The 72,089-nt window shown below is 46.9% G+C and overlaps 3 protein-coding genes across 3 annotated transcripts; 1 reads left to right on the top strand and 2 right to left on the bottom strand.

The window, feature by feature from the left end:
• Positions 1–25,397: 25,397 nt before the first annotated feature.
• LOC120043466 (threonylcarbamoyladenosine tRNA methylthiotransferase-like) lies at positions 25,398–29,525 on the bottom strand. The gene is made up of 4 exons (XM_038988059.1): positions 29,397–29,525; positions 28,551–28,717; positions 27,682–27,804; positions 25,398–25,497 (listed from the first exon to the last, which is right to left on the bottom strand). Exons 2-4 carry the CDS (start codon positions 28,706–28,708, stop codon positions 25,398–25,400), a joined length of 381 nt encoding a protein of 126 aa, XP_038843987.1. The 5' UTR covers positions 28,709–28,717; positions 29,397–29,525.
• A 3,244-nt stretch (positions 29,526–32,769) lies between these two features.
• LOC120043467 (transcription factor E2F3-like) lies at positions 32,770–40,161 on the bottom strand. The gene is made up of 7 exons (XM_038988060.1): positions 39,686–40,161; positions 37,665–37,779; positions 36,598–36,817; positions 36,278–36,436; positions 35,762–35,876; positions 34,433–34,571; positions 32,770–34,297 (listed from the first exon to the last, which is right to left on the bottom strand). The coding sequence occupies exons 1-7, from the start codon at positions 39,953–39,955 to the stop codon at positions 33,990–33,992; spliced, it is 1,326 nt and encodes a 441-aa protein (XP_038843988.1). The 5' UTR covers positions 39,956–40,161; the 3' UTR covers positions 32,770–33,989.
• LOC120043465 (lysophospholipid acyltransferase 1-like) lies at positions 40,022–62,056 on the top strand (the record flags this gene model as incomplete). Its single annotated transcript, XM_038988058.1, has 14 exons — positions 40,022–40,041; positions 42,597–42,666; positions 43,006–43,151; positions 43,318–43,395; positions 45,794–45,889; positions 51,716–51,771; positions 51,908–51,962; positions 53,398–53,590; positions 55,369–55,561; positions 55,949–56,052; positions 56,153–56,217; positions 57,691–57,823; positions 59,471–59,622; positions 61,879–62,056. Coding segments are annotated over 14 exons (1,539 nt in total), but the record flags the coding sequence as incomplete, so codon positions are not given.
• Positions 62,057–72,089: the final 10,033 nt, after the last annotated feature.

Genomic DNA, 72,089 nt, shown 5'->3' with positions numbered 1-72,089 from the left:
ACGCCCCGCCTGTCCGCCCCAGACGCCACGCCCCGCCTGTCCGCCCCAGACGCCACGCCCCGCCTGTCTGAATAGGCACTTTAGTCCAGCACACACACAGCGCTGGGCCAGTATTGGGTATGTTATTAGGATCCCCATTAGCTGTTGAGAAAGCAGCAGCTACTCTTCCTGGGGTCAACACAGAACATGAACCATGACATAACACAGAACATGAACCATGACATAGCACAGAACATGAACCATGACATAACACAGAACATGAACCATGACATAACACAGAACATGAACCATGACATAACACAGAACATGAACCATGACATAACACAGAACATGAACAGACAAGAACAGAACCACATATATATATTTTAAAAGGCACAAGTAGCCTACATATCAATACATACACAAAACGATCTAGGTCAAATAGGGGAGGTGTTACTTTCTGTTTTCTGAAACCGGGTTTGCTGTTTATTTGCGCAATAGGAGATGGAAGTTCCATGCAATAATTAATATATAATACTGTACACTTTCTTGAATTTGGGGCCTGTGAAAAGACCCCTGGTGGCATGTCTAGTGGGGTTAAGTGTGTGTGTCAGAGCTGTGTGTAAATTAACTATGCAAACAATTTGGGGTATTTCAACAGTTTTATTTAAAATAAGAAGTGATGCAGTCAGTCTCTCCTCAACTCTGAGCCAAGAGAGAGACTGGCACCCATAGTATTTATATCAGCCCTCTGATTACAATGAAGAGCAAGACGTGCCGCTCTGTTCTGGGCCAGCTGCAGCTGAACTAGGTGTTTCCCTGCAGCACTGGACCGGACAATAATCAAGATGAAACTAGAGCCTGCAGAACATGCTTTGGAACGTGGAGCATCTATTACGGACAGACCCCCCCCCCCATCTTTACAACCATTGAGCCTATATGTTTTGACCATGACAGACCCCCGCCCCATCTTTACAACCATTGAGCCTATATGTTTTGACCATGACAGACCCCCCCCCCCCCCCCATCTTTACAACCATTGAGCCTATATGTTTTGACCATGACAGACCCCCCCCCCCCCCCATCTTTACAACCATTGAGCCTATATGTTTTGACCATGACAGACCCCCCCCCCCCATCTTTACAACCATTGAGCCTATATGTTTTGACCATGACAGACCCCCCCCCCCCCCCCCCATCTTTACAACCATTGAGCCTATATGTTTTGACCATGACAGACCCCCCCCCCCCCCCCCCATCTTTACAACCATTGAGCCTATATGTTTTGACCATGACAGACCCCCCCCCCCCCATCTTTACAACCATTGAGCCTATATGTTTTGACCATGACAGACCCCCCCCCCCCCATCTTTACAACCATTGAGCCTATATGTTTTGACAATGACAGACCCCCCCCCCCATCTTTACAACCATTGAGCCTATATGTTTTGACAATGACAGACCCCCCCCCCATCTTTACAACCATTGAGCCTATATGTTTTGACCATGACAGACCCCCCCCCCCATCTTTACAACCATTGAGCCTATATGTTTTGACCATGACAGACCCCCACCATCTTTACAACCATTGAGCCTATATGTTTTGACCATGACAGACCCCCCCCCCCCATCTTTACAACCATTGAGCCTATATGTTTTGACCATGACAGACCCCCCCCCACCCATCTTTACAACCATTGAGCCTATATGTTTTGACCATGACAGACCCCCCCCCCCCCCCATCTTTACAACCATTGAGCCTATATGTTTTGACCATGACAGACCCCCCCCCCCCATCTTTACAACCATTGAGCCTATATGTTTTGACCATGACAGACCCCCCCCCATCTTTACAACCATTGAGCCTATATGTTTTGACCATGACAGACCCCCCCCCCCCCCATCTTTACAACCATTGAGCCTATATGTTTTGACCATGACAGACCCCCCCCCATCTTTACAAACATTGAGCCTATATGTTTTGACCATGACAGACCCCCCCCCCCCCCATCTTTACAACCATTGAGCCTATATGTTTTGACCATGACAGACCCCCCCCCCCCATCTTTACAACCATTGAGCCTATATGTTTTGACCATGACAGACCCCCACCATCTTTACAACCATTGAGCCTATATGTTTTGACCATGACAGACCCCCCCCCATCTTTACAACCATTGAGCCTATATGTTTTGACCATGACAGTTTACAATCTAAGGTAACGCCACGTAATTATTCTAAACTTTTCCAGTAACCAAAAGGTCGCTGGTTTGAATCCTGAGCAGACCAGGTGAAAAATCTGTCGATATGCCCTTTGAGCAAGGCAGTTTAACCCTATTTGTTTTTCCGTTTGTGGCTCTGGATAAGAGCGTCTGCTAAATGACTACCATTGAAATAAATGTTAAACACATCTGAGCGAATTATTCCCCATTTTTCACTAAGCGCCAAAAGGTCAGTGGCTTCTCATTTGCTTCCAGTCAGCTCTTCTGCTACATCAAACGGGATAATACGTCGGATGCAAATTGCCTGTCTGAAATCTTCGAATCGACTTTAAAAACACATTTGTTATTAATTCCAGCGGTCATACTAAGAAAAAAAAGCAAATGGCCCCCGATTGACAAATTCATTTGTATTTAGAGCAGAGCAGTCCCTGATGAAAAAGGGAATAGGCTCGTGTGTGTATTACCATCCGTGTGGATTTACGGTACCCACAAGGATAGTAATACACAAAAACAAGAAAAATGATCCCTCGTGGGGACAAAAAGGCTGTAAGCTTTGGGGTTCGGTTTAGGGTCAGGAGTTATAGAAAATAGGAATTTGAATGTAAATACATTTTAGGTCCCCACAAGGATAGTAAAAACATGTTATGTGTATGAGTCTAGACAGGCAGTATTAATCCTAACGAGTACCATGCTCTCAGGTCAACATCTTTACCCACTCATTAAAATGGATAAGTAAATAAACTACTCAGTCAGTGGGTCATCTTTTAGAAAGAAAAAAACGTATCTGGGGAGAGAGAGAGAGAGAAAGAGAGAGAGAGAGAGAAAGAGAGAGAGAGAGAGAGAGAGAGAGAGAGAGAGAAAGAGAAAGAGAAAAAGAGAGCCTTGAAAAGTCATTTTCCAATCTGGTCTCTCATTCTCAGTTGCCCTTCCAAAACAAGCCCATTAACTTTGTCATTCTCCCCGCCCATGACAACGGCCTCGTCTCGTCCACAACTTTGTAATTACTGTCTCTCCTTTGTGCCACCAGAGTAAAAAGCTTTATTTTCCCTTTTCATTCATATCCAAGAATGATAAATAATAACTATACCCTTTCTCTCAAGGCCGCCTGCTGTTGCGAAGTCCTGACAGCCCTGTGTGCATCCAAAATGGCACCATTACCTTTATAGGGGCTCTGGGTCACAGTAACGCACAATAAAAAGGAATACTATTCATTGGCTGCACATTTAAATCATAATAATGTTTTGAACATTAGTTTCAGGACTGATGCCCTACCGAGCATTTTACTTAATGAATTGTCAAAATCGGCACCGATGATGATTTCATCAAAAGTCCATTACATTGGCTTGGAAATACAAAATAAATCTAAAAGTAGGCGAATACACTGCATGGTCAAAAGTATGTGGTCTGGGGCTGTTTTTCATGGTTCAGGCTCGGCCACTTAGTTCCAGCGAAGGGACATCTTAACGCTACAGCATACAAAGACATTCTAGATGATTCTGTGCTTCCAACTTTGTGGCAACAGTTTGGGGATGGCCCTTTCCTGTTTCAGCATGACATTGTTTGTCGAGATCGGTGTGGAAGAACTTGACTGGCCTGCACAGAGCCCGGACCTCAACCTCATCGAACACCTTAGGGTTTAATTGGAACAACGACTGCGAGCCAGGCCTAAATCGCCCAACATCAGTGCCCGACCTTACTAACGTTCGTGTCTGAATGGAAGCAAGTCCCCGCAGCAATGTTCCAACATCTAGTGGAAAGCCTTCCCAGAGGAGTGGAGGCTGTTATAGCAGCAATGTTCCAACATCTAGTGGAAAGCCTTCCCAGAGGAGTGGAGGCTGTTATAGCAGCAAAGGGGGCACCAACTCCATATTAATGCCCATGATTGTGGAGCGACATACTTTTGTCCATGCAGTGTAATTAGTAGGAAAACACTTGTCATTTTGATGTCTCCAGACTGACTTTTGACTTAGCCAGCTAAGATTGCGAGAAGACCACTAGATTTTAGCTAGTTAACATTAAGCCTTGCTAGCCATTTTTTTGACAAACTTTTCTAGCGAATGACAAAATGACCATCTGCTTAAGTCAAGGTTAAACGACATGATAAATGGTAAAGTTGTTTGCAGCTAAATATTTGCCTACATTTAACAATGTCATCGTACAAAATGACTGGGCTTATCACGACTTCTGGGCATCGGCTTGAGAACGTCCATAACAAAATGACTGGGCTTATCACAACTTCTGGGCATCGGCTAGAGAACGTCCATAACAAAATGACTGGGCTTATCACGACTTCTGGGCATCGGCTTGAGAACGTCCATAACAAAATGACTGGGCTTATCACGACTTCTGGGCATCGGCTAGAGAACGTCCATAACAAAATGACTGGGCTTATCACGACTTCTGGGCATCGGCTTGAGAACGTTCATAACAAAATGACTGGGCTTATCACGACTTCTGGGCATCGGCTTGAGAACGTCCATAACAAAATGACTGGGTTTATCACGACTTCTGGGCATCGGCTTGAGAACGTCCATAACAAAATGACTGGGCTTATCACGACTTCTGGGCATCGGCTTAAGAACGTCCATAACAAAATGACTGGGCTTATCACGACTTCTGGGCATCGGCTTGAGAACGTCCATAACAAAATGACTGGGCTTATCACGACTTCTGGGCATCAGCTTGAGAACGTCCATAACAAAATGGCGTGACGTCACAGTGACGGAAATGCAACGTATGACTAAAGTGGCATTTGGGACGCACCCCATTGGTGGTTTTGACCGACACTGTAGAAGTGACATTCACTTGACTTTTCTCAAATAGAAAACACCAAAAAGGTCTTTCTTACTAATATGAAATAAAATGTTTATGATTATTCATTAATCCACTTCTTCTAGTCGGTGTCCTTGTTATCCAAAGCAATGTCGCCTCATAACAAAATGGTGTTTCTTATACACACCCTAACCCCTTTAACATCTACCCAGCGTCTTCATTTGTCATCACCGTGGAATGAAATTATCCTCATGGGGTCATTCGATCCCACAACTCTTGAGGATATCTCAAATGCCACTTGCTGTCTGTCTTATGGTGTGGTCTGCCAGTAGTCGGCACTTGTTGTCTGTCTGATGGTGTGGTCTGCCAGTAGTCGCCACTTGTTGTCTGTCTGATGGTGTGGTCTGCCAGTAGTCGGCCTCAGAATATGACATATCGGACACGCTGAGGTGTGACAGTGGAGCTGGAGGAGAGCGAGAGATGGAGGAGAGTAAGCGCGTGCGAGAGAGACGGAGCTCAAATTCAATGTGTTCCTCATATCATACATCAGCTGAGGTAATACCGAACACCAGGAGGGTCGCTTGGCTGGTTCAATCCCATCCCATCCCATCCCATCTCCTATCCAATCCAATCCCCCACAACCACACTAACAGGAAATAAATTAAATCTTGGCGACCCGTGGCTCAGCACAGCCCACGCCAGAGCTCCAGGATTATAAAGGGGAGGTCGAAGGTGACCGTGTCTGGCAGCTACACACAGAAACTTTATAAATGGCCCCGGGCCCCGGAGCCATAACTGCCTTGTACTGATAGTAACCAGTAGCCGGATTCAGCACAGCCGGACACACACACAGACATGACAAACACACACTCACATGAAAGCAGGCGCATACACACACACACACACACACACACACACACACACACACACACACTACAGTACCTATAGAAAGTCTTCAACCCCTTGAACATCATCCACATCTTGTTGCATTACAAAGTGGGAATTGAAATATATTACATTTTTGGTCAATGATCAACACAAAATACTCCAGAATGTCAAAGTGAAAACAACTTGTTTGTCTTTTTTACTAAACTGATTTAAAAAAAAATCTATATCTAAAAAATTATTTTTTAAAGTTGCATCAGTATTCACCCCCTTTGTGTAGTCAAGCCTACATTTATTCAGAAGTCAGATTGGTCTTAACCGTCCTCCCGAGTGGTGCCGTGGTCTAAGGCTCTGCATCACAGTGCTAGCTGTGCCACTGGAGATCCTGGTTCGAGTCCAGGCTCTGTTGCAGCCGGCCGCGACCGGAAGACCCATGAGGCGGCTCAGAATTGGCCCAGCGTCGTCCGGGTTTGGGGAGGGTTCGGCCGGTAGGGATGTCCTTGTCCCATCGTGCTCTAGTGACTCCTGTGGCGGGCCGGGCGCAGTGCACGCTGACATGGTCACCAGGTGTACGGTGTTTCCTTCCTCTGTGCTTCCGGGTTAAGTGGACATTGTGTCAAGAAGCAGTGCGGCTTGGTTGGGTTGTGTTTCAGAGGACACACGGCTCTCGACCTTCGCCTCTCCCGAGTCCGTACGGGAGTTGCAGCGATGAGACAAGACTGTAACTACCAATTGGATACAACAAAATTAGGGAGAAAAAATTAAGTCTTAACCAATCACAACAATTACAGTATATGGACATAATAGGGGCTGAGAAACCTTCAGCCCAAGCCCTTTACAGAGAAACCGTCAGCCCAGCCCTTTACAGAGAAACCGTCAGTCCAGCCCTTTACAGAGAAACCGTCAGTCCAGCCCTTTACAGAGAAACCGTCAGTCCAGCCCTTTACAGAGAAACCGTCAGCCCAGCCCTTTACAGAGAAACCGTCAGCCCAGCCCTTTACAGAGAAACCGTCAGCCCAGCCCTTTACAGAGACACCGTCAGCCCAGTCATTTACAGAGACACCGTCAGCCCAGTCATTTACAGAGACACCGTCAGCCCAGTCATTTACAGAGACACCGTCAGCCCAGTCATTTACAGAGACACCGTCAGCCCAGTCATTTACAGAGACACCGTCAGCCCAGTCATTTACAGAGACACCGTCAGCCCAGTCATTTACAGAGACACCGTCAGCCCAGTCATTTACAGAGACACCGTCAGCCCAGTCATTTACAGAGACACCGTCAGCCCAGTCCTTTACAGAGACACCGTCAGCCCAGTCCTTTACAGAGACACCGTCAGCCCAGTCCTTTACAGAGACACTGTCAGCCCAGTCATTTACAGAGACACCGTCAGCCCAGTCCTTTACAGAGACACTGTCAGCCCAGTCATTTACAGAGACACCGTCAGCCCAGTCCTTTAGAGACACCTTCAGCCCAGTCATTTACAGAGACACCGTCAGCCCAGTCATTTACAGAGACACCGTCAGCCCAGTCATTTACAGAGACACCTTCAGCCCAGTCCTTTACAGAGACACCGTCAGCCCAGTCCTTTACAGAGACACCGTCAGCCCAGTCCTTTACAGAGACACCGTCAGCCCAGTCCTTTAGAGACACCGTCAGCCCAGCCCTTTACAGAGAAACTGTCAGCCCAGTCATTTACAGACACACCGTCAGCCCAGTCCTTTAGAGACACCTTCAGCCCAGTCATTTACAGAGACACCGTCAGCCCAGTCATTTACAGAGACACCGTCAGCCCAGTCATTTACAGAGACACCTTCAGCCCAGTCCTTTACAGAGACACCGTCAGCCCAGTCCTTTACAGAGACACCGTCAGCCCAGTCCTTTACAGAGACACCGTCAGCCCAGTCATTTACAGAGACACCTTTAGATCCTCCAGTCAGGAAAATGATCCTTCGTTACATTGCTACATTCTCCTGTCCTGTCCAGGCCAGCAAACACTACCAGCAGAATGAGAATGAGAAGAATGGGGACGTTAAAGTGCAACGTACATAACACTCTACAGGCAGCCTTGCAACCTACCAGAGGTCAACACTGTGGAGAAAGTCATGTTTACTCTGGAGGGAGAGGAGATAAGAGACGAGATGAGAGCGGGAGACAAGAGGAGAAGACCCTTCACTAGGAGGTCCTGATGAGCAGACATTCCATTACGGGTCTAGCTAGATTTACAACTTAATAGCAGGGTTGACAGAGGTAACGCAGGTAGCCACTCTGCTGGGTGCTGGGTGGCATACCAAATGACACCCTATATAGTACACTACTATTTACCAGGGAACATAGGGCTCAGGTCAAAAGTAGTGCCGCACTATATAGGGAATAGGGCTTCATTTGGGACGCCCTCCTGGTCTGGGGGGGAACGTAGGGTCAAGGAGACCAGGCCACCCAGGCAAAGAAGCAGGAATCCAGACAGCAGAGCACACAGCGAAGCCAGGGTCAACGAGCTGCTCATCAAACATGGGACTCCCACAGAGAAGAGAGAGAGAGAGAGGTGAGGATCACCATTTACAGATAAGTTTACTTTGTCGGGTGACTGAGGAGCCTCGAGTCAGACACGGTCTAAGGAACAGCTGCCATGCAGAATTCCAAGTACATGCAGCGGTCACATGACCAGTCGCATTCATATTCAGAGGAAAGAGACGGTCTGGTGGTGAAAGGTGGATATCTGGCCTGACCTACCAATCAACTCATCCTCACCTCACTCTCAACGCAGGAAACTCAGGATTGATTAAATGGCTCCTTTCTCTTCACGGCATGGCAGGCAGGCCTCCAGGCAGACAGACAGACAGGCCTCCAGGCAGACAGACAGACAGGCCTCCAGGCAGACAGACAGGCCTCCAGGCAGACAGACAGACAGGCCTCCAGGCAGACAGACAGAGGCAAACAGCACCACAGGTCTGGTCTGGAGGCAGATGCTGGTGTAGAATGCCGTGTAGCGGAGGACAGGTCACGAGACGGGTAAACTAGAAAAGCAGGAAACAGACAGGACAGTGGAGTCCAAGGACTAGCGAGCACTGTGCCATGCTGCAACCAAACACAACATGTACGGTGTGAACAGGTGTCTCTCCTTCTGTGCTCTCTTCCTTATCCAGACTGCAGTTTAATACATATTCCACATCTCATTATGGGAGACCGGAATTCTGGGATCAAGGGACTGTTGGAGGGAACGTAGCCAGCAGTGTTCCCAGATTCCCACCTGGGAATTCTGAATCTGTGAGCCTCTGTGGGTCACTGATACTTCCTGTGCTGTGGCCTCTTCGCTCTTTTCTGGTGTAAAGACCTGTGTTGGGTATAAGTTTGGGGCTAGAGAAAGGGGATTGTGTTCAGTCTGGGATATAGGGCCGGGGTCCAATAGGGCTGAGCTGAGCTGGGCTGAGCTGGGCTGGGCTGGGCTGGGCAAATCCAGGCCACAGCTGTGTGGCTCGCCCTCTCCAACCCTGTCTAATGGCTTTCTCTCTCTCTCTCTCTCTCTGTGTGATTCCAACGTCTGCTTCATCATTTCACCCCCCCCCCCCACCCCAAAATGCATTCAATGTAGCATTCATGACCAGAGTAGGTTTTACGGCTGTCATTAAACAGAGTCTTTCATGTTGTCCGAGGACAACCGGTGGGGAGGCTGTGATTTGTAACAGTAACGACTGGCAGAGGCTTTAACTGAACCGACACAGCAGGGCTGAGTGGCTGGCTGAGAGCACATGGCTGAAAAGAGGACTATGGTGTTTAGTCTGTAGCAGCACACAGCTCTGCAGGTTGTGTGTAGTACAGAAGGGCTGGTGGGGGGGGGGCCACAGCTCTGCAGGTTGTGTGTAGTACAGAAGGGCTGGTGGGGGGGGGGCACAGCTCTGCAGGTTGTGTGTAGTACAGAAGGGCTGGTGGGGGCCACAGCTCTGCAGGTTGTGTGTAGTACAGAAGGGCTGGTGGGGGGGGCCACAGCTCTGCAGGTTGTGTGTCGTACAGAAGGGCTGGTGGGGGGGGGGCACAGCTCTGCAGGTTGTGTGTAGTACAGAAGGGCTGGTGGGGGGGGCCACAGCTCTGCAGGTTGTGTGTAGTACAGAAGGGCTGGTGGGGGGGGCCACAGCTCTGCAGGTTGTGTGTAGTACAGAAGGGCTGGTGGGGGGGGGGGGGGGCACAGCTCTGCAGGTTGTGTGTCGTACAGAAGGGCTGGTGGGGGGGGCCACAGCTCTGTAGGTTGTGTGTAGTACAGAAGGGCTGGTGGGGGGGGCCACAGCTCTGCAGGTTGTGTGTAGTACAGAAGGGCTGGTGGGGGGGGGGGGGGGGGGGGGGGGGGCACAGCTCTGCAGGTTGTGTGTCGTACAGAAGGGCTGGTGGGGGGGGCCACAGCTCTGCAGGTTGTGTGTCGTACAGAAGGCCTGGTGGGGGGGGGGGGGGCACAGCTCTGCAGGTTGTGTGTAGTACAGAAGGGCTGGTGGGGGGGGGCACAGCTCTGCAGGTTGTGTGTAGTACAGAAGGCCTGGTGGGGGGGGGGGGGGGGCACAGCTCTGCAGGTTGTGTGTCGTACAGAAGGGCTGGTGGGGGGGGCCACAGCTCTGTAGGTTGTGTGTCGTACAGAAGGACTGTGTGGAGAAGGGCACGACATATCAAACCATTTTGAAATGTAAAAAAAAATAAAAAATGAGTCTTTCGTATAAAAAACAAGTTGAGGATGTAGTACTTCCTGTTTTTGGTGGCGATAGTAAACATGCCCTAGTCCTCCAGGTCCTTACAGACAGGGTCCTCCTCCGTCCTGCCCGTCAGAGAAAACGCTCAGCGGTTAGAGCAACACCGCCAGAAAAGGCCATTTCATTTCAACAGCCACTTAGTTCTGGCCTGGGCATCTCTCCCTCTCCTCTCTCACCCTGCATCTCTCCATCTCCTCTCTCACCCTGCATCTCTCCATCTCCCCTCTCACCCTGCATCTCTCCATCTCCCCTCTCACCCTGCATCTCTCCATCTCCCCTCTCACCCTGCATCTCCCCTCTCACCCTGCATCTCCCCTCTCACCCTGCATCTCCCCTCTCACCCTGCATCTCCCCTCTCACCCTGCATCTCCTCTCTCACCCTGCATCTCCTCTCTCACCCTGCATCTCCTCTCTCACCCTGCATCTCCTCACCCTCTCCTCCGCTCGTTCCCTCCATCTCCTCTCTCACCCTGCATCTCCTCACCCTCTCCTCCGCTCGTTCCCTCCATCTCCTCTCTCACCCTGCATCTCTCCATCTCCCTCTCCACCACTCGTTCCCTCCATCTCTGAATATCCGCCCTCCTGGGCCGTGTGATAAAGCGACTACGTACAGACAGAGTAAGGCTGGCGGATACTGTGAAGTACACACAAACTAACAGTGTGGTTATACCAGAAGCTGTGGCATCACACAGAGCGTAGCGTGTGTGGAGAGAGTTAGGCAGACACATCGTCGGCCGTACACACACACACACACACAGCATACTCTGCTGTACCCAGCACCACTAGGAGGCCGAGACTGATTCCTATTGGCCGTTGGAGACACGGCGCGTAATGTTGCGTAGCCCCGCCTTTCAGCCACTCGCAACGCATCCCTAAAGCCTGTGTTTTATGAATGAGTGTGAGAATGGATCGTATGCAATGTGTACACACACACACACACACACACACACACACTAAAATACTACCCTCTCATCATACACACCCTGCTCATTCAAACTGTCTATTGGAATAAGTCATTAAATAGGAGCCCAGTATGGGCTCAGTCAAATGTCTCACACACCGATCAAGATGCTGGGCAGCGTGACATGGAAATAGACAACGAAAAACTACAATCTAATCTTCCCCAACAACAACTGGATTCATGTGAATCATAATCCGGTTTAATTTGGAACGGCAGTTGGGTTTATAAATGCAACCGTCGACACATCTGTTACCAACAGCTCTAGACTGAGAGTCACAACACAGTTTTTAAAAAACACACATCCTTAAAACAGCCGTGGACCAGCATACATTTCACCTAATTAGACGGTTAATGCTTTACTGGGAAGCCCTGTGTACGTGCACTACTTCTGACCAGGGCCCATAGTGCTTTACCCATAGGGCTCTGGTCAAAAGTAGTGCACTAAATAGGGTGCCATTTGGGACGTAGACGTAGTCTAACCAGTATGTAAATGGTAACTGCTTCGTGTCGGCGTGCGAGTCGTTACATTGGGAGAGAACTCCACTAGAGTAAAGCCCATTGGCTTTCTATGAAGTCCGTCCTGCCTGGCTGGCAGACAGCTGCAGGAGCCTCGGTTGCTCTGCTTCTATACTAGGTAAACAGTGACATCTACGGGTAGGAGAAAACTAAAACTAACTGCACACGGAGAGGAGAATATCTCATAAATTGCAGGCGCATGGTGAACCTAACAATGGATCTACATTGGTGTGAATTTTTAATATATATATATATTAGACGAAATATGAAGTAACAGCATGACAACAAAATAGGCTAGCACAGTGTAAAAGAGTATATGAGTTAATGACTAGTTCTACATCAGTGGGTCTCTCATGTCATCCTGGTTAATGACTAGTCCTACATCAGTGGGTCTCATGTCATCCTGGTTAATGACTAGTCCTACATCGGTGGGTCTCATGTCATCCTGGTTAATGACTAGTCCTACATCAGTGGGTCTCATGTCATCCTGGTTAATGACTAGTCCTACATCAGTGGGTCTCTCGTGAATCGAGAGAACAGGCGTGAATCGTTATGAAGGTTCAACAGGCGTGAATCGTTATGAATGGTCAATAGGAGTGAATCATTAAAGGGGGAAAGGGATATCTAGTCAGCTGCACAGCTGAATGCAATCAGCCGAAATGTGTCTTTCGTATTTGAATCCTAATTTAATCATTACGCGTGTTTAATAGGAGTGAATCATTGTGCGTGTTTAATAGGAGTGAATCATTGTGCGTGTTTAATAGGAGTGAATCATTGTGCGTGTTTAATAGGAGTGAATCATTGTGCGTGTTTAATAGGAGTGAATCATTGTGCGTGTTTAATAGGAGTGAATCATTGTGCGTGTTTAATAGGAGTGAATCATTGTGCGTGTTTAATAGGAGTGAATCATTGTGCGTGTTTAATAGGAGTGAATCATTGTGCGTGTTTAATAGGAGTGAATCATTGTGCGTGTTTAATAGGAGTGAATCATTGTGCGTGTTTAATAGGAGTGAATCATTGTGCGTGTTTAATAGGAGTGAATCATTATGCGTGTTTAATAGGAGTGAATCATTATGCATGTTTAATAGGAGTGAATCATTACGCGTGTTTAATAGTAGTGAATCATTATGTATCTGTAATAGTGCATGCTGCTCACTTGTCGATACTGACAAAAGTTTCTCGCTGTTTAACAAATGTTTTCACAAATCAAGTCTGACATCATGCTATCTGGGAGAGCAGTAAATTCATCTGAGGAAACTGCTTGTGGTGCCGTGGAGATGCCAGAGGGAACAATGGTGTCTCTTTACAGTGGGGCAACACTGCCCTCTGGTGGTGGACAGGGGAAATGGGCTTGACGATTTCAATATTGCCGGGTCTTGGAGGACATACACACTTAATTAAACCCCAAATTAGTTTTTTTTTGCCTTCTTTAGTTGTAGATTCTACAGTTACTGATAAAAAAAAACAGCAGAGATAATGGTCTGTCTTTACTTTCCAGAGTAATTAAAAAGCATTAGTTATTTGTTGCCGTAAATAAAATAAAAAATAAAAATTCAGCCACATCTGACAACAGCAGACACTGTCTTCACCCCCAGGTGCAGCTCTCCATACAGACCGTGGTGGCAGTCACAAATTAAACCCTATTCCCCAAATAGGGCACTACTTTTGCCCAGAACCCGATGGGGAGGTAGGGTGGCATTTTGGAGCCCCAGTCTGAACAGAACAGCCATTAAGCCTTAAGCCTTCCCTGAAGCTCAGAGCGATCTATCCAGCAAAGACTCGTGATGAGAGCCAGCCGGGAGGCAAGCGTGGGCCTAACACACACACAGAGCTGACGCCACCAAAAACCATTACAGGCCGTTCCCAGTTTAATCTCCACCGATTTGCCCGTGACAGTCTCCCCTTTCCCAATCCCCACTGTCCGTCAGGAAGACGGACACACACACACACGGCCTGGACCCCCCCCCCCCCAGTGCCTGTCCATCACCCTGGGTCTAAATAAGGACCTAACACACCACCTGCAATTTCCCCCCCCCCCCCCCAGCCTCCCTCTCATCTCTGAGCTGATGAAGTCAGAGGGAGTGAGAGAAGAGGAGGGTGCAAGTGGAGATAGCGCGAGAGGGATTGAGGGAGGGGTAAGAGAAAGAGGGGAGGAGGAGAGAGGGGTGGATGGAGGGAGGGGTAAGAGATAGAGGAGGAGGAGGAAAGAGGGGTGGATGGAGGGAGGGGTAAGAGAAAGAGGGGAGGAGGAGAGAGGGGTGGATGGATGGAGGGGTAAGAGAAAGAGGGGAGGAGAGAGAGGGGTGGATGGATGGAGGGGTAAGAGAAAGAGGGGAGGAGAGAAAGTGGCAATGTCACACCCTGTTACCTGCCTTTGGTCAGAGTGACAACACGGTCACACAACGGCCTTCAACCAAGCCCCCAGGATAGCTAGTGTGTGTGTGTGTGTGTGTGTAAGGTGTCATAGCCTACAGAGAAACCATCTAAAGCACTTTGTGTAAAACCACCTTCAGTTCACACCTCAGATTTCACAGAGCTTTGGTATTGCTTTTATTATTGTTATTGTGTCTGTACCACAGCCTGGAGAACCGGACCCCAGACCCAGCCTGGAGAACCGGACCCAGCCTGGAGAACCAGACCCCAGACCCAGCCCGGAGAACCGGACCCAGCCTGGAGACCCAGCCTGGAGAACCGGACCCCAGACCCAGCCTGGAGAACCGGACCCCAGACCCAGCCTGGAGAACCGGACCCCGCCTGGAGAACCGGACCCCGCCTGGAGAACCGGACCCAGCCTGGAGACCCAGCCTGGAGAACCGGACCCCAGACCCAGCCTGGAGAACCGGACCCCAGACCCAGCCTGGAGAACCGGACCCCAGACCCAGCCTGGAGAACCGGACCCCAGACCCAGCCTGGAGAACCGGACCCCAGACCCAGCCTGGAGAACCGGACCCCAGACCCAGCCTGGAGAACCGGACCCCAGACCCAGCCTGGAGAACCGGACCCCAGACCCAGCCTGGAGAACCGGACCCCAGACCCAGCCTGGAGAACCGGACCCCAGACCCAGCCTGGAGAACCGAACCCCGCCTGGAGAACCGGACCCCAGACCCAGCCTGGAGAACCGGACCCCGCCTGGAGAACCGGACCCAGCCTGGAGAACCGGACCAGACACATAGCCAGTCAATACAATAAAAAAATGTAACGTAACCTTTATTTAACTAGGCAAGTCAGTTAAGAACAAGTTCTTATCTACAATGACGGCCTACCCCAGCCAAACCCGGACGACACTGGGCCAATTGTGTGCCGCCCTATGGGACTCCCAATCACGACCGGTTGTGATACAGCCTGGAATCGAACCAGGGTGTCTGTAGTAACGCCTCAAGCACTGAGATGCAGTGCCTTAGACATTAACCATGACAAACAGCACTATAAGTTGCCTTTACAAATGGTCCCCCAGTCCGTATGTAGTGCACTACGACCTACTAATGCCAGACGGTCATAATCACGTTTCATACAGCACTATAACTCTGATACAAGTTACATACTCGTGTGTGTGTGATGGTGTGTGTGTGTTTGTGTGTGTGTGTGTGCATACGTATGTGACAGACACCTCCAATGAGTAATGCTGGCTGCTGAGTGACTATAATTGTCATGCCTCTGGCAGAAAGCATCTCTTCTCAGTCTAATAGTCTCATTAAACTATGAATAACCATATGTCTGTGTCCCAAAACTCACCCTTTTCCCTATGTAGTGCCCATAGTGCCCTGGTTAAATGGAGTACACCGTAAAAAAGGGGCCATTCCATGGTAACGGAATTACGCAGAGACTCAGATGTCACGTTAAATTTTTTATACATTTAAGTCATTTAACAGATGCTCTTATAAAAAATAAAAAAATAATTTTAAGGTGATTTACGAGAGTAATTAGGGTTAAGTGCCTTGCTCAAGGGCACAGCGTTTTTTTAACTAGTCGGCTCTGGGATTCGAACCAATGACTTTTCGGTTACTGGCCCAGAACATACCGCCAAAAACGGTTGATTACAAAGTTTAACAAAACCATATGCACAAGAACTACAGTACTTTCATTTCCACTACAGATTTTACAAAAACACATTTTACAAGAAGAACTGTTGAGATATATGTTAACTGCACCGTTTCCCATTATTTTACTGTAAATTGTACAAAGTTGTCATTATGCACAGAGCTCTATGGCTGACTAAACCGTCGGGTTTTGTTTGGCATACAATTTAAAGTTTTTTTTTTTTATTATTAAAATCGGCATCTCCACTTAATTCCGTTATCGTGGAATCGCCCGATATGGAATAGGGCGCCATTTGGGATACAAACCCTTATCTGAGATGCATTACAGGAGGAGTTACCAGGAATAATTAGCCCACACATGTACAAATATTTATTAAATACATAGCACAGTATCAGGACACCATATGCCCACGATCTGCATACTAAGCAATTCAGACCATTAAGGAATGGAACAAATGAGTGGTGAGTGAGCGTTGGCTACGGCCCACAACACCCGGGTTTATTGGTAGCCAATTAGACAGAGAGAGAGAGACACACCTTCTCTGTATTCATGTGTGACTAAACTGAAAATATCGATGAAGATTTTATTCTATTTTATTCAAGTACCGTGTTTGTTATGAATAAATGTGTTTTAATTTCTCTTTACTTAAGAGATTTGAAGCGTAACATAATGACATGCATATTATAAAAATTTATTTACCCCCCCAAAAAAATGTTTCCCATGTTTTAATGTCTTTCAGTCTCCCTCAGTCAACCTGCCACTGCAGCAATCAAAAAGAGGGGAATAATTATTGAGAAAAACACAGGTTAAATACAGCCACATTTCCTGGTGTACAATTACACCAATTTCTCCCAAATTGCAGGACCACAAACAACCCAACAGCAACACAGTCTTCAAACATCCCACTTCCTCAGTGTGGATAAACACTCTCTCTAGTCACACCGTCTGGGCCACGAGAGCCAGGGAGATACAAGTAGAGACCAGACATGCAGAGAGAGAAAGAGAGAGAGAGAGAGAGAAAGAGAGAGAGAGAAAGAGAAAATAAAGAAAGTGTCCTGCCCGTCTGCCCTCTTTCCCATTTGGCCGCCCGTCTGCCTGCCTGACTTCGTTTGCCTTCCTGGGCTCCTAATGGAACAGACCAGATCACCGGGACAATTAGAACCCATTCCACAGGCTCCCTGGGCTCCTAATGGAACAGACCAGATCACCGGGACAATTAGAACCCATTCCACAGGCTCCCTGGGCTCCTAATGGAACAGACCAGATCACCGGGACAATTAGAACCCATTCCACAGGCTTCCTGGGCTCCTAATGGAACAGACCAGATCACCGGGACAATTAGAACCCATTCCACAGGCTCCCTGGGCTCCTAATGGAACAGACCAGATCACCGGGACAATTAGAACCCATTCCACAGGCTCCCTGGGCTCCTAATGGAACAGACCAGATCACCAGGACAATTAGAACCCATTCCACAGGCTTCCTGGGCTCCTAATGGAACAGACCAGATCACCGGGACAATTAGAACCCATTCCACAGGCTCCCTGGGCTCCTAATGGAACAGACCAGATCACCAGGACAATTAGAACCCATTCCACAGGCTCCCTGGGCTCCTAATGGAACAGACCAGATCACCGGGACAATTAGAACCCATTCCACAGGCTCCCTGGGCTCCTAATGGAACAGACCAGATCACCGGGACAATTAGAACCCATTCCACAGGCTTCCTGGGCTCCTAATGGAACAGACCAGATCACCGGGACAATTAGAACCCATTCCACAGGCTCCCTGGGCTCCTAATGGAACAGACCAGATCACCGGGACAATTAGAACCCATTCCACAGGCTCCCTGGGCTCCTAATGGAACAGACCAGATCACCGGGACAATTAGAACCCATTCCACAGGCTCCCTGGGCTCCTAATGGAACAGACCAGATCACCGGGACAATTAGAACCCATTCCACAGGCTCCCTGGGCTCCTAATGGAACAGACCAGATCACCAGGACAATTAGAACCCATTCCACAGGCTCCCTGGGCTCCTAATGGAACAGACCAGATCACCGGGACAATTAGAACCCATTCCACAGGCTCCCTGGGCTCCTAATGGAACAGACCAGATCACCAGGACAATTAGAACCCATTCCACAGGCTCCCTGGGCTCCTAATGGAACAGACCAGATCACCGGGACAATTAGAACCCATTCCACAGGCTCCCTGGGCTCCTAATGGAACAGACCAGATCACCGGGACAATTAGAACCCATTCCACAGGCTCTCTGGGCTCCTAATGGAACAGACCAGATCACCGGGACAATTAGAACCCATTCCACAGGTTTCCTGGGCTCCTAATGGAACAGACCAGATCACCGGGACAATTAGAACACATTCCACAGGCTCCCTGGGCTCCTAATGGAACAGACCAGATCACCGGGACAATTAGAACCCATTCCACAGGCTCCCTGGGCTCCTAATGGAACAGACCAGATCACCGGGACAATTAGAACCCATTCCACAGGCTCCCTGGGCTCCTAATGGAACAGACCAGATCACCAGGACAATTAGAACCCATTCCACAGGCTTCCTGGGCTCCTAATGGAACAGACCAGATCACCAGGACAATTAGAACCCATTCCACAGGCTCCCTGGGCTCCTAATGGAACAGACCAGATCACCGGGACAATTAGAACCCATTCCACAGGCTTCCTGGGCTCCTAATGGAACAGACCAGATCACCGGGACAATTAGAACCCATTCCACAGGCTCCCTGGGCTCCTAATGGAACAGACCAGATCACCGGGACAATTAGAACCCATTCCACAGGCTTCCTGGGCTCCTAATGGAACAGACCAGATCACCGGGACAATTAGAACCCATTCCACAGGCTCCCTGGGCTCCTAATGGAACAGACCAGATCACCGGGACAATTAGAACCCATTCCACAGGCTCCCTGGGCTCCTAATGGAACAGACCAGATCACCAGGACAATTAGAACCCATTCCACAGGCTCCCTGGGCTCCTAATGGAACAGACCAGATCACCGGGACAATTAGAACCCATTCCACAGGCTTCCTGGGCTCCTAATGGAACAGACCAGATCACCGGGACAATTAGAACCCATTCCACAGGCTCCCTGGGCTCCTAATGGAACAGACCAGATCACCGGGACAATTAGAACCCATTCCACAGGCTCCCTGGGCTCCTAATGGAACAGACCAGATCACCGGGACAATTAGAACCCATTCCACAGGCTCCCTGGGCTCCTAATGGAACAGACCAGATCACCGGGACAATTAGAACCCATTCCACAGGTTTCCTGGGCTCCTAATGGAACAGACCAGATCACCGGGACAATTAGAACACATTCCACAGGCTTCCTGGGCTCCTAATGGAACAGACCAGATCACCGGGACAATTAGAACCCATTCCACAGGCTCCCTGGGCTCCTAATGGAACAGACCAGATCACCGGGACAATTAGAACCCATTCCACAGGCTCCCTGGGCTCCTAATGGAACAGACCAGATCACCGGGACAATTAGAACCCATTCCACAGGCTCCCTGGGCTCCTAATGGAACAGACCAGATCACCGGGACAATTAGAACCCATTCCACAGGCTCCCTGGGCTCCTAATGGAACAGACCAGATCACCGGGACAATTAGAACCCATTCCACAGGTTTCCTGGGCTCCTAATGGAACAGACCAGATCACCGGGACAATTAGAACACATTCCACAGGCTCCCTGGGCTCCTAATGGAACAGACCAGATCACCGGGACAATTAGAACCCATTCCACAGGCTCCCTGGGCTCCTAATGGAACAGACCAGATCACCGGGACAATTAGAACCCATTCCACAGGCTCCCTGGGCTCCTAATGGAACAGACCAGATCACCAGGACAATTAGAACCCATTCCACTGGAACAGACCAGATCACCAGGACAATTAGAACCCATTCCACAGGCTCCCTGGGCTCCTAATGGAACAGACCAGATCACCGGGACAATTAGAACCCATTCCACAGGCTTCCTGGGCTCCTAATGGAACAGACCAGATCACCGGGACAATTAGAACCCATTCCACAGGCTCCCTGGGCTCCTAATGGAACAGACCAGATCACCGGGACAATTAGAACCCATTCCACAGGCTTCCTGGGCTCCTAATGGAACAGACCAGATCACCGGGACAATTAGAACCCATTCCACAGGCTCCCTGGGCTCCTAATGGAACAGACCAGATCACCGGGACAATTAGAACCCATTCCACAGGCTCCCTGGGCTCCTAATGGAACAGACCAGATCACCAGGACAATTAGAACCCATTCCACAGGCTTCCTGGGCTCCTAATGGAACAGACCAGATCACCGGGACAATTAGAACCCATTCCACAGGCTCCCTGGGCTCCTAATGGAACAGACCAGATCACCGGGACAATTAGAACCCATTCCACAGGCTCCCTGGGCTCCTAATGGAACAGACCAGATCACCGGGACAATTAGAACCCATTCCACAGGCTCTCTGGGCTCCTAATGGAACAGACCAGATCACCGGGACAATTAGAACCCATTCCACAGGTTCCCTGGGCTCCTAATGGAACAGACCAGATCACCAGGACAATTAGAACCCATTCCACAGGCTCCCTGGGCTCCTAATGGAACAGACCAGATCACCGGGACAATTAGAACCCATTCCACAGGCTCCCTGGGCTCCTAATGGAACAGACCAGATCACCGGGACAATTAGAACCCATTCCACAGGCTCTCTGGGCTCCTAATGGAACAGACCAGATCACCGGGACAATTAGAACCCATTCCACAGGTTTCCTGGGCTCCTAATGGAACAGACCAGATCACCGGGACAATTAGAACCCATTCCACAGGCTCCCTGGGCTCCTAATGGAACAGACCAGATCACCGGGACAATTAGAACCCATTCCACAGGCTCCCTGGGCTCCTAATGGAACAGACCAGATCACCGGGACAATTAGAACCCATTCCACAGGCTCCCTGGGCTCCTAATGGAACAGACCAGATCACCAGGACAATTAGAACCCATTCCACAGGCTTCCTGGGCTCCTAATGGAACAGACCAGATCACCAGGACAATTAGAACCCATTCCACAGGCTCCCTGGGCTCCTAATGGAACAGACCAGATCACCGGGACAATTAGAACCCATTCCACAGGCTTCCTGGGCTCCTAATGGAACAGACCAGATCACCGGGACAATTAGAACCCATTCCACAGGCTTCCTGGGCTCCTAATGGAACAGACCAGATCACCAGGACAATTAGAACCCATTCCACAGGCTCTGCATGCAGGGAGGGAGCAGGAGGGGCTTTGCATGTTTGAAGCATGTGATTAATGTCCCTCTGCAGCTGTAGTAGAACACATTGAGTCCCAAATGGCATGCTATTCCCTATGGGCCCTGGTCTAAAGTAGTGCACTGCGTAGGGAATAGGGAGCCATTTGGGACACATATGAGGTAGAACGTTCTCCCCCTCTCTGCTCCCTGATGAGAGGGACGCCCGGAGGGCTACTATTCACAGCCCAGCAAACAGGCTGCAGCAGACCCCCTTCACTGGCTCTATCTCCATAGACAGACACACACACACATAAAAGATTCAGGTGGTACACACACACAAAGGTAGAGACGTACAGGCCACACACACACACACAAAGGTAGAGACGTACAGGCCACACACACACACAAAGGTAGAGACGTACAGGCCACACCAAAGGTAGAGACGTACAGGCCACACACACACACAAAGGTAGAGACGTACAGGCCACACACACACACACAAAGGTAGAGACGTACAGGCCACACACACACACACAAAGGTAGAGACGTACAGGCCACACACACACACACACAAAGGTAGAGACGTACAGGCCACACACACACACACACAAAGGTAGAGACGTACAGGCCACACACACACACACACAAAGGTAGAGACGTACAGGCCACACACACACACAAAGGTAGAGACATACAGGCCACACACACACACACAAAGGTAGAGACATACAGGCCACACACACACACACAAAGGTAGAGACGTACAGGCCACACACACACACACAAAGGTAGAGACGTACAGGCCACACACACACACACACAAAGGTAGAGACATACAGGCCACACACACACACACAAAGGTAGAGACGTACAGGCCACACACACACACACAAAGGTAGAGACGTACAGGCCACACACACACACACAGGTAGAGACATACAGGCCACACACACACAAAGGTAGAGACGTACAGGCCACACACACACAAAGGTAGAGACGTACAGGCCACACACACACACACACAAAGGTAGAGACGTACAGGCCACACACACACACAAAGGTAGAGACGTACAGGCCACACACACACACACAAAGGTAGAGACATACAGGCCACACACACACAAAGGTAGAGACGTACAGGCCACACACACACAAAGGTAGAGACGTACAGGCCACACACACACACACAAAGGTAGAGACGTACAGGCCACACACACACACACAAAGGTAGAGACATACAGGCCACACACACACAAAGGTAGAGACGTACAGGCCACACACACACACACACAAAGGTAGAGACGTACAGGCCACACACACACACACACACACAAAGGTAGAGACGTACAGGCCACACACACACACACAAAGGTAGAGACGTACAGGCCACACACACACAAAGGTAGAGACATACAGGCCACACACACACAAAGGTAGAGACGTACAGGCCACACACACACACAAAGGTAGAGACGTACAGGCCACACACACACACAAAGGTAGAGACGTACAGGCCACACACACAGGTTATATTTTGTGCACAGACAACACACCCACCCTTCCATTCTTCCCTCACCTATGAAGAAAGCCTCCTAGTAACCCGGTGTGGGCCGTCATTGTCAATAAGAACATTGTTCTTAAAACTGACTTGCCTAGTTAAATAAAAGGTTTAAATAAATAATCTGTCTCGTCATCTCTGATGTCTGGACAACATGCAAATCACATGCAAAACCAGGAGGGACTACATCCAGACAGCCAACGTTCCCCGGCAGAGAGAGAGTAGCGGAGGATTCTGTTCAGAGTCAGGGATTTAGGAGGAAGACAAACCAGGAGGGACTACATCCAGACAGCCAACGTTCCCCGGCAGAGAGAGAGTAGCGGAGGATTCTGTTCAGAGTCAGGGATTTAGGAGGAAGACAAACCAGGAGGGACTACATCCAGACAGCCAACGTTCCCCGGCAGAGAGAGAGTAGCGGAGGATTCTGTTCAGAGTCAGGGATTTAGGAGGGAAACAAACCAGGAAGGACTACATCCAGACAGCCAACGTTCCCAGACAGAGAGAGAGTAGCGGAGGATTCTGTTCAGTCAGGGATTTAGGAGGAAGACAAACCAGTCTTAGTTTAAGTGCTACAAGATAGACTGGTGTTTACATTTCAGATGTCTGGGCCTTTTGCTGGAGTATCACTCCACTGCTGCACCATTGAAATAACAACCAGCCCTCACACAACAGACAAACCATTTCAAAAAGCTTTTTTTAAAAGGGGATTTAGCACATTTCCATTTCCTGTTAAATTAAAAATGTATGAACAACATTGTAGAGAAATAAACCGGAGTGTATTCATCAGGGCAACAAGATACTTTACAATGCAGACGGGCCCCAATGGAGCTCTCCTACAAACACCAGCCTGACACCTTGTTATCTGAACCCATAGAGGGGGGGGGGGGGAGAGAGAGGCAGGCAGGCAGGGGGGGAGAGAGAGAGAGGGGGAGGCAGGGGGGAGAGAGAGAGAGAGAGAGAGTGGCAGGGGGAGAGAGAGAGAGGGGCAGGCAGGGGGAGAGAGAGAGGGGCAGGAGGTCTAGCCTACATGCCATCTTCTGACTTTGACAGGAGACACCCATCAGAGCGCTAAAAGTATATCGGGGACAAAAATATCTGAGAGAGACAGACAGAGAGAGAGGAGTCATTTGGTGGTTCATGGTGGAGGGAGAGAATGACGACAAGTCATCATTATGGGATGGAATAGAATGAGCTGGATTCCTGCAATAACTCTGTGGGTGGTAGCTCTGTGGGGGGCTGGCTCATAGAAGAGAAAATACCACCTCTTAGTAGGCTGGCATCGCTGCATCTCCACTGAGTTGGCTGGCTGGCTGGCATCTCTGTATCTACACTGAGTTGGCTGGCTGGCATCTCTGTATCTACACCGAGTTGGTTGGCTGGCATCTCTGTATCTACACCGAGTTGGTTGGCTGGCATCTCTGTATCTACACCGAGTTGGTTGGCTGGCATCTCTATCTACACTGAGGTTGGCTGGCATCTCTGTATCTACACTGAGGTGGTTGGCTGGCATCTCTGTATCTACACTGAGGTGGTTGGCTGGCATCTCTGTATCTACACTGAGGTGGTTGGCTGGCATCTCTGTATCTACACTGAGGTGGTTGGCTGGCATCTCTGTATCTACACCGAGTTGGTTGGCTGGCATCTCTGTATCTACACCGAGTTGGTGGCTGGCATCTCAGTATCTACACTTAGTTGGTTGGCTGGCATCTCTGTATCTACACTTAGTTGGTGGCTGGCATCTCAGTATCTACACTTAGTTGGTTGGCTGGCATCTCTGTATCTACACTTAGTTGGTGGCTGGCATCTCTGTATCTACACTTGGTTGGCTGGCATCTCTGTATCCCTCCAGTGTATCAGATGTTGTCTGATTATTAGGACCGGCATGTTGTCTGATCAGGACCGGCATGTTGTCTGATTAGGACCGGCATGTTGTCTGATCAGGACCGGCATGTTGTCTGATCAGGACCGGCATGTTGTCTGATCAGGACCGGCATGTTGTCTGATCAGGACCGGCATGTTGTCTGATCAGGACCGGCATGTTGTCTGATCAGGACCGGCATGTTGTCTGATCAGGACCGGCATGTTGTCTGATCAGGACCGGCATGTTGTCTGATCAGGACCGGCATGTTGTCTGATCAGGACCGGCATGTTGTCTGATCAGGACCGGCATGTTGTCTGATCAGGACCGGCATGTTGTCTGATCAGGACCGGCATGTTGTCTGATCAGGACCGGCATGTTGTCTGATCAGGACCGGCATGTTGTCTGATCAGGACCGGCATGTTGTCTGATTAGGACCGGCATGTTGTCTGATTAGAACCAGCATGTTGTCTGATTGGGTGTCTGATTAGGACCAGCATGTTGTCTGATCAGGACCAGCATGTTGTCTGATTAGGACAACTGGGCCAGACTGTCGCTCCATGACGTGATGAACTATTAGTTTCCAGCCATCGGCCGCCCTGATAACAACCAGATGCCTGGCTGGACAGGGGCTGTGAGAGCAGTCAGAGAGACGTGGGAGGGGGGGTTAGAGGGGCTGGAGGGTGAGGAGAGGGACAAGGGGTCTGTTGTGTTTCCCTGAGCAGGCCAGGACAGGCCTCGGAGTGTTCATTAAACCTTGTCAACTCAGAGGCCAAATCAAATGTTATTGGTCACATGCTACGGAAACAACAGATGTGGACTCCCAGGCCTTTCCGTACAATACAGAGAGAAAGAAAATGGAGAAACAGAAAACACGTCATAGAAACACAATGAGTAACGATAACTCGGCGGCTTCAGTCTGAGGCGTCACCACAGACCCTGGTTCGATTCTAGGCTGTATCACAACCGGCCGTGATCGGGAGTCCCATTGGGCGTTGCACAATTGGCCCAGCGTCGTCCGGGTTAGGGTTTGGCCGGGGTAGGATGTCATTGTAAATAAGAATTTGTTCTTAACTGACTTGCCTAGTTAAATAAAATGTTAAAATAATATAATGTTTAATGATAACTATGCACATGCAACTAGGAATAACAGTGACAGATAATAAACTGCTTAGTGTACGCACACACAGCGTCTAGCTGCTCCACACAGACCCCCCCCAGCGTCTAGCTGCTCCACACAGACCCCCCCCCCCCCCAGCGTCTAGCTGCTCCACACAGACCCCCCCCAGCGTCTAGCTGCTCCACACAGACCCCCCCCAGCGTCTAGCTGCTCCACACAGACCCCCCCCCACCCCCCCAGTGTCTAGCTGCTCCACACAGACTCCCCCCCACCCCCCCAGGATCTAGCTGCTCCACACAGACCATCCCCCCCAAGCGTCTAGCTGCGCCACACAGACCCCCCCCCACCCCAGCGTCTAGCTGCTCCACACAGACCCCCCCACCCCCCCCAGCTGCTCCACACAGACCCCCCCCACCCCCCCAGCTGCTCCACACAGACCCCCCCCACCCCCCCCAGCATCTAGCTGCTCCACACAGACCCCCCCCCCCCAGCATCTAGCTCCTCCACCACGCAGCCTGTTCAAGTGCTTTTCAAAGAGTTACAAACTGACTAGCTAAGCATTAACCTACAGCCTACTACCAACCACACTACAGCCAAACAGCCAATCAGCTCTTTATTATGTCTGCAGTAACATGTTCCATTCCCTTCAGAACACAGAGCAACTGGTTATGGACTTTATCATGGAGCAAGACTGCCATCTTGTGGTTAGTTGTGTATACCTTGGTCCATTTGAGACAAACCGAAGCAGACTACTTAACCCCAACCCCCAAACCCATATAGGGCAGTAGGGGCAAAGATGGATACACCATGAGGCCAACAGACAGTAAGGACCAAGATGGAAGATGTGTAGTCCACAGTAGACAGCGCTACCACTAGACCACCAGACACATTCACACCAATTTCATAACTTGCCATTGGCCTGTTGACCTACCTGTCATCAACAAAACCCAACCACCCAGTGACCCCCATCCCAATCCCCTAACCCTTCCACCCCGTGACCCCCATCCCCTAACCCTTCCACCCCGTGACCCCCATCCCCTAATCCTTCCACCCCAGGACCCCATCACCTAATCCTACCACCCCGTGACCCCCATCCCCTAACCCTTCCACCCCGTGACCCCATCACCTAACCCTTCCACCCCGTGACCCCATCACCTAACCCTTCCACCCCAGGACCCCATCACCTAATCCTACCACCCCGTGACCCCATCACCTAACCCTTCCACCCCAGGACCCCATCACCTAATCCTACCACCCCGTGACCCCCATCACCTAACCCTACCACCCCAGGACCCCATCACCTAATCCTACCACCCCGTGACCCCCATCACCTAACCCTACCACCCCAACACCTAATCCTACCACCCCAGGACCCCATCCCCTAACCCTTCCACCTAATCCCTTAACCCTACCACCCAGTGACCCCCATCCCCTAACCCTTCCACCCCAACACCTAATCCTACCACCCCAGGACCCCATCCCCTAACCCTTCCACCCCAACACCTAATCCTACCACCCCAGGACCCCATCCCCTAACCCTTCCACCCCAACACCTAATCCTACTACCCCAGGACCCCATCCCCTAACCCTTCCACCCCGTGACCCCCATCCCCTAACCCTTCCACCCCATCCCCTATCCCTTCCACCCCATCCTCTATCCCTTCCACCCCATCACCTAACCCTACCACTGGCCATATTATACTTTTGTTGTTTTCGAGGCCAACTATTTGAACAGCCCACTGGTTCCTACCTGTCATCCTGTATCCGCTCGCTGCCAGCTGTCCAGCCATGTATTCCCCGTCTGAGTTGTTGTGAGAGCAGCCCCATGTCCTCATCCAGATCTTCTGCATGCCAGGGATTACGCTACAGAGAAGAGGATGTATCAACTACAACTACATACAATGAATGCTGGGCCCTTTTACACTATGGGAAGGGACTGTTGGCTTTTAGTACCCTTTTAAATTGATGCTATGACAAAGAACATGTAGATTAGCAAGAAACACAATCTGAAGGGGGAGAGGAAGAGTCGTAGTCTCGAAGCTGCTAAGGAAATTAAGTAATTGGGGTCGACTGAGCTCGACCGCTTGCATTCTATAATGAACCACTAAATGGCAGTGTTACTCTACAATTAAATTGAAGTTGCCAAGAAGTACTGATTTGGTCCCTGGCTAGTGGCAACAGTAGAGCCATCTTCAATACGGCATGGTCATCTCGCTGACGCACGAGGTGAATCTCAAAATTCTCTCTTTGTTTCTTTAGGTCCTCTGTTCACACCTCCTTCTGGATTGGAGGTGGTAAGAGGGGAGGAAAGTGTTAAGGAGGAGAGAGGTTGTGAGGAACGGAGGGAAAGACTATTGAGAAAGAGTCATAAAATAGAGATAAGACCGTAGCAGCACAGAGGTGTGAAGGAGCCATCCTCCAAGTTAGTCTAAGCTTTAAAATGACTGGGACTGAACCCCGGGTTTCCTGCACATCACAATACTTAAGATAGCACCCTATACTAAAGCCCCTAGACATTAGCTCAGGAAGACAAGTCTTCAGCTCTCAGGCAAGGTTCACTCTTTAATCAAACAAGTGTGCATTGCCCACTGCATTGATTTAACCCATACCTGTCTGCTTGCAGCACCTCTGTAGTCTGCTGGGTGTTTCTCTTCCTGGCTCTGGGGATGATGCTCTTCCTGGCATACTGCCTCTCCTGTGGAGTCGGGTCGTCAGCTGACACCATGTCCTCAATGTCATCGATCAGGGAGTCACAAGCAGAAGGCATAATGACGATCTGATAGAAAAACACACACACATAAGAGTTAGACCAAATGTATTTACAAATGTGTCAAGTCCACAATGATACATTAACTTGACCATACAAAATACAGAGTTAAAAAGCCACATTGTGGACCTCTCAGGGTAGTGTAGTCAATGATAGTCCAACATAATACAGTATGTCTCATAGCTAGCTATGTCCCATGTCAATCCACATGTGAACTAGCCACACGCTGTTCTTTGGCGCGAACAACCCCCTCCTCGGCCCGCCTGAGTCCAGCTAACTTCGTTAGAAAAGACTCAGCAGGGACATTTCTAGTTATATCTTCAAAACTTTAATATTAATTGTACAGATAATAAATAGTATTATTTACAAAAGTGGTGTCAAAATAGTATGTCAAATAACTGCGACAGAAGCCTGGTCTTGCTAACAGTTAGCCAATGTTAGCTTTTACATAGATGCATTCTCAGGGAATATTCAATAACTGCTCCATAACTGGGCTATGTAGCTAGATTTATGCATAATAATAACACCATCTATATAGGGCACAGAGTCTGTTTTATACCTATCTTGTCTCTTTAAAAAACGTGCCTTTCTGCCAGCTAACATTTGGGAACAGTAACAGAGCACAACGACCCACGTGTTTCTGTTTTGGAATGGCACGTGCATTCAACTTCGTATTACACTTCCTCACCTGTGTTATGTCCTGTTATTACTTCAGTCGTTAACACGGTGCTAATAAATGTTGACTCTCAAATGGAAGACAAACTCAAAGCTGCTAGCTGGAAGGTTGTTGTTATGATCAGCACTGATACAAAGACTGTCTATTATATTGACAAGAGAGTCGATTAACCGCTCCAACAATGGAAATACATGTCCGCGAAGATGGAAGGCAGGCAGGAAGAGGCTAGATCAGGTGGGACCATTCTAGCCAATCAGGCTAACAAGTCACAGAGACAGATAGAGAACTCATCTTTGTATCTGTGCGAATTGGGGCTGTCTCCATTTTAAAGTAGTCCATTTTCTTCATTGGCCGATTGCACCCAGCAATCTACTTTAAAACAGTGGAAGCCCTCAATGGCAATGTCCATGTTAAAATAGGTTATATCTATCTTGAAGACAGACAACTCAAATAGTAGTTTTTTTCTAAGTTGCGGAATTGCCACGTGCGTCCACTTATAAACCAGTGTATTAGTAACAACCTACCCATTACAACACTTATGTTCGATCAAATAAGCCTCACGTAGCAAATTAGCAATTAAATGTTTTGTAGACCAAATTCGACATTCACGGACCTCCATAGAAAAACTCCTCACTTCGTGGGCTTATTTTTCGTGGGACGATTTTTGGGTGGAGTAAAGCCTCTCGCTTTGCCTCTTTCTCTCTGTCTGGCATACTTGCTGGGCGCATTTTGATGACCACGTGGAACGATGGAAAGGAGTGAGGGACAAACTTCTTGCCTTGTGACAAGCGAAATCCGTTGTCAGTTACCTGAAATGACCCTAATCGCGGTTTATTTTTTGTACTCTTTCTGCACTCACTGAGGGGGGGGGGGCGTGCAGGGTAGGGATTTTCCCACCCAGAATGTCATGTTGCCCACCCAAATGATGCTAGAATCTAGCAAAAACTGATTTCTTTTTTTTTTTACTAGCAAGTCAGTTAAGAACAAATTCTTATTTACAGTAACGAATTTGCAGGATATTAGCTCAGAAACAGACAAAATGTCTGCCCACCCAGAAATATAGTCCTAGAACCAATAATTAAATCAATTTCCATAGTGAAGTAACAATTGCCATATTTATATTGCTTTTATTCAAGTTTTGGTGAATTTCAAACATCCAGAATATAAAACATATCCTCAATGGCACCAACCCAACAGGTGGTCCTGTTCAGATGCATTATATATTTATATATATATATATATACACACACAATTTATATCAAAGCTTTCAAATCGAACATACATGTTTTAAAAAGCCATGTTACAATAAAACTGAAAATTAAATCTGTATTTTCAAAATATTCACATAACATACTCTTTCATGCATTCATATAAAAAGAAAAAAACTTTGAATAAGCAGTGTGTAATCTATGGTTACATATCAAATGGCATCCCATTCCTTATATAGTGTACTAGGGCTCGGGTCAAAAGTGCCACTCACTACATAAGAAATACAGTGCCATTGGGGACGTATCCTATTTGTGTTATAATAAGCATCATCCACACACACGGAAAGACAGGCTTTCCTAATCACTTCAAATTGTTGAACCTTGGGAGAAGAATTTGTGACCAGATTCTGGTCAACGAGAGATAAAATGGTTAGCCTGGTTAAACCCGACTGAATGCTGCATGGTGAATGCAACGCAGCTTTCAATCTGGTTCAACCAGGCTATAAAAATTGTAGGGAATTCCTTTTTCTATAAATTCTTATATAGACTGAAAATCTAATTAGTATAAGAAAAAATAATAATTCAAGTTGAGTTTATAAATACATATTCACATTGATATAAATATGAAATTAAAGAACAAGAGGAAAATATTGACAAGATGTTCTGTGCACTTGGGGGGGATTCTTTCTACATTGTCCAGTACCTTCACAACAAACAAAAGCATATTAGAGACGCTAACACTGGCAAAATTGTAATCCCAAAATACATGGAAAAATGGGATAATTCAATGATGGCAACAATACTACGTTAACATTCAGTTCAGTAAATTCAAGAAATAAACTGAAATTCCAATTCTCCTCAATGCTTCTCAATGAGAAACACCAATGTGTAAGTGAACCCCAACCCTGGTTACATGAACTCATCATTTGAAGAGTTCCATTTCATTACTCATCACCAAGAAGGAAAGCACTCACTACGCAAAACCATTTACACATAACACACACAAATGAACTGGCTAAAACACAAACACAACCACACTAATGGAAACCAAGCCCTTATATCAGAATATTAATTCATATATGCATCATTCTATCAACATAACACATCCACGTGCCTGCCTGACCATCAAGATACCAGGAAACCATCCTAGATCTCTGAACTCGCATACAACAGGTAAGCCAAACAGTCTGTCACCACGACTACAGTTCTAGAAGTCAGAATATCTGCTAACATGGCACCTAACTGACTAACATAAAACACCCCAAAATAAACCAGCATTAGTATAGTCATAAAACCATATCTGGAGCCAGAGGTAGTCTACAGTACCTAGTGAGCGATCAAAATCATACCTTCATTAAAACATTTTTTTTTTTTAATGGTTTCTAGACTTCAGGGCACCAACCCCCAGGTTACACCAACATCCAGTCAGCAAGGCAACAAGCATATCATTCAATCATCATCTAGGACGAATTTAAGACTATCCTGTCTCTTCTTCACTGTGACATGAACAAAACGATATCTAGGCTACCTAACCCCCCCCCACCATTAGCCGAATTAACATACAACTGAACACATTCAACATACAACTGAACACATTCAGAGTTCTTTCGGGATTCAAATCAACCAAGTAGCCCACTTGTTCTGCTTGAAAAGTGAACTCCTTTTATTCTCCTACACAAAAAGAAATGCTGATGTCAGTCAGAAACACATTTCCCTTTAAGTAGAGGGAGAAGTCCCACACCTGCTTGTTTCCATTCATGAGCATGTGATTTTAAAATGGAGGGGGGGGGGGTGATGGCTGTATTAAAATATTCAGATGAGCACCGTAAGGTGCATCTACAATAGCGTTGCTCGCTGACTAAAAGGTACATCTGTAATGGGTATACACGGTATTACTGAATGTGCACCCAAAGGGCCGCTATGTTTTGAGGCACAAAACAATTTAGGCAACAGGGATGTTAATCCAGGAGGGGGTTGAATATCTCTGCTGTAAACAAGAAGCTTGTTCTTAACATCTTGCTACTTAGCTACTAGCAAGTTAGCAAACCAAAACACTGGAGCCCTGAGCTGGATATCTTTTCACACATCTTAGATTCCCTTACAGTTATACTTAACCTTTAGTTATACAGCACACAACCCCCCCCCCCCCCCCCCGCCCACCCAAAGAAAACTAATGAAAATCATGATATGGATATGTCTAAACCCTCCAGTATAGGGTATAGCGCTCAAGCCTAATCAGCACAGAGACAGACTCTCTCTCCAAGATAACTTGAGGTATTCCTTCAGAGCAATAACATAACGGTTGCTTTTTAACTGGTTGTTGTTCTTGGAAATATCCATTCACATGGATACAGACTGGGACGGGCCAACTTGGGTTTCCAATTAAACCAGGACTTGTTGAATTTGGTGACGCTTGTAAACCCATTATTTGCCCTAAGCAAACACAGTTAATATGAATGTCAGTTAAGTAGGAGATAATATCTTGACACGAGTCCCAATCTAAACTAACGGGTCAACTTGTACTTTATGATACAGTATCTCAACAACTAGTGTTGTACTAAAATATTTCCTAAAAGTTTCAAAGACAAAACTCAGCGATTTTTTTTGTTTGTTGTTGTTGCCGCAAAACCATTATCACACCGTCACTGCCATATTCTATGTAACGATGACAAAAGCATAGAACACCAGCACAAATGTAGATTTGCTTGATCAGCATATAGGGTCACGCTGGCCACCTGACACATCCACAGGAACACATGAGCAACCGTCTGAAACACAGACCGTTACGGAGGGTTTCGACTAGCGCCAGTTTGGATAAAGGCAGCTCTCAGTAATCAAGACGGTCTGAGAAGTGAGAGAAGAGCTGGTCAGGGTCGTCTTCATTAGGCCACAGCGTAGCAAAACCTTTATCGTGACTGAAAATGAAACCTCTACCGTTTCAGTTTCAATGAGTTTATACATTTTTGTTCCTACTGAACACGACCCAGTTTTAAGGCAGTCTACAGTGCCTCGACAAACAGGCAGGTACAGGGAGAAAAAGATGCCGGGTGGGGGAGGATCTTTCACCCACCTGGCCCAGTGTACTGCCTTGACAAACAGGCAGGCACAGGGAGAGAAGGAGAGAGATCTTTTATCCAGCATGCCCTGTGTACCCAATCCTCTTTAAAACAGAGGGATAGGGGTGCCAAGGAACTCTCCCTATGGTGCAGTCTCTCTCTACAGGCTGATCCCTCTCTGCTCCTCCATGACAGTTACATATGAACACAGCAGACATTTCCCCCGTCTCTCCTGGTACATGTGAACACACAGAAGAGACAAGTGTCCCCTACGTCTTCCTCTATTCAGTAATAAGGAGGGGGGGGGGACGAGACACATCCTTGTCTTCCACCCCTCCCTCTTACATAGAGGGACACATGAGTTCTTCCAGGGGAAGCTTGTCAAAGTCGTATGTGTCGAACAGATCACTGATTCCCTCGTCATCCTCTAAGCTCAGCATGTAGTCCTCGTTGAGGAGAGGAGGGGACAGGTTGACGAAGGGCCCGGCCCCGTGGCCCTCCAGGAGCCCAGACAGGGAGGAGGGGATCTGGTCCTCCGTTTGCAGCAGCAGGCTGGTGAAAGGGGAGGTGATGGGGGACAGGTTGGTCACCATCACCGCAGACGGAGCTGGAGCGACGTAGTCGTTACCGCTGCCGCCTGTTGCACTCTCTGTGGAGGAGAAAGGATGTGAGAGATATTACAACTAAACACACAAAACGTTGATTGATAAGAAGCAAGGAAATTTGATCAGGTCTAAAAAACGAATAATTGTAAAGAGTGTGCACATTCTGATGGGAAAGGTACCTGCTGACACTTTGAGGAAAGGGGAGGAGTTTCCTTGGACATCCGGGCCGCCGTTCTTCACAGGACTACTGGTGTTCTCCTCCGGACAGAGGAACACCTCGATAGGCCCCTTGGTGCTGGTGAGGAGGACAGACAGGCCCTGGTAAACAAACAAGACCCACTGATTAGTTATAGAGCAGTTCAAATCAAATCAAATTTTATTTGTCACATACACATGGTTAGCAGATGTTAATGCGAGTGTAGCGAAATGCTTGTGCTTCTAGTTCCGACAATGCAGTAATAACCAACGAGTAATCTAACCTAACAATTCCACAACAATTACCTCATACACACAAGTGTAAAGGGATAAAGAATATGTACATAAAGATATATGAATGAGTGATGGTACAGAACGGCATAGGCAAGATGCAGTAGATGGTATAGAGTACAGAGTATAGAGTGGTCCCGTGTGGCTCAGTTGGTAGAGCATGGCGCTTGCAACGCCAGGGTTGTGGGTTCAATTCCCACGGGGGGACCAGGGTTCAATTCCCACGGGGGGACCAGGATGAATATGTATGAACTTTCCAATTTGTAAGTCGCTCTGGATAAGAGCGTCTGCTAAATGACTTAAATGTAAATGTAAGTACAGTCTATACATATGAGATGAGTAATGTAGGGTATGTCTCAACCTCAGGTGACACGGACCCAAAACTGCCCAGCTAACAACAAATGTTCACGCAACTTCAGAGAACATTCCCTTAAAGAGTGTATTAGGTCATTTACCTAACGTTTTCATAGGAATGTTGCAGCGACGTGCAAGGACTGTTTCCAAGGACCATTCATGGCAACCATGTTCTGTGTATGTTTGGTGGGATGTTGATGGAATATTCTCCTAACCCACAGAGAACTGGACGCATGAGCAGTTGACAGTGAGAGGACGTTTCTTTTTTTGCTGAGTTTAGTTCCAACGAGAGGTCCTTATAAAGTTTTTGTTTTAAAATGAAATCTGTTCCCTTGTAGAAACACTGCAGTGGACAGACATGAGCATGCTGCATTGATTAGGTATTGATTCAATTGGTAGACTAGTGATTCTCAACCTCAAGTACATGGACTGGTCTGTACTGGTGCCTGGGATATTGTTGACCGGTACCTCTGTTGTCAGACACTGATTGGGTGATTGTAGCGCCAGCGGTCGTCCAACACGGTTAGTTTTGGATGTTAGTTGACATCGAAAGAGAAGAACCATAACTGCATGTACCTTTGTACACAAACACGTTGTAGAAAGTACACGAGACAAACACAAGAGGACAGTCTCAAGGTCATATTGATTAACCAGACTTGTCTGCTTACCTCCTGTGGGTCTGGCACCTCCAACTTGGTCTCAGAGGGAGCTTTCACCACGATGATGGTCTGGTCCTTCAGGTGACGCAGATGACGGATGTCTTGGTATGTCACATAGGCAAACGTGGACCAGCAGGGTTAAAGACAACTAAAACGCTGAGTTTGGAATAAAACACACATATTGACCAGCTTTGAGCACCTAAGTGACACTAGTTATAACGGCTTCATAGTATCCTACGAACACTAGTTATAACGGCTTCATAGTACCCTACGAACACTAGTTATAACGGCTTCATAGTACCCTACGAACACTAGTTATAACGGCTTCATAGTACCCTACGAACACTAGTTATAACGGCTTCATAGTACCCTACGAACACTAGTTATAACGGCTTCATAGTACCCTACGAACACTAGTTATAACGGCTTCATAGTACCCTACGAAGACAGCCTTGGCTCTTCTTGTTTTCCCCCTATTATAACAGTGTGGTTAACAGTGTGTGTGTGTGTGTATAATAAGGATATTTGTGGCTGTGCGAGGCCTCTGTCATCTGTTGGACGTCCAGGGTACAGCTCTGGATCAGCTCGTCCAGTCTCCTCTCCTCCTGACCCAGGTCAGACAGCTCACTGCTCAGACTCTGGCTGCTGGTCAACGTACCCCCATCCTCCGACAGGTTACAGCCCCTGGGAGAGAGCGAGAGAGGGGAGGGTTTAACACAGGACAAAAGCCTGAAAACTATTTTCATTACCTCATACAGTTAGATCAAGTCAGTGATGATGTCTAGTGATTGCCCCTAAAGGGGATAAAGTTGTCTAAATCAAATCGGTTCTTGTGAGACACTTACATCCACTGTATGTTATTCTTGGACTTCTTCTTGATCAGGTGCACCCCCTCCAGCACGTTGGTGATGTCATAGAGGCGTCTCTTCTGCACCTTGAGAACCTCTGCAGCCTGATTGAGGTCGATGACGCCGTCAGACGACTGGCCCAGCAGCTCAACAAACTTCTTCGTTAGCAGGCCCAGCGACGTGTCGTAACGCGTCTTCTCTGCCGGTGACTTTGGAGCTATACAGTAAGACGGACGGGAGAGAGAAATATATCCAGTTTAGTATTATGTTCAAAGTTGGATGGGAGAGTTTGATTAAAAATGACATAACGTTACAAGTTACAGTATGTTCTCACTGCAGTGAGCAACTAAGTATCTTTACAGAGGGAGGGGATTCTATTAAACCCCCGGGTCACCGTTGATTCCGTTCGTTTTGGAACCGGCCTGCTTCCCAGGCGTCCGGTCTGGTGCGCCCTTTTGGTCGACGGCGAAGTCGGCTCAAAAAACATATTTTTTTATTTTATTTTTAAAGAGTGTGGAGTAATGAGTAGGATTATGTGTTTTCACATACAAAAGTGATTTCTTTAGATAAAAGGGCTTCATCTGCCTTCCCACTTAAAAAATATGTTTACATTTTCAAACAAATTAAGGAAAATAGATGTCGGTTTCTGAACGATGCATTATGCTGCCGTGACAACGTGCCCGAGCAGCGCAGACCACTGTTCGATTACAGAAGGACGCTCCTCCATCCCCGCTTTTACCCATTCACATCATGGGCCATAGCTTATTAGTACACTTAGTCCAACTTCCTCATTGAGCGTGTTTAGCAGGGGTGCCCCAACCATCCTCCTGGACAGGTACATTCCTGCAGGATTTCACCCCAACCCAAATCAAGCACACCGGACTACCGATTAGCTGCTCAACAGAAACCGATTAGTGGAATCAGGAGTTAGTACAGATTTGGACCATTGAGAAAAACCTTGCATACCCAGTAGCTCTCCAGGAGGGCCACTTTATAGGTATGATGGGCTTTATAACACAGTCACAGAATCCTCACTTGAACCATCTGCTCTGGCTCAGTCTTACTTTTGGGGCTCTTGAGCCCTGGCCCGGAGGCTCCTCCAGCCTTTCCCCTGGGGGTCCTGGCTCCTTCGATGGGGTACTGGTGGTCCGACTCATCCAACGCCAACCTGCGCTTGGCCTGCAGAAGGTAAACGCCGCAGTCAGATTACCTCTCACAAAACAGGTCAAAGATGTTCTTGAGTATCGTTCCGGCATAACGGTGTGATAGGCTTTATAAACTCAAACCTGGTCTGTAGAATAGTTTCTACATAGGCCTACGCCTTGAAATGGTATAATCATATAAACATTGGCAATAGAAATGCACGCATTTTACTTCACTTATAAAATATGCTTGTTTTGTACACTGAGAATCGTCCCTTAGCGCCACTGAATGACACGTCCCATCAAGGAAGTGAAGTGTGTTTGTCAGTGTACTGTAGTACAACAGCTGTGCCTCAATCATTTGAAGACACGACTTACAAATACATTTGTCATTTAGCAGACTCACTTATAAAGAGCGACTTACAGTTTGTGCATTCATCTTTAAAAAGGTATCTTGGTGAGACCCACATCATATTCATGAAGATTAGTTCAATATTGTGAAAGATAAATGAACCAATATCCCCTCAACGTCATAAGGCCATGACCTGAAGATGACTTGGAGTGTCAGTGAGATGTCGGCCATTTTGTTCAACAACATGGCACGAGGGCTACTTTATTTACACATCACAGGCCGGAGAAAGAGTGATGAAAACAGGAATGCTGAGTATCTTGCCATGGGTGTTTCCATGTGTAGAGAAATGCATATCGAGTCCGTCGGGTCAACGAGGACATTAGTGTGTCTAGCGGGTCAAAACTAAAATATGAGGGAAAAGACGAGGCCAGTCATTCATGAGGGACAGTGGACCAAATATAGAACACCAACCCAGGGCTGTTTGAGAAAATTAACATTTTCGTAATATCAGATGGTTCTTGTCAGGCATTTTCATCAACCTAGAGATGGAACAAATAAAGAAGTCCTTGCTCCTGGGACAGTTCATACATATTAAATATGGCTGCCATCTTTGCACACCCCAAACCAATCCCCCCCCCCCCCCATCTAATGTATCTTCCTCTGTAAGCAAATGGGGATCCTGAACGCAAACTAGCCATGTCTGTAGACTAATGTCAAAGACAGTACAGTAGAACGCCTGCTAGTGTGCTGTGGTTTTTTTGATGCATGGCCAGAAATTAATCTATATCAGCATGTCTATATGGAAGGCATTTCCGCAATTTTATGGTTAAAAACACAGGAAGCACGCAATCATACGAACTATTATAATGTAGCTAGTTAGCAGCTATAACGATATTCGATATGACGCGGAAAACTAAAAGACAAGACGATTGCCCTTCTGTTGCTCAACTAAGATTGTTGGCCTGTGTTTGTAGTTAGCTGGCTAGCTTGCAGGCTACCTACCGAGCGAGTCAGTCAACCCGCGTTCCCATTCCCTTCCCCCCCAAGTCCAAAACACTAACAGGGCCTAGCCACTCATTTCTGACAAGTAATTATTTTACAGCTAGCCTAGCAAGTTGAAGCACGACTGTGTGTCAAACATGCACGGAACCTTGCAAGGCTAGAGCTGCTCTTGAACCCTACACTAAACCCAAACATTCTCTCAACTTGAAAAAACGGATGAGAAATTGTTTCGGTATTGGCTGTTGACCTTTTACGATACGGGTCTGACCCCTTAGCAATTGATAATACATGGCAGGCATATCTTATTAGCTAGCCAACAGGCTACCCAAACTAAATGACAGATTTATATATAGTTTCACCTGTAAAAGTAACGGTGTAGCTAACTACGGCTTGAACAACAATAACTGCTTTCAGACTGGTGTAAAACCCAACTATTGAGCGAACCTGGAGTCTGTTGGGTGACTAAAGGGGATCAGGGAGAGCGACCCAACTAGCTAACGTTAGCTCGCTAGGCTACCAACGTACGAAGCAGTTTGTCGTTCATTTCATTTCACTGCAATACAACAGAAAATGACATTAGCAAGTTTACCGGTGGACGTCCTAATGTAGGTCGTTGTCCGGTTCCGTTTGTTGCTCCGTTTGGAGTGGAATATATACTGCCAGCTGGAGGTTCGGACAAACAGACATTTGAAGTCTGTGTAATGCAAGGCGGTGGAGTTATAATTTGAATATAAGTGGCAGTTGTAAAATGAGGGGTTAACCGATCGGACAATGCTGTCAATACCGCATTTTTATCCAAGGAGCCTCCAACCCCTGCTATTATTACTTTATCCGGGGCTGATGAGATCCCTCTTCTCATCTTTGTGGGCTCGGGTACCCTTTGTCCCTTTAGTTTAAAGCCCCTTTTCAGCTAATCCACCACGATAAATTCAAAAATATTGATATGAAAGAGTAGATTATGATCTTATTTGCCGATATTTGTATGTTTCAAAGTATATTGAGAGCACATTTAGGCAGATGCAATGGATTAGAAACTAGCGCGAGTCTCAGCCCTGCCAGCTCAAAAATGGCTCCAGGAAGCTGACAATGAATGAAGGGATACCGTTTACGCGCGAAGGAACCCTCCCGCGAAACTCAGATTTCCCGGGAAATTTTCAAACAATATTTGCATATGTGACGCGATTGGTTACACTAAATCATAACTCCACCTATTTTATGTACGTTTCCTAGTTTATTGACCAATGACAGTATAGAAGATAAGACGGCACGCGTTCATTGGACAGTAGAAGCTGGATACGTCAGACGCAATCAACGTGTCCATATAATGTTAGCGAAATAATAATCAAACTGGTTGAATTTTTCATACAACGTAAACTAAACTGACTTTTATAAGCCATGCAGAATTTTGTAGAATTATTATTATTATTTATTTTTTTAGATGGGCTTAGTACTTGGTGAGTTTACGGCAGCTAAAGCTAGTATGCCATTCACAAATGCTGGTGCATTTACTAGAATCGTTTTACAAACTGCTGGTGCTACTTTCATTGCCTTTAAGACATGCATACAATCATGTACTTGCCCTCTCCATTTCTGTCCTTGTCAAGCCAAACATGGCAATAGGTGGCAATGAGTTTGCAATACACAATAAATAACACAGACTGGCACTCAGGCTAAATTATGTTATGATTTTTGCTAGATTCTGTTGACTATTGCTGTGCACAAAAGACAAGGGAATTTCCCCATGCTTTACAGCACATCCAATGCTTTAACCCCATGGAGTGTCTGACCCCCACCCCACATCTAAACGAATTATTGATAACACATGACATTTCTGTATTTACAAAAGGAGGGGATTCTGTATCACTGTGTCCCAGTGATGGTGTAAAATAATAAATTAACTTGAGTAATTTTGAAATGTAGTGCACTATCTTCACTATACAGCAGGGGGTGCTCTTCACTAAATCAGAATAGTAAAGCCATTTATAATATTTTAATTTAACCTTTATTTAACTAGGTAAGTCAGTTTAGAACAAATTCTTATTTACAATGACGTCCTACGTCATCTGGCCCTACAAGTTCAGCCATTGATGAAGCTGTCAAATGCAATGTTCATATTTGATATATTTGAAATTACAGTGCAAATGAAGAACATTCCTCTGTCAATCTCTTGAGAGCCCAATGCCATAAGGTCAAAGGGTTCGAATTTTAACAATTGACCACAGCGGGGTCAAAGTGTACAACTGTCTCGACGCTTTTGTCTGACCATTAATTATCAACCGCATGCAATATGTTTTTGGAAAACCGCAGAAATTCTACTTTCATATCACCCCAAAATGATATTACAAATACCAAAAAAAAACGTACTGTTTTAACACATTGACACGGAGGTGTTCTGGAATGCACTTCCCTGAAGTTAACGGAAACTCGGAGGGAACAAAACAAATATGTTGGTTTGAAGCTGTTTTACATCAAAAACCTCGGTGGAAATCTGTGGTAAAACAACAAGTAGTAAAGTGTGTATTTGTAAAGCTATTTTTGAATGATAATTAAGTTGAGTGTTCAAGGTTTCCAAAACCGTATAGCAATCAATGATCAATTGTTTCTAGATAGAGTGTTTCACACTTGACCAAATCACCTCAGCTAATCAAAAGGGATGTGGAAGGAGAAGGGCTAACCTGACCTATGATCCGACCCACACCTTATGTATTACCGGCCCCAGTTGGAAGAAGTGACATCACAAAAAACTATACAACCTTTGTGTCCACTAAACGAAAACTCTCTAACACTGAAACTGGAACTAATTCATATAAAAACGAATTATAAATATTTTTTATACAACTTAAACTAAATAAAAACGATCAAATCAGATCTGAAAATGAAATGAAACTAAACTGAATTCAAAATTTAAAATAAATATATAATAACCTTGGACCACTAGCTTTTGGGGTGAATTCTATTTCAATTCCAGTCATTTCAGAAAGTTAACCACATTCCAATTTCAATGTACTTCCTGAATTGTCTGGAATACACCCCAACCCTGCGACCTACTACTTGTGAACATTCAACATAACTGTGTCACGTTTAGAAACGAGATCAGAGGTCGGATAATGTAGAGTTATTAAAGGGGAGGGGGCCATCCCATCCGCCACCTACTGTTCCTATTGCTCCTGCCTCAGTCCGTGATACAAATGACAGCTTTGTACCACGCCTTCGTAGGCTACTGGCTAACCTCTACATTAGCAGTCAGCACTAATTCTCGCATATTTGCCAACTGTCACAATAGCATATTGTTGTTAACTACGACTGCACAGAGAGGACGTCGAGTTTTTCTTGAGTCGGCATAAATGCTCAGGATGTATTTCAATCAAAGAACAGCAATGAGATTGTAGAAGCACCTTATTTATTTATTTGGTAAAACATTTCTTCACTTAATAATTTTTTTTTTTGCGGAGGAGCGATTTCAAACCTTTACCATGCATAATGGACGAGTTGACAACCTCTTCGTTTAAAACTACCGGTTCCAAATGGTTGCTTCCAGTCAGCGATTTTTGTGGATTTCCTTTGGATCAGGTAATCTATACTTTTCCAAAATGAGAAGAAAAAAAAAATCGATTTGCTTAAAAGTCAGTTATTTTAATGTAAAATGATGGTATTAAGTGTCTTGTCCTGCCATTACCCTGGAATGATATGACAACATTCTGGTCACCTGACTTTGCATTTACACACATTACATTTGCATAAGTATATTTAGAGACATTCTGCTTGTGTCCAAACTAAACACAGAATAGAATAGAATTCATAGAATTGGAAGAGTCTGTTGTCCTAAGGCCATAACACACACCGGATGCATGTAGAGTATATACATCTAGTCAATATGTCATGTCTGGGGGCGTCATGTCTTCTATGCAGGTGAACTTCTTGGCATGTCAGGTGTTTGCCCTTGGTGCAGCCTTCTGGTTCCGTCTTTACCTCAGCCCTCAGTTTTCCAGCCCCGTGGTCCGCCATGCCGTCGCCACACTCTTTGGCCTCTCCTTTGTCATATTCTGTTTTGGCTGGTAAGGAACATTCTGGTGCACTGGTTAGATTAGGGTATACAGGTTAAAACATGGTCGGATCACGTTGTTGAATGGAGGACACTAACAGATAGACCCAGTTTAGTACTAATCACCCGGTTGTTAACAGTAACCTATCATTTGTTTTGTGTTGTTTTCGTCGCTGCAGGTATGCAGTCCATATCTCCGTCTTGGTGATGGTTTGCTACAGGATTCTGGTCACAGCTGACATCCACAACATTCACAGGTAAACACACACCACCATGTCTCCCATACAGACACTTGTAATAACATCTTAACCACATGGGTCGTTCTTTGCTAACATGTTGATGACAAGTTAAGCTAGATAGGAAGTGGTAGCTGGACCAGACTGTCTATATCTCTCTGTTTCTGTCTCTGTCTGTGTGTCTGTCTGTCTGTCTGTCTGTCTGTCTGTCTGTCTGTCTGTCTGTCTCTCTATCTCTCTGTCTCTCTGTCTATCTCCCTGTCTCTCTGTCTCTCTATATCTCTGTCTCTCTATATCTCTGTCTCTCTATCTCTCTGTCTCTCTATCTCTATCTCTCTGTCTGTCTGTCTCTGTGTCTCTGTCTGTCTGTGTTTAGGTCCTGGAATGTGATGAATGTAGGTAGAAGATAGAACAGTAACACTGGTGTAGTTTTACATTAGGGATTCCTTGGAGGAGTCTAGATAGAGACGGCATTGTTCTCTGTGCCATCGCCCATCGCCTCGCCTCCTCCAGTTAAAGAAAGATGGGTCAATGGGTTGTGGGTTACTGCGTGTTAAAAGACCATGTTTCACCCATACAGCATTTGTGTGTACTGTACATCTCCAGTTGTACTTGAAGGTGATTGCTAAGATGAACATGGTCCATTCCACCTCGTAGTTGATCTTTCTCCCGTATGCAGATGAGGAACTACCAAACTAAAACATGAAAAAGGTTTCATTCATTGAAAGTGCCACTCGTTCTTAGCATGGAGGGATGTAGGATGTTACTCTGTAGCTACATGTTCTCAATCTGAATTACATATTAAATATTTTTATTTATTTTATTTTATTTCACCTTTTATTTAACCAGGTAGGCTAGTTGAGAACAAGTTCTCATTTACAACTGCGACCTGGCCAAGATAAAGTAAAGCAGTTCGACACATACAACAACACAGAGTTACACATGGAATAAACAAACATACAGTCAATAATACAGTATAAAAAGTCTATATACAGTGAGTGCAAATGAGGTAGGATAAGGGAGGTAGTAAGGCAATAAATAGGCCATGGTGGCGAAGTAATTACAATATAGCAATTAAACACTGGAATGGTAGATGTGCAGAAGATGAATGTGCAAGTAGAGATAATGGGGTGCAAAGGAGCAAGATAAATAAATAAATACAGTATGGGGATGAGGTAGATTGGATGGGATATTTACAGATGGGCTATGTACAGGTGCAGTGATCTGTGAGCTGCTCTGACAGCTGGCGCTTAAAGCTAGTGAGGGAGATAAGTGTTTACAGTTTCAGAGATTTTTGTAGTTCGTTCCAGTCATTGGCAGCAGAACTGGAAGGAAAGGCGTCCAAAGGAAGAATTGGCTTTGGGTGTGACCAGTGAGATATATCTGCTGGAGCGCGTGCTACGGGTGGGTGCTGCTATGGTGACCAGCGAGCTGAGATAAGGCGGGGCTTTACCTAGCAGAGACTTGTAGATGACCTGGAGCCGGTGGGTTTGGGGGCGAGTATGAAGCGAGGGCCAGCCAATGAGAGCGTACAGGTCGCAGTGCTGGGTAGTATATGGGGCTTTGGTGACAAAACGGATGGCACTGTGATAGACTGCATCCAATTTGCTGAGTAGAGTGTTGGAGGCTATTTTGTAAATGATATCGCCGAAGTCAAGGATCGGTAGGATGGTCAGTTTTACGAGGGTATGTTTGGCGGTATGAGTGAAGGAGGCTTTGTTGCGAAATAGGAAGCTGATTCTAGATTTAATTTTGGATTGGAGATGCTTAATATGAGTCTGGAAGGAGAGTATACAGAGTATATAGCCAGACCCCTAGTTATTTATAGTTGTCCACATATTCAAAGTCAGAACCGTCCAGAGTAGTGATTCTGGATGGGCGGGCAGGTGCGGGCAGCGATCGATTGAAGAGCATGCATTTAGTTTTACTGGCATTTAAGAGCAGTTGGAGGCCACGGAAGGAGAGTTGTATGGCATTGAAGCTCGTCTGGAGGTCAGTTAGCACAGTGTCCAAAGACGGGCCAGAAGTATACAGAATGGAGGGATGTAGGATGTTACTCTGTAGCTACATGTTCTCAATCTGAGTTAAATGTTTCCTCCAGGTATACTATGATCATGGCCTTGTTCTCAATCTGAGTTAAATGTTTCCTCCAGGTATACTATGATCATGGCCTTGTTCTCAATCTGAGTTAAATGTTTCCTCCAGGTATACTATGATCATGGCCATGTTCTCAATCTGAATTAAACGTTTCCCCTCCAGGTATACTATGATCATGGCCTTGTTCTCAATCTGAATTAAACGTTTCCCCTCCAGGTATACTATGATCATGGCCTTGTTCTCAATCTGAATTAAACGTTTCCCCTCCAGGTATACTATGATCATGGCCTTGTTCTCAATCTGAATTAAATGTTTCCTCCAGGTATACTATGATCATGGCCGTCAGCTACCTCGCGGTGTGTCAGGTGAGCAGAGTCTTCATCTATAACTATGGGATCCTCTCAACAGACTTCTCTGGGTAAGTATCCATGTTGTTCCAGGATAAGACCGGTTTACTGGCAGTTTTCCAGACCACATATTGAGTGTCTCGGTGTTGGATATATTTTTACTCTGTCTTGACTCTGACATCGAGGACTCGTCATTTCTTTCCGAGACCAACGGAGTAAAAAAAACTCCTAATTATCAGCTTCCTGTCACGACTTCGACCGAGGCAGGCTCTCCTTCCCGTGCGGGTGGCGTTCGGCGGTCGCCGTCACCGGCCTATTAGCTGCCACTGATCTTTTTCTCCCCCTCCCTATGTGGTTATTGGGTTCACCTGTGGTGTATTAGGGTTAATTAGTTGGGCTTATTAGTCAGCCGGCCCGCACGTTTCTTTGTACGGGATTGTTTGCTTGTAAGTAGTGGTGTTGATTGTGTGCTACGTGTTTTCTGGACTGTGTTCCTTTTCCCCGTGTCTGGGGTTGGTTAGATAGTACACCCAGTGTGTTAATAGGGTGGACTAGATGGTCCGTGTTCATTAAAGAACATTTTGTATTTGGCACCTGCTGTTTCCTGCGTGTTGACTCCACACTCCGACACCCAGGCCTTACACTTCCATTCAGTCGGCGCATAAAACTACTTCACCAGGTATATACACTGGTTCATGACACAGTAATATCTTATCGCCTGTTGAAACCTGGCTTCTTACTTTACTCCTTACGTTATACTGTCCTTTACTTTCGTTGAAAAATATCCTCAAACTTTGTTGCGCTTGTCAGAGTTTCCTTGATTGGCTGGTAGGGAAGAGTGTGGTAAATTGTATGAAAGATCTCTATTAGTAAGGGGAGACCGGGGTAAATTGGATGAAAGATCACTATTAGTAAGGGGAGACTGGGGTAAATTGTATGAAAGATCACTATTAGTAAGGGGAGACCGGGGTAAATTGTATGAAAGATCACTATTAGTAAGGGGAGACCGGGGTAAATTGTATGAAAGATCACTATTAGTAAGGGGAGACCGGGGTAAATTGTATGAAAGATCACTATTAGTAAGGGGAGACCGGGGTAAATTGGATGAAAGATCACTATTAGTAAGGGGAGACCGGGGTAAATTGTATGAAAGATCACTATTAGTAAGGGGAGACCGGGGTAAATTGGATGAAAGATCACTATTAGTAAGGGGAGACCGGGGTAAATTGGATGAAAGATCACTATTAGTAAGGGGAGACCGGGGTAAATTGTATGAAAGATCTCTATTAGTAAGGGGAGACCGGGGTAAATTGTATGAAAGATCACTATTAGTAAGGGGAGACCGGGGTAAATTGTATGAAAGATCACTATTAGTAAGGGGAGACCGGGGTAAATTGTATGAAAGATCACTATTAGTAAGGGGAGACCGGGGTAAATTGTATGAAAGATCACTATTAGTAAGGGGAGACCGGGGTAAGTTGTATGAAAGATCACTATTAGTAAGGGGAGACCGGGGTAAATTGTATGAAAGCTCACTATTAGTAAGGGGAGACCGGGGTAAGTTGGATGAAAGATCACTTTTAGTAAGGGGAGACCGGGGTAAGTTGGATGAAAGATCACTATTAGTAAGGGGAGACCGGGGTAAATTGTATGAAAGCTCACTATTAGTAAGGGGAGACCGGGGTAAATTGTATGAAAGCTCACTATTAGTAAGGAGAGACCGGGGTAAGTTGTATGAAATCTCACTATTAATAAGGGGAGACCGGGGTAAATTGTATGAAAGCTCACTATTAGTAAGGGGAGACCGGGGTAAGTTGGATGAAAGATCACTTTTAGTAAGGGGAGACCGGGGTAAGTTGGATGAAAGATCACTATTAGTAAGGGGAGACCGGGGTAAATTGTATGAAAGCTCACTATTAGTAAGGGGAGACCGGGGTAAATTGTATGAAAGCTCACTATTAGTAAGGAGAGACCGGGGTAAGTTGTATGAAATCTCACTATTAATAAGGGGAGACCGGGGTAAATTGTATGAAAGCTCACTATTAGTAAGGGGAGACCGGGGTAAATTGTATGAAAGCTCACTATTAGTAAGCAGAGACCAGGGTAAATTGTATGAAAGCTCACTATTAGTAAGGGGAGATCGGGGTAAATTGTATGAAAGCTCACTATTAGTAAGGAGAGACCGGGGTAAGTTGTATGAAAGCTCACTATTAGTAAGGGGAGACCGGGGTAAATTGTATGAAAGCTCACTATTAGTAAGCAGAGACCGGGGTAAATTGTATGAAAGCTCACTATTAGTAAGGGGAGATCGGGGTAAATTGTATGAAAGCTCACTATTAGTAAGGAGAGACCGGGGTAAGTTGTATGAAAGCTCACTATTAATAAGGGGAGACCGGGGTAAATTGTATGAAAGCTCACTATTAGTAAGGGGAGACCGGGGTAAATTGTATGAAAGCTCACTATTAGTAAGGGGAGACCGGGGTAAATTGTATGAAAGATCACTATTAGTAAGGAGAGACCGGGGTAAGTTGTATGAAAGATCACTATTAGTAAGGGGAGACTGGGGTAAGTTGTAACGGCCTTTGTATCTATTATAGACCTGTTTGGGTTAGTGGTCATTGTAGAGTGCTGCTCTATTTGTCCTCAACATGCTATTGTTTTCACCATACTGAATGTATAAAACCACATGTTGTTTTCACCACCATACTGAATGTATTAAACCACATGTTGTTTTCACCACCATACTGACTGTATAAAACCACATGTTGTTTTCACCACCATACTGAATGTATAAAACCACATGTTGTTTTCACCACCATACTGAATGTATAAAACCACATGTTGTTTTCACCACCATACTGAATGTATAAAACCACATGTTGTTTTCACCACCATACTGAATGTATAAAACCACATGTTGTTTTCACCACCATACTGAATGTATAAAACCACATGTTGTTTTCACCACCATACTGAATGTATAAAACCACATGTTGTTTTCACCACCATACTGAATGTATAAAACCACATGTTGTTTTCACCACCATACTGAATGTATAAAACCACATGTTGTTTTCACCACCATACTGACTGTATAAAACCACATGTTGTTTTCACCACCATACTGAATGTATAAAACCACATGTTGTTTTCACCACCATACTGAATGTATAAAACCACATGTTGTTTTCACCACCATACTGAATGTATAAAACCACATGTTGTTTTCACCACCATACTGAATGTATAAAACCACATGTTGTTTTCACCACCATACTGAATGTATTAAACCACATGTTGTTTTCACCACCATACTGAATGTATAAAACCACATGTTGTTTTCACCACCATACTGAATGTATAAAACCACATGTTGTTTTCACCACCATACTGAATGTATAAAACCACATGTTGTTTTCACCACCATACTGAATGTATAAAACCACATGTTGTTTTCACCACCATACTGAATGTATAAAACCACATGTTGTTTTCACCACCATACTGAATGTATAAAACCACATGTTGTTTTCACCACCATACTGAATGTATAAAACCACATGTTGTTTTCACCACCATACTGAATGTATAAAACCACATGTTGTTTTCACCACCATACTGAATGTATAAAACCACATGTTGTTCTGAAATATAAACACAGAAATACTGGACATTTTCAACTCTTATAATGGGGGCGATTTGACTAAATTACTATCATGGTCTTGAAATGGACTCTCATTGTTCTGGTCTTGACTTAGTCCCGGACCCCTAGTCCCCCCCCTCCCGGTCTCGGTCTTGACTCGGTCTCGATTGGCTCCGTCTTTGATCTTGAACACAACACTGATTATGGAATTATGTAACGATGAGAGATATTTCTGTGACCTGAATTCTGAAATAGTTTGTGTGTATTGAGGTTTTCATGGAATGTGTTTTTACATGGTACAGAATACAGATAAGGGTCTGCATTAGAGCTTCCTCAGTCTATACTGAATCAGCTGACTCACTGCTTCTATCTGCACAGTGACAACAGCACTATCCTTCTTTAACCTCTGTTTTTCTATATTTGTATGTCTTACTAGATTAATTTCTTTGTTTCCACCTCTCTCTTGCACACTTTCTCTTTCTCTCTCTCTCTCTCTCGCCTTCATGTTGAATCTGCCACTCCCCTCTGGTTAGTTTCTGTCTGTTATCTGCAGGTTTTCTTGGTTCTTGCAGAGATTGTGAAGCGCTGCCCTAAACAAATAATACAGCTGATAAAACAGTTTAACTGTTTAACTGTACCTGCCGCTGCCATGCTTGCTATACTATTGCTATTCTTTGCCAATGCTAATGCTAATTATGCTATTATATGCTATGCTAATTATGCTTTTCCTAACCCTAATCAATGCTAACCTTCGCTAACAAACTGTGCTTTCTCTGCAGACTGCAGGCAGGCAGAATGGTGAATGAGCTGAATCACACTGTACTGCTGTTGACTGGATAGACAGCACCATCACTGGGATCTGATGCTCCATTCACGTCCGTTGCTCTGCTTTTTCTCAGTCCATCTGGCTACTATCAGCCCTGTTTCTCTCTGTGCCTGCTCACAGTATAACCTCCAATCTCATACACTTTGAAATACAGTGTTAACACATTGTGATATTCTATTGTGATGTCATGTAAAACACCTGGTTGTTTTAGATGGGTTCTAGAATCAATCAGCACAGTAGTGATGTCCTGTGTGGCTCAGTTGGTAGAGCATGGCGCTTGCAACGCCAGGGTTGTGGGTTCATTTCCCACGGGGGGACCAGGATGAATATGTATGAACTTTCCAATTTGTAAGTCGCTCTGGATAAGAGCGTCTGCTAAATGACTTAAATGTAATGTAAATGTCATGTAAAACACCTGGATGTTTTAGATGGGTTCTAGAATCAATCAGCACAGTAGTGATGTCATGTAAAACACCTGGTTGTTTTAGATGGGTTCTAGAATCAATCAGCACAGTAGTGATGTCATGTAAAACACCTGGTTGTTTTAGATGGGTTCTAGAATCAATCAGCACAGTAGTGATGTCATGTAAAACATCTGGTTTTAGATGGGTTCTAGAATCAATCAGCACAGTAGTGATGTCATGTAAAACATCTGGTTGTTTTAGATGGGTTCTAGAATCAATCAGCACAGTAGTGATGTCATGTAAAACATCTGGATGTTTTAGATGGGTTCTAGAATCAATCAGCACAGTAGTGATGTCATGTAAAACATCTGGTTGTTTTAGATGGGTTCTAGAATCAATCAGCACAGTAGTGATGTCATGTAAAACACCTGGTTGTTTTAGATGGGTTCTAGAATCAATTTCTGGCTCCCGAGTGGCGCAGCGGTCTAAGGCACTTGCATCACAGTGCTAGAGGCGTCACTACAGACCCTGGTTCGATCCCGGTCATCCTGGTTAGGGTTTGGCCTGTGTAGGCCGTCATTTGTAAATAATAATCTGTTCTTAACTGACTCGCCTAGTTAAATATATATATTTTAAGATCAGCATGGTAGAGTTGTTATGTAGGTTAATTGTCGTTCCCTAATAGTGTGTCACATTCTCTGATGCCAACGTTCTTGACCTGACAATGCCAATCAGTGTCTGTTGAATACGGCTCACGTCCATTGTATGGTTGTGTTACATGCACACACACACACACTCTCTGTAAGTGCATGCCATGCTCTCACACAGAGCGTGTGTGTGTTCCTGCATGTCACACCAACAAAGAGGTTATTCTATGTGAACGTCTGAATGAAAAGCACCAAAGAATGAGTGATAATTTATTCCTCATGTACAGTTAGCCTTTATGAAATGCCGTGTCACATTCCATTTCTGTCAGTGAGCGTTTTTAACTTTATAAACTAAATATTGTGTTTCCTCCCTTCAGGCCGTTGATGATAATTACCCAGAAAACCACTATGTTAGCTTTCCAAATGCATGATGGTAAGGAATGTCCAGGGGATCGTAAGGGAACCTCTTCTTCTTTTTCTTACCACACCCTATGGTTTGTCTTTGTTCTTTTGATGTTTGGGTTGAAAAAACGATATCTCTCTTATGCTTACGTCTCCACGGTTTCCAGGTATGTGTAAAAAGCGGGAGGACCTCACGTCTGCTCAGAGGCTCCATGCTGTAGAGTATGTATTCATTACGGTATATACATTTAACTTCCATATACATTCATGCCTTGCAGTGCGTTGGCTCAGTGTTGATGACAGGAAAATAGGTTATGTAGACTTCTGAAATCCACAGCATGACATGAAATCTACCGTCCACATCTGCCGCCCACATCTGCCGTCCACATCTGCCGTACACATCTACCGTACACATCTACCGCCCACATCTGCCGTACACATCTGCCGCCCACATCTACCGCCCACATCTGCCGTCCACATCTACCGTCCACATCTACCGTCCACATCTGTCGTACACATCCACCGTCCACATCTACCGTCCACATCTGCCGTCCACATCTACCGTCCACATCTGTCGTACACATCTGCCGTCCACATCTACCGTCCACATCTGTCGTACACATCTGCCGTACACATCTGCCGTCCACATCTGCCGTCCACATCTGCCGTCCACATCTGCCGTACACATCTACCGTGCACATCTACCGTCCACATCTGCCGTCCACATCTGCCGTACACATCTACCGTCCACATCTACCGCACACGTCTACCGTCCACATCTGCCGTCCACATCTACCGTACACATCTACCGTCCACATCTACCGCACACGTCTACCGTACACATCTACCGTCCACATCTACCGCACACATCTACCGTACACATCTACCGTACACATCCACCGTCCACATCTACCGTACACATCTGCCGTACACATCTACCGTGCACATCTACCGTGCACATCTACCGCCCACATCTGCCGCCCACATCTGCCGTCCACATCTACCGCACACGTCTACCGTCCACATCTACCGTACACATCTACCGTGCACATCTACCGTACACATCTGCCGTCCACATCTGCCGTCCACATCTACCGTCCACATCTACCGCACACGTCTACCGTCCACATCTACCGTCCACATCTACCGTACACATCTATCGTCCACATCTACCGTCCACAAATTACATTGATATTAACTACTTGTCTGTGCAAGTCTTCTCACTCAAAGTAGATAGATAGCCTAGAATGACATTGATGTTGTCAGGAGAAAACAATACATTTTTTTCAATGATGGCCTAGGAACAGTGGGTTAACTGCCTTCTTCAGGGGCAGAAGGACATATTTTTACCTTGTCAGCTCGGGGATTCAATCTAGCAACCTTTCGGTTACTGGCCCATCACTCTAACCACTAGGCTACCTGCCGCAAAGGATGATCAATCAATGTCCCTTCTCTTTCCTATCCTCTACATTCAGCTCCAATACATCATTGATAGAATGCTCTCTTCTCTCTCTCTGTCTCTCTGTCTCTGTCTCTGTCTCTCTCTCTCTCTCTCTGTCTCTCTGTCTCTCTGTCTCTCTCTCTCTCTGTCTCTTTCTCTCTGTCTCTCTCAGATTACAGTCTCCAATGTCTCTTTCTTCCTCTCTTCTACCTCCAGCTCCAAGCCGTCTCTGATAGAATACCTGAGCTACAACCTGAACTTCCTCAGTATCCTGGTGGGACCCTGCAGTCACTATAAAGACTACATAGACTTTATAGAGGGGAGACACGTTCAGAGGAGGCTGAGGAGGCTGTCAGCGTCCAACACTGGACAGAATGGATATGATAAAGTCCCAGAGCCCTCACCTATGGTAAGACTGGGTACAAGTAGAGTCATGTTAGTCCCAGAGCCCTCACCTATGGTAAGACTGGGTACAAGTAGAGTCATGTTAGTCCCAGAGCCCTCACCTATGGTAAGGATGGGTACAAGTAGAGTCATGTTAGAACCAGAGCCCTCACCTATGGTAAGACTGGGTACAAGTAGAGTCATGTTAGTCCCAGAGCCCTCACTTATGGTAAGGATGGGTACAAGTAGAGTCATGTTAGAACCAGAGCCCTCACCTATGGTAAGACTGGGTACAAGTAGAGTCATGTTAGTCCCAGAGCCCTCACTTATGGTAAGGATGGGTACAAGTAGAGTCATGTTAGAACCAGAGCCCTCACCTATGGTAAGACTGGGTACAAGTAGAGTCATGTTAGTCCCAGAGCCCTCAGCTATGGTAAGACTGGGTACAAGTGGAGTCATGTTAGAACCAGAGCCCTCACCTATGGTAAGACTGGGTACAAGTACAGTCATGTTAGTCCCAGAGCCCTCACCTATGGTAAGACTGGGTACAAGTAGAGTCATGTTAGTCCCAGAGCCCTCACCTATGGTAAGACTGGGTACAAGTAGAGTCATGTTAGTCCCAGAGCCCTCACCTATGGTAAGACTGGGTACAAGTACAGTCATGTTAGTCCCAGAGCCCTCACCTATGGTAAGACTGGGTACAAGTACAGTCATGTTAGTCCCAGAGCCCTCACCTATGGTAAAACTGGGTACAAGTAGAGTCATGTTAATCCCAGAGCCCTCACCTATGGTAAGACTGGGTACAAGTAGAGTCATGTTAGTCCCAGAGCCCTCTCCTATGGTAAGACTGGGTACAAGTAGAGTCGTGTAAATCCCAGAGCCCTCACCTATGGTAAAACTGGGTACAAGTAGAGTCATGTTAGTCCCAGAGCCCTCACCTATGGTAAGACTGGGTACAAGTAGAGTCATGTTAGTCCCAGAGCCCTCAGCTATGGTAAGACTGGGTACAAGTAGAGTCATGTTAGTCCCAGAGCCCTCAGCTATGGTAAGAATGGGTACAAGTGGAGTCATGTTAGTCCCAGAGCCCTCAGCTATGGTAAGACTGGGTACAAGTGGAGTCATGTTAGTCCCAGAGCCCTCACTTATGGTAAGGATGGGTACAAGTAGAGTCATGTTAGTCCCAGAGCCCTCAGCTATGGTAAGACTGGGTACAAGTAGAGTCATGTTAGTCCCAGAGCCCTCAGCTATGGTAAGACTGGGTACAAGTGGAGTCATGTTAGTCCCAGAGCCCTCACCTATGGTAAAACTGGGTACAAGTACAGTCATGTTAGTCCCAGAGCCCTCACTTATGGTAAGACTGGGTACAAGTGGAGTCATGTTAGTCCCAGAGCCCTCACCTATGGTAAGAATGGGTACAAGTAGAGTCATGTTAGTCCCAGAGCCCTCACTTATGGTAAGACTGGGTACAAGTGGAGTCATGTTAGTCCCAGAGCCCTCACCTATGGTAAGACTGGGTACAAGTAGAGTCATGTTAGTCCCAGAGCCCTCAGCTATGGTAAGACTGGGTACAAGTGGAGTCATGTAAAGAAGTACCTTCTTTCAGAAACTCTATTGCCATTAAGTTTCTCTTATAGGTGTATAATAACAATGTAATTACACTACTAACAACATAGCAGCATATTATCAGGTGTTTATTGCAAAATAAGATGTGTTTTAAATGACGTACCTGGCTCAATGAAGGCTATTAAAAAGTCGTTTCCCTGATGGCCATGAACGATCTGACTCTCTCCCTCTGGTTTTCAGGCTGCTGTCACACGTAAACTGCTGATCTGTGCTGTGTGCATGGTTTTGTTCCTGACCCTCACCAAAGCGTTCCCCGTCACATATAACGTTGACAGCCATTTCGTCAACGAGGCACCTTTCCTAACCAGACTGACGTATGCCTTCTTGTCTATACAAGCTGCTAGACCCAAGTTCTACTTCGCATGGACTTTAGGTGAGGCTTTACCTACTCAGTGTAGTGTTGGCTATTGGAAAGTTCATTCATTCATATTGGGGAAAGTTCATTCATTACTACTGGGGAAAGTTCATTCATTACTACTGGGGAAAGTTCATTCATTACTACTGGGGAAAGTTCATTCATTACTACTGGGGAAAGTTCATTCATTCATATATTGGGGAAAGTTCATTCATTCATATATTGGGGAAAGTTCATTCATTCATATTGGGGAAAGTTCATTCATTCATATTGGGGAAAGTTCATTCATTCATATTGGGGAAAGTTCATTCATTCATTCATATTGGGGAAAGGTCATTCATTCATTCATATTGGGGAAAGTTCATTCATTCATTCTTCCATTCATGGGTTTGTTTGTCCCAACAGCTGATGCCATCAACAACGCAGCAGGTTATGGTTTTAAAGGTGTGGATGAAGCTGGACAGGTATCCTGGGACCTCATCTCCAACATCAGCATCTGGGGGATTGAGGTACGTTTGGAAACCACAAAAAAACACTTTTTTTTTTACTTTTAGCTTTGCAGAATTATTGAAAATGACTGAAGTTTAATATTGAACTCTCTTTTTGCAGACAGCAACTAGTTTCAAGAAGTTCATAGATCACTGGAATATTCAGACTGTTGTGTGGCTCAAAACGTAAGTATTAATTCTTCCAAGATATTCTACCAAGATAATGTCCACATATGCATAACATTAGTACAAAACCAATTTTCTGTACATTCATGAATGTTTATTTTATTCTGTTAACTGCATAACAATATATCTGACCCAGGTCTGGATATAACTCCTCTCTCTTCAGTGTGTGTTACGCTCCCCGCTACCCCACAGCCCTGACCTTCATCCTGTCTCCTCTCTCTTCAGTGTGTTACGCTCCCCGTTACCCCACAGCCCTGACCTTCATCCTGTCTCCTCTCTCTTCAGTGTGTGTTACGCTCCCCGTTACCCCACAGCCCTGACCTTCATCCTGTCTCCTCTCTCTTCAGTGTGTTACGCTCCCCGTTACCCCACAGCCCTGACCTTCATCCTGTCTCCTCTCTCTTCAGTGTGTGTTACGCTCCCCGTTACCCCACAGCCCTGACCTTCATCCTGTCTCCTCTCTCTTCAGTGTGTTACGCTCCCCGTTACCCCACAGCCCTGACCTTCATCCTGTCTCCTCTCTCTTCAGTGTGTTACGCTCCCCGTTACCCCACAGCCCTGACCTTCATCCTGTCTCCTCTCTCTTCAGTGTGTTACGCTCCCCGTTACCCCACAGCCCTGACCTTCATCCTGTCTCCTCTCTCTTCAGTGTGTGTTACGCTCCCCGTTACCCCACAGCCCTGACCTTCATCCTGTCTCCTCTCTCTTCAGTGTGTTACGCTCCCCGTTACCCCACAGCCCTGACCTTCATCCTGTCTCCTCTCTCTTCAGTGTGTGTTACGCTCCCCGTTACCCCACAGCCCTGACCTTCATCCTGTCTCCTCTCTCTTCAGTGTGTGTTACGCTCCCCGTTACCCCACAGCCCTGACCTTCATCCTGTCTCCTCTCTCTTCAGTGTGTGTTACGACCGTGCTCCCCGTTACCCCACAGCCCTGACCTTCATCCTGTCTCCTCTCTCTTCAGTGTGTTACGCTCCCCGTTACCCCACAGCCCTGACCTTCATCCTGTCTCCTCTCTCTTCAGTGTGTGTTACGCTCCCCGTTACCCCACAGCCCTGACCTTCATCCTGTCTCCTCTCTCTTCAGTGTGTTACGCTCCCCGTTACCCCACAGCCCTGACCTTCATCCTGTCTCCTCTCTCTTCAGTGTGTGTTACGCTCCCCGTTACCCCACAGCCCTGACCTTCATCCTGTCTCCTCTCTCTTCAGTGTGTGTTACGACCGTGCTCCCCGTTACCCCACAGCCCTGACCTTCATCCTGTCTCCTCTCTCTTCAGTGTGTGTTACGACCGTGCTCCCCGTTACCCCACAGCCCTGACCTTCATCCTGTCTCCTCTCTCTTCAGTGTGTGTTACGCTCCCCGTTACCCCACAGCCCTGACCTTCATCCTGTCTCCTCTCTCTTCAGTGTGTGTTACGACCGTGCTCCCCGTTACACCACAGCCCTGACCTTCATCCTGTCTCCTCTCTCTTCAGTGTGTGTTACGACCGTGCTCCCCGTTACCCCACAGCCCTGACCTTCATCCTGTCAGCTCTATGGCATGGAGTTTACCCCGGATACTACTTCACCTTTATTACTGCTATACCCATCACACTGGCAGCGAGAGCTGTGAGTACCATTACTACTGCTATACCCATCACACTGGCAGTGCTGTGAGTACTATTATTACTGCTGTACCCATCACACTGGCAGTGCTGTGAGTACCATTATTACTGCTGTACCCATCACACTGGCAGTGCTGTGAGTACCATTATTACTGCTGTACCCATCACACTGGCAGTGAGAGCTGTGAGTACCATTATTACTGCTATACCCATCACACTGGCAGTGCTGTGAGTACCATTATTACTGCTGTACCCATCACACTGGCAGTGCTGTGAGTACCATTATTACTGCTGTACCCATCACACTGGCAGTGAGAGCTGTGAGTACCATTATTACTGCTGTACCCATCACACTGGCAGTGAGAGCTGTGAGTACCATTATTACTGCTGTACCCATCACACTGGCAGTGAGAGCTGTGAGTACCATTATTACTGCTGTACCCATCACACTGGCAGTGCTGTGAGTACCATTATTACTGCTGTACCCATCACACTGGCAGTGAGAGCTGTGAGTACCATTATTACTGCTGTACCCATCACACTGGCAGTGAGAGCTGTGAGTACCATTATTACTGCTGTACCCATCACACTGGCAGTGAGAGCTGTGAGTACCATTATTACTGCTGTACCCATCACACTGGCAATGCTGTGAGTACCATTATTACTGCTGTACCCATCACACTGGCAGTGCTGTGAGTACCATTATTACTGCTGTACCCATCACACTGGCAGTGCTGTGAGTACCATTATTACTGCTGTACCCATCACACTGGCAGTGCTGTGAGTACCATTATTACTGCTGTACCCATCACACTGACAGACAGTGCTGTGAGTACCATTATTACTGCTGTACCCATCACACTGACAGACAGTGCTGTGAGTACCATTATTACTGCTGTACCCATCACACTGGCAGTGCTGTGAGTATCATTATTACTGCTGTACCCATCACACTGACAGACAGTGCTGTGAGTATCATTATTACTGCTGTACCCATCACACTGACAGACAGTGCTGTGAGTACCATTATTACTGCTGTACCCATCACACCGGCAGTGCTGTGAGTACCATTATTACTGCTGTACCCATCACACTGGCAGTGCTGTGAGTACCATTATTACTGCTGTACCCATCACACTGGCAGAGCTGTGAGTACCATTATTACTGCTGTACCCATCACACTGGCAGAGAGAGCTGTGAGTACCATTATTACTGCTGTACCCATCACACTGACAGAGAGAGCTGTGAGTACCATTATTACTGCTGTACCCATCACACTGGCAGTGCTGTGAGTACCATTATTACTGCTGTACCCATCACACTGGCAGAGCTGTGAGTACCATTATTACTGCTGTACCCATCACACTGACAGATAGAGCTGTGAGTACCATTATTACTACTGTACCATCACACTGGCAGATAGAGCTGTGAGTACCATTATTACTGCTGTACCCATCACACTGGCAGATAGAGCTGTGAGTCTCTGTTCTTGTCTGTCTCTCGCTCTCTTTCTCTCACTGTCTTTCTCTCGCTGTCTTCCTCACTCACTCTCTCACTTACACACACAGTACTCACCTCATGTGTCTCATCATCTCAGCCTCACCCAGGGCCGTACGTCACCGTGTTCTCTCTCCTGTCTCCCACACCGCAGGTCCGTAAGAACGTCCGTCAGTATTTCCTGTCCTCTTATCCTGTGAAGCTTGTCTATGACGTAGTGACCTGGGCCGCTACTCAGCTGTGTATCTGCTACACCGTCATGCCCTTCCTACTGCTGGCAGTAGAACCTACCATGCAGTATTACAGGTGAACATTCATTTAGGTTATTTTCCTACAGGTCAAATGTCTCTTTTAACGATGATGGTCGTATGTAGCCTGGTCCCTGATCTGGATGTGCTATCATGTCAACTTCTTGGCATGACAAGGAGTGTAATGTTAGCACAAACAGACTGGTACCCAGGCTAGGTCATATGTGTACAATTTATTAGCTTAGTGTTCTATTATCTTAATAAGCCTGGACACAATGTTCCTCAGTTGTCTTTATGGAGGACAAGTGTGTCATCTCTACCGTCAGTTGTCTTTATGGAGGACAAGTGTGTCATCTCTACCGTCAGTTGTCTTTATGGAGGACAAGTGTGTCATCTCTACCGTCAGTTGTCTTTATGGAGGACAAGTGTGTCATCTCTACCGTCAGTTGTCTTTATGGAGGACAAGTGTGTCATCTCTACCGTCAGTTGTCTTTATGGAGGACAAGTGTGTCATCTCTACCGTCAGTTGTCTTTATGGAGGACAAGTGTGTCATCTCTACCGTCAGTTGTCTTTATGGAGGACAAGTGTGTCATCTCTACCGTCAGTTGTCTTTATGGAGGACAAGTGTGTCATCTCTACCGTCAGTTGTTTTTTATGGAGGACAAGTGTGTCATCTCTACCGTCAGTTGTCTTTATGGAGGACAAGTGTGTCATCTCTACCGTCAGTTGTCTTTATGGAGGACAAGTGTGTCATCTCTACCGTCAGTTGTCTTTATGGAGGACAAGTGTGTCATCTCTACCGTCAGTTGTCTTTATGGAGGACAAGTGTGTCATCTCTACCGTCAGTTGTCTTTATGGAGGACAAGTGTGTCATCTCTACCGTCAGTTGTCTTTATGGAGGACAAGTGTGTCATCTCTACCGTCAGTTGTCTTTATGGAGTACAAGTGTGTCATCTCTACAGTCAGTTGTCTTTATGGAGGACAAGTGTGTCATCTCTACCGTCAGTTGTCTTTATGGAGGACAAGTGTGTCATCTCTACCGTCAGTTGTCTTTATGGAGGACAAGTGTGTCATCTCTACCGTCAGTTGTCTTTATGGAGGACAAGTGTGTCATCTCTACCGTCAGTTGTCTTTATGGAGGACAAGTGTGTCATCTCTATCGTCAGTTGTCTTTATGGAGGACAAGTGTGTCATCTCTACCGTCAGTTGTCTTTATGGAGGACAAGTGGGTCATCTCTACCGTCAGTTGTCTTTATGGAGGACAAGTGTGTCATCTCTACCGTCAGTTGTCTTTATGGAGGACAAGTGTGTCATCTCTACCGTCAGTTGTCTTTATGGAGGACAAGTGTGTCATCTCTACCGTCAGTTGTCTTTATGGAGGACAAGTGTGTCATCTCTACTGCCAGTTGTCTTTATGGAGGACAAGTGGGTCATCTCTACCGTCAGTTGTCTTTATGGAGGACAAGTGTGTCATCTCTACCGTCAGTTGTCTTTATGGAGGACAAGTGTGTCATCTCTACCGTCAGTTGTCTTTATGGAGGACAAGTGTGTCATCTCTACCGTCAGTTGTCTTTATGGAGGACAAGTGTGTCATCTCTACCGTCAGTTGTCTTTATGGAGGACAAGTGTGTCATCTCTACCGTCAGTTGTCTTTATGGAGGACAAGTGTGTCATCTCTACCGTCAGTTGTCTTTATGGAGGACAAGTGTGTCATCTCTACCGTCAGTTGTCTTTATGGAGGACAAGTGTGTCATCTCTACCGTCAGTTGTCTTTATGGAGGACAAGTGTGTCATCTCTACCGTCAGTTGTCTTTATGGAGGACAAGTGTGTCATCTCTACCGTCAGTTGTCTTTATGGAGGACAAGTGTGTCATCTCTACCGTCAGTTGTCTTTATGGAGGACAAGTGTGTCATCTCTACCGTCAGTTGTCTTTATGGAGGACAAGTGTCATCTCTACCGTCAGTTGTCTTTATGGAGGACAAGTGTGTCATCTCTATCGTCAGTTGTCTTTATGGAGGACAAGTGTGTCATCTCTACCGTCAGTTGTCTTTATGGAGGACAAGTGTGTCATCTCTACCGTCAGTTGTCTTTATGGAGGACAAGTGTGTCATCTCTACCGTCAGTTGTCTTTATGGAGGACAAGTGTGTCATCTCTACCGTCAGTTGTCTTTATGGAGGACAAGTGTGTCATCTCTACCGTCAGTTGTCTTTATGGAGGACAAGTGTGTCATCTCTACCTTTTCTCTTATTCTGTCCGTCTTTGTTGTTTTTGTTTCTGTAGCATTTCATCTCATCTTCTTTCCCCCCTGTAGGTCAATGTACTTCCACATTCACATCATCAGTATTCTGACTGTGATTGTACTGAGCCAGAGCCACAAACCAGGAGGCAGCAGTAGCAGCAACAACGGCACCAAGCCTGGACCGTACGATCCTCATCCCCAGGCCCAGCCTCAGCTCCAGCCCTCCAACAACAACGTGAAAAGAAAGTGAAGTGTCCCTCTGTGTGTGGAGGCAGCCAGAGACCTGAATGGGCCCACTGGGTCAGACAAAGACGTCTCTGTGTGTCCACAACAAAGAGAGAGCTCAGCGGGGTGTAGAGGGGCTCAGAGGGGCTCTGAGGGGCTGAGGGACTGTGCCTGCTGGCTGGTCTGCCTTGCAACCCTGTACTCCAAAAACATCCAATACTTCTACTGCCAGGCTCCTACAAGGCCTCTCTCCTGCCCTGCTTGCCAATTCTCTGTTCTTTCTTTCCATGTGTGCACTTGTTCACTTCCCTTCATGGATCTGAAAGGAAAGGACTGGCATACGATCTGCCTCTAGTCCAGCCCATAAACTCACCAATACAAGACTTTTAATTAAATGTGTGGGAAGCTGGGTACAAGTGAGAATGTATACTTCAGGAGAAATATCTGAGAATTGGACAGACAGACAGACAGACAGACAGACAGACAGACAGACAGACAGACAGACAGACAGACAGACAGACAGACGAGACGAGACGAGACGAGACGAGAAAAAAGAGAGCAAGCTATAGCTCCCAGGTCCTAGAATTAGAAGTGGCTGGCCCATTTCTTTACATCTTACGTCACTAGATGTAGATATCATGTCAAACATGTTCATACCCTTACGGGTTAGTAAGATATTAATGGTGTCTGTTTATTGTCGTATGAGTGCAGGAAACAATATCCCTCAGGATGGCAGGTAGCCTCGAGGTTATAGTGTTGGGCCAGTAACCGAGATGAAAAATATGCCGCTGTGCCCTTGAGCAAGGCATCTTTAAACCTGTTTGCTCCAGGGGCTCTGTACAATTTTGACCCTGACTGTGACCCCACTCCCTGCAGGTGTCTCAGGGGGAGTTGGGATATGGTGACCCTGGCCGTGACCCCACTCCCTGCAGGTGTCTCAGGGGGAGTTGGGATATGGTGACCCTGGCCGTGACCCCACTCCCTGCAGGTGTCTCAGGGGGAGTTGGGATATGGTGACCCTGACCGTGACCCCACTTCCTGCAGGTGTCTCAGGGGGAGTTGGAATATGGTGACCCTGGCCGTGACCCCACTCCCTGCAGGTGTCTCAGGGGGAGTTGGGATATGGTGACCCTGACTGTGACCCCACTCCCTGCAGGTGTCTCAGGGGGAGTTGGGATATGGTGACCCTGGCTGTGACCCCACTCCCTGCGGGTGTCTCAGGGAGAGTTGGGATATGGTGACCCTGGCCGTGACCCCACTCCCTGCAGGTGTCTCAGGAGGAGTTGGGATATGGTGACCCTGGCCGTGACCCCACTTCCTGCGGGTGTCTCAAGGAGAGTTGGGATATGGTGACCCTGGCTGTGACCCCACTCCCTGCAGGTGTCTCAGGGGGAGTTGGGATATGGTGACCCTGACTGTGACCCCACTCCCTGCAGGTGTCTCAGGGGGAGTTGGAATATGGTGACCCTGGCTGTGACCCCACTCCCTGCAGGTGTCTCAGGGGGAGTTGGGATATGGTGACCCTGACTGTGTGACCCCACTCCCTGCAGGTGTCTCAGGGGGAGTTGGGATATGGTGACCCTGACTGTGTGACCCCCCACAATCCTTTCTAAAGACACGTCCCAAATGGCACCCTATTCCCTTTATCGTCCAGATGGGCCCTGGTCTAAAGTAGTGCCCTGGTCCAGATGGGCCCTGGTCCAGATGGGCCCTGGTCCAGATGGGCCCTGGTCTAAAGTAGTGCCCTGGTCCAGATGGGCCCTGGTCCAGATGGGCCCTGGTCTAAAGTAGTGCCCTGGTCCAGATGGGCCCTGGTCCAGATGGGCCCTGGTCTAAAGTAGTGCCCTGGTCCAGATGGGCCCTGGTCTAAAGTAGTGCCCTGGTCCAGATGGGCCCTGGTCCAGATGGGCCCTGGTCTAAAGTAGTGCCCTGGTCCAGATGGGCCCTGGTCCAGATGGGCCCTGGTCTAAAGTAGTGCCCTGGTCCAGATGGGCCCTGGTCTAAAGTAGTGCCCTGGTCCAGATGGGCCCTGGTCCAGATGGGCCCTGGTCTAAAGTAGTGCCCTGGTCCAGATGGGCCCTGGTCCAGATGGGCCCTGGTCTAAAGTAGTGCCCTGGTCTAAAGTAGTGCCCTGGTCCAGATGGGCCCTGGTCCAGATGGGCCCTGGTCTAAAGTAGTGCCCTGGTCCAGATGGGCCCTGGTCCAGATCGGCCCTGGTCTAAAGTAGTGCCCTGGTCCAGATGGGCCCTGGTCCAGATGGGCCCTGGTCTAAAGTAGTGCCCTGGTTCAGATGGGCCCTGGTTCAGATGGACCCTGGTTCAGATGGGCCCTGGTCCAGATGGGGGCCCTGGTAGAGATGGGCCCTGGTCCAGATGGGCCCTGGTCTAAAGTAGTGCCCTGGTCCAGATGGGCCCTGGTCCAGATGGGCCCTGGTCTAAAGTAGTGCCCTGGTCCAGATGGGCCCTGGTCTAAAGTAGTGCCCTGGTCCAGATGGGCCCTGGTCCAGATGGGCCCTGGTCTAAAGTAGTGCCCTGGTTCAGATGGGCCCTGGTTCAGATGGACCCTGGTTCAGATGGGCCCTGGTCCAGATGGGCCCTGGTCTAAAGTAGTGCCCTGGTTCAGATGGGCCCTGGTTCAGATGGGGGCCCTGGTTCAGATGGGGGCCCTGGTCCAGATGGGGGCCCTGGTAGAGTAGTGCCCTGGTCCAGATGGGCCCTGGTCCAGATGGGGCCTGGTCTAAAGTAGTGCCCTGGTCCAGATGGGCCCTGGTCTAAAGTAGTGCCCTGGTTCAGATGGGCCCTGGTTCAGATGTGGGCCCTGGTAGAGATGGGCCCTGGTCCAGATGGGTCCTGGTCTAAAGTAGTGCCCTGGTCTAAAGTAGTGCCCTGGTCCAGATAGGCCCTGGTCTAAAGTAGTGCCCTGGTCTAAAGTAGTGCCCTGGTCCAGATGGGCCCTGGTCTAAAGTAGTGCCCTGGTCCAGATGGGCCCTCGTCTAAAGTAGTGCCCTGGTCCAGATGGGCCCTGGTCCAGATGGGCCCTAGTCTAAAGGAGTGCCCTGGTCCAGATGGGCCCTTGTCCAGATGGGCCCTTGTCCAGATGGGCCCTGGTCCAGATGGGCCCTGGTTCAGATGGGGGCCCTGGTTCAGATGGGGGCCCTGGTCCAGATGGGCCCTGGTCTAAAGTAGTGCCCTGGTCCAGATGGGCCCTGGTCCAGATGGGCCCTGGTCTAAAGTAGTGCCCTGGTCCAGATGGGCCCTGGTCTAAAGTAGTCCAGTGAGGCTCTTATGAGGAGCTGTTTGAGTAGTTTTTAACACTGGATGCTGTACATCAGATCTCCTAATATTCATTTCATGTGTTTCTATGTATTTGAGAGGATGGACAAGTTTACTTTTATTTGGCAGGAAGTTGAGATTCATCAAAATGTTTTTTAAATGTTGTATTAACTTTTTAAAGTCGTACAGTCTCAGATGAGGTGCAGGCAGCACCAATGACTTCTGAAGGAAAGTGTTTGGGTCTGTCCCAAATGGCACCCTATTGTCTATATAGTGCACTACCTTTTTAAACAGAGCCTTATGGGGACGCAGAAGTTGACTTTGTTTCAGGGATGATGTGGAAGTCTTCTATTCCTCAGAAGAAGGTCCGAGATCTTTAACATCTCAAGTCCTGAAGCAGCTGAACCACTAATGATGCTAATATGAAGAGTGTCTGGACGGACACACACACCACACCACACCACACACACACTACACACACACTACACACACACTACACACACACTACACACACTACACACACACCACAAACACACTACACACACACTACACACACTACACACACCACACCACAAACACACTACACACACACTACACACACTACACACACCACACACACTACACACACCACACACCACACACCACACACACACCACACACTACACACACACTACACACACTACACACACCACACACACACACACACACTACACACACCACACACACACTACACACACACCACAAACACACTACACACACTACACACACCACACCACAAACACACTACACACACACTACACACACTACACACACCACACACACCACACACACTACACACACCACACACACTACACACACTACACACACCACACACACACACACACACCACACACACACCACACACACACACACACACCACACACACACACTACACACACACACACACACTACACACACACTACACACACTACACACACCACACACACTACACACACCACACACACACCACACACACTACACACACCACACACACACCACACACACTACACACACCACACACACACACACACACACACACACACCACACACACACTACACACACACTACACACACACACACTACAGTACTAGTCAGGATACCATAAACTGTTGAATAGTTGTTTTTTTAGCACCCAGACGGTTTGAATTTGTCTGTTTTTTTAAATAATTCCACCAATATTAACCAATATTAAGAGCAACAAAAAATAAAGGAATGAAATGACCAATGTGTGCCTTTAGCCTTTTGATTGTGGCTTGAATAATACTGTCAAATTGTAACGTCCGTAGCATAATGCTCACCATGGAGACACAGCGACAGAATGGCAATAACATCAGTTGTATTTAACTACTATGAGCCCATATGATAGAGGAGATAGTTACTGATACAGGTCTGAAAGACAAGACAGCAACAATACTGTACAAGATGCCCATCCTCAGATAACGATCATCCTCCCTCGCCTCGCCCACAGAAAAGCTGGTTCAGTCTCATTCCAGGTGGTCCATCATCTCTAGAGGCTAATGGAACTGAAAGGGTTATTTGATGTCATTTTTTGTGTCGTCAGAATGTATACATGTTAAACATCTTGGCTAGGACACCCTAAGGGGATGTTATTAAAGTAGATTTTTCCTCAATGAGCTGACCTAAAATATATCATTGAATACAACTACAATGAGTTAACCACCACCCAGCTACAACGTCTACGAAGACACGAACTGTTGTTGTACTCGTCCTGCGAGAAGAAAACCATATTCTGTTACGTATGGACTCTGAATGCCCCATGATAATGAACATGAAAACTCACGACAGTGGCATTGAAGACAGCAGGGGGAGCTATCAAACAGACTACTTCACACTAGACTCTGGAGCTAGATCAAATGGTGGGATACTTCATGCATGGCGTCTGTGGCCATCCCTCCTACTGGAGAGTTATCCTCCCAGCATGCATCTCTCAGAATTAAAGCAGCATAAACTTCAGGCTTCAAATCTGTGTTTGATGTGATATCACTGTTTCCCAACTCCAGTCCTCCAGTACCCCCAACAGCCCAACTCCAGTCCTCCAGTACCCTCAACAGCCCAACTCCAGTCCTCCAGTATCCCCAACAGCCCAACTCCAGTCCTCCAGTATCCCCAACAGCCCAACTCCAGTCCTCCAGTACCCCCAACAGCCCAACTCCAGTCCTCCAGTACCCCCAACTCCAGTCCTCCAGTATCCCCAACAGCCCAACTCCAGTCCTCCAGTACCCCCAACAGCCCAACTCCAGTCCTCCAGTACCCCCAACTCCAGTCCTCCAGTATGCCCAACTCCAGTCCTCCAACAGCCCAACTCCAGTCCTCCAGTACCCCCAACAGCCCAACTCCAGTCCTCCAATACCCCCAACAGCCCAACTCCAGTCCTCCAGTATCCCCAACAGCCCAACTCCAGTCCTCCAGTACCCCCAACAGCCCAACTCCAGTCCTCCAGTACCCCCAACAGCCCAGTACCCCCAACAGCTCCAGTACCCCCAACAGTTGGGCTGTTGGGGGTACTGGGGGACTGGAGTTGGGCTGTTGGGGGGTACTGGAGGACTGGAGTTGGGCTGTTGGGGGGTACTGGAGGACTGGAGTTCCAGTCCTCCAGTACCCCCCAACAGCCCAACTCCAGTCCTCCAGTACCCCCCAACAGCCCAACTCCAGTCCCCCAGTACCCCCAACAGCCCAACTCCAGTCCTCCAGTACCTCCAACAGCCCAACTCCAGTCCTCCAGTATCCCCAACAGCCCAACTCCAGTCCTCCAGTACCCCCAACAGCCCAACTCCAGTCCTCCAGTACCCCCAACAGCCCAACTCCAGTCCTCTAGTACCCCCAACAGCCCAACTCCAGTCCTCCAATACCCCCAACAGCCCAACTCCAGTCATCCAGTACCCCCAACAGCCCAACTCCAGTACTTCAGTACCCCCAACAGCCCAACTCCAGTCCTCCAGTACCCCCAACAGCCCAACTCCAGTCCTCCAGTACCCCCAATAGCCCAACTCCAGTCCTCTAGTACCCCCAACAGCCCAACTCCAGTCCTCCAGTACCCCCAACAGCCCAACTCCAGTCCTCCAGTACCCCCAACAGCCCAACTCCAGTCCTCTAGTACCCCCAACAGCCCAACTCCAGTCCTCTAGTACCCCCAACAGCCCAACTCCAGTCCTCCAGTACCCCCAACAGCCCAACTCCAGTCCTCTAGTACCCCCAACAGCCCAACTCCAGTCCTCTAGTACCCCCAACAGCCCAACTCCAGTCCTCTAGTACCCCCAACAGCCCAACTCCAGTCCTCCAGTACCCCCAACAGCCCAACTCCAGTCCTCTAGTACCCCCAACAGCCCAACTCCAGTCCTCTAGTACCCCCAACAGCCCAACTCCAGTCCTCCAGTACCCCCAACAGCCCAACTCCAGTCCTCCCAACAGCCCAACTCCAGTCCTCCAGTACCCTCAACAGCCCAACTCCAGTCCTCTAGTACCCCCAACAGCCCAACTCCAGTCCTCCAGTACCCCCAACAGCCCAACTCCAGTCCTCTAGTACCCCCAACAGCCCAACTCCAGTCCTCCAGTACCCCCAACTCCAGGTGGGTTAAAAGTCAGCCTCGGTTGGTTCTGTTTTTTCTCCTGCAGAAATTCCAGTTGAAAAATTAGAGCTGGTTGGAAGAATTTCTCATGCTAATTACACTTTGGATGGTGTATCCAGGAGCGCCGGCAGGGATTTTGGGTCCCATTAAAAGATATCACATTGGGGCCCCACCACCACAGGCCACACCAACCCTGCAATTGTTGTAACCACACACCTCCAGAACCCAATCGACCCATTCAAAGCTTTAAATAACTCTACCTTTGCAGGCTTGCAGCTCTCTTGTAGTCCAATATTTACTGTACGATATTTACTGACAGTGAGCTGTAAATTCACTATTTGATGCAAGACTGATACCATCTATAAGAAATGTGCTAAAGGATATCTTTTACAGTCTAAATGTAATTTTAATGGTAAAATTCTTGAATGGAAAATTCTCTTAACATTAAACTTCTTCAGGCTAGGGTCTATTTTTCTCCATTTCCACCTGACTGACATGCCCAAAGTAAACTGCCTGTTGCTCAGGCCCTGAAGCCAGAATATGCATATAATTGGTACCAAATTCTTGAATGGAAAATTCACTTAAATAACTTAAAATAAAAATAACTTAAATATACATTAACCTCTTCAATTAATATAAATTAACAATATCATCTATAGAATGATATAATAAACAAAATAATCAAATCAGCAGTAGATTGTTAAACTAAGTATACGTACCAACTAGACAATAATCAGCTGGAAAAGTGGAAATGGAAAATGGAAAACAAAATGGAAATGAAAAGGCCTGATGGTGGCGCTAGAGGAAAGGTCAAGTGGTCACCAAATCAATAGGTTTCTTCCACTTGGGGTCTTGATTGTGAACAACACATTGTATGGCATTCCAGCCATTAGTTTGAGATATAACTTATTCTCAGTATGTTCTCAGTCTTGTTCTCAGCCTGTGGGCATCATGTGTGTCGTGATCCAATATCCATAGCCATTTAACAGTTATCACTGGCCCTTGCTCAGCCTTACTCACCAAGAGCCCAGCACAGAGCCTTCTTGCCAGCAAAGTCACTGATCGAGTCTTTGAAGTCCAGCTTTCTAGTTAACTGACTTTCAATGGACAGCATGGCAAGACTGCAACGCCTGTCCTGGGACATAGTGGACCTCAAATAGTTTTTTTAATCAGTTTTAGCTTACTGAAAGTTCTCTCACCACAAGCAACAGTCACAGGCAGTGTGCAAAATTAAGGTAAAGCAATGCACACTTCTACAAACATGCTTTGCAGCTGCATCTTACAAATTGCATTCAGGAGACCAAGAGGGGACAAGTTAGGGGGGGAACGTGGCAGCATATACAGTGTTCAGGTGTCAGGAGACCAAGAGGGGACAAGTTAGGGGGGAACGTGGCAGCATATACAGTGTTCAGGTGTCAGGAGACCAAGAGGGGACAAGTTAGGGGGGAACGTGGCAGCATATACAGTGTTCAGGTGTCAGGAGACCAAGAGGGGACAAGTTAGGGGGGAACGTGGCAGCATATACAGTGTTCAGGTGTCAGGAGACCAAGAGGGGACAAGTTAGGGGGGAACGTGGCAGCATATACAGTGTTCAGGTGTCAGGAGACCAAGAGGGGACAAGTTAGGGGGGAACGTGGCAGCATATACAGTGTTCAGGTGTCAGGAGACCAAGAGGGGACAAGTTAGGGGGGAACGTGGCAGCATATACAGTGTTCAGGTGTCAGGAGACCAAGAGGGGACAAGTTAGGGGGGGAACGTGGCAGCATATACAGTGTTCAGGTGTCAGGAGACCAAGAGGGGACAAGTTAGGGGGGAACGTGGCAGCATATACAGTGTTCAGGTGTCTTACTCCATTTGGAAACTCAGGTGTCAGATCTCTGGAATACTTCATGATCAGTGGTTGGCACACAGAAGGGACTTTATCCTCACTAATCTGGACCAACTTTCAGAACAGCAGAAAATGCTTCTACAATTTTGCAGTGGTGTGGAACCTTGTGTCCAAGTCACTTATGATGTTGTCCATAGCAGTAAAAAACACTGTTGCTGCATTGTCCTGAGCTGTCTCCTCTTGAGAGGTCTCATCATGGAATCTCTTCCTTTTCCTCTGGCGGCTGTGTTCCTTGCTAAATTGAGAGGCTCTCTGGATGTTTACTTTTTGCCAAAAACATGAAAAGAAAAAGAAACCGTTAGTTTTACTAGTACATTGTAAATAAAATATTATATTAATGATGTTAGGTTAATAATTTATTATTGAAAACATTTACCTAATGTTCTAATCATGTTTTAGGGCCCCTGTCAGTCACAGGCCCTTAGAATAGTCCTAACCCCCCCCCCCCTCATACGGCACCCCTGGGTTTATCAATACACCCAGTCACTATAAAGATACAGGCGTCCTTCCTAACTTAGTTGCCGGAGAGGAAGGAAACTGCTCAGGATACAGAAAAAGGAAAATACAACAACAAAAGTATTATGTTTGGGGTAAATCCAATACAACTCATTACTGAGTACCACTCTCCATATTTTCAAGCATAGTGGGGGCTGCATCATGTCATGGGTATGCTTGTAATCGTTAAGGATTAGGGAGTTTAACAGGAATAAAAAATAAACAGAATGAGCTAAGCACAGGCAAAATCCTAGAGGAAAACCTGGTTCAGTCTGCTTTCCACCAGACAATGGGAGATGAATTGAACTTTCAGCTGGACAATAAGGACTATAAACTACAACACAAGGCCAAGTCTACACTGGAGTTGCTTACCAAGAAGACAGTGAATGTTCCTGAGTGGCCGAGTTACAGTTTTGAGGTAAATTTGCTATAAAATATCTACGGCAAGACCTGAAAATGAATTTCTAGCAATGATCAACAACCAATTTGACAGAGTTTTAAGAATGTTTTAAATAATTATGGACAAATGTTGCAAAATCCAGGTATAAAAGTAATTAAATGACTCACAGATGTAATCGCTGCCAAAGGTGCTTCTACAAAGTATTAACGGTGATTACTTATGTATTTAATTTTCAATATATTTGCAAAAATGTTAAGATGTTTCTTTTGTTACGTGAACAAGGTGTTAAATGAGATGAACAGGAGACTGGAGTTCCACTTTAAGGAACTTTCCATATTGTTCCATTGGTAATCAAGAGTACAAATGGGACACCCCAC

The sequence above is a fragment of the Salvelinus namaycush genome, unplaced genomic scaffold, assembly GCF_016432855.1.
Source record: "Salvelinus namaycush isolate Seneca unplaced genomic scaffold, SaNama_1.0 Scaffold932, whole genome shotgun sequence".
In the NCBI taxonomy this organism is placed as follows: domain Eukaryota; kingdom Metazoa; phylum Chordata; class Actinopteri; order Salmoniformes; family Salmonidae; genus Salvelinus; species Salvelinus namaycush.
The sequence above is the reverse complement of the archived record's forward strand: the minus strand, read 5'-3'. Positions and strand labels throughout refer to the sequence as shown.

What these genes read in the sequence shown, in the direction of transcription:
- LOC120043466 (XM_038988059.1), bottom strand. Translation starts at nt 28,708, where the DNA reads ATGCCTTCTGCTTGTGACTCCCTGATCGATGACATTGAGGACATGGTG. An exon ending in GAGGTGCTGCAAGCAGACAG is followed by an intron (nt 27,805 to 28,550) that starts GTATGGGTTAAA and finishes TCTTCTCTGTAG; the next exon opens with CGTAATCCCTGGCATGCAGA. An exon ending in AGGATGACAGGTAGGAACCA is followed by an intron (nt 25,498 to 27,681) that starts GTGGGCTGTTCA and finishes CTCACCCTCCAG; the next exon opens with CCCCTCTAACCCCCCCTCCC.
- LOC120043467 (XM_038988060.1), bottom strand. Translation starts at nt 39,955, where the DNA reads ATGAGAAGAGGGATCTCATCAGCCCCGGATAAAGTAATAATAGCAGGG. An exon ending in CTACATTAGGACGTCCACCG is followed by an intron (nt 37,780 to 39,685) that starts GTAAACTTGCTA and finishes TACCTTCTGCAG; the next exon opens with GCCAAGCGCAGGTTGGCGTT. An exon ending in TTTCCTCAAAGTGTCAGCAG is followed by an intron (nt 34,298 to 34,432) that starts GTACCTTTCCCA and finishes TCTCCTCCACAG; the next exon opens with AGAGTGCAACAGGCGGCAGC.